General features: G+C 40.4%; 2 protein-coding genes and 1 long non-coding RNA gene across 14 annotated transcripts in view; 1 reads left to right on the forward strand and 2 right to left on the reverse strand.

The window, feature by feature from the left end:
• Positions 1 to 6,159: 6,159 nt before the first annotated feature.
• Positions 6,160 to 37,240, reverse strand: PCMTD1 (protein-L-isoaspartate (D-aspartate) O-methyltransferase domain containing 1). Of its 4 annotated transcripts, none has more exons than XM_033155184.1 (9): positions 37,116 to 37,240; positions 26,800 to 26,888; positions 22,797 to 22,891; positions 20,872 to 21,297; positions 18,661 to 18,763; positions 15,158 to 15,329; positions 14,164 to 14,184; positions 8,723 to 8,846; positions 6,160 to 7,801 (listed from the first exon to the last, which is right to left on the reverse strand). In XM_033155184.1, exons 4-9 carry the CDS (start codon positions 21,176 to 21,178, stop codon positions 7,431 to 7,433), a joined length of 1,098 nt encoding a protein of 365 aa, XP_033011075.1. In that variant the 5' UTR covers positions 21,179 to 21,297; positions 22,797 to 22,891; positions 26,800 to 26,888; positions 37,116 to 37,240; the 3' UTR covers positions 6,160 to 7,430. The 4 variants fall into 4 exon arrangements, with proteins under 4 accessions (XP_033011075.1, XP_033011076.1, XP_033011077.1 ...); XM_033155185.1 differs by lacking the exon at positions 37,116 to 37,240 and adding an exon at positions 36,713 to 36,825; XM_033155186.1 differs by lacking the exon at positions 37,116 to 37,240 and adding an exon at positions 30,400 to 30,421.
• A 1,703-nt stretch (positions 37,241 to 38,943) lies between these two features.
• Positions 38,944 to 47,937, forward strand: LOC117049971. Its single transcript, XR_004427040.1, has 3 exons — positions 38,944 to 39,197; positions 40,648 to 40,743; positions 47,836 to 47,937. It is a non-coding gene; the product is annotated as an uncharacterized LOC117049971 (long non-coding RNA).
• Positions 47,938 to 59,545: 11,608 nt separating this feature from the next.
• ST18 (ST18 C2H2C-type zinc finger transcription factor) overlaps positions 59,546 to 72,089 on the reverse strand; it is a 128,743-nt gene continuing 116,199 nt past the window's right edge. For 5 of the 9 annotated variants that reach the window (XM_033155192.1, XM_033155190.1, XM_033155189.1 and 2 more), the window contains 7 exons: positions 71,356 to 71,418; positions 71,059 to 71,139; positions 69,398 to 69,619; positions 68,089 to 68,177; positions 66,899 to 67,002; positions 63,335 to 63,478; positions 59,546 to 61,885 (listed from right to left, as the gene is read on the reverse strand). In XM_033155192.1, the coding sequence (XP_033011083.1) occupies positions 61,745 to 61,885; positions 63,335 to 63,478; positions 66,899 to 67,002; positions 68,089 to 68,177; positions 69,398 to 69,619; positions 71,059 to 71,139; positions 71,356 to 71,418 (844 nt within the window). In that variant the 3' untranslated portion in view covers positions 59,546 to 61,744. Of the gene's footprint in view, positions 61,886 to 63,334; positions 63,479 to 66,080; positions 66,235 to 66,898; positions 67,003 to 68,088; positions 68,201 to 69,397; positions 69,620 to 71,058; positions 71,140 to 71,355; positions 71,419 to 72,089 lie in introns of those variants that run through there. The other 4 variants (XM_033155195.1, XM_033155194.1, XM_033155198.1 and 1 more) reach the window with 4 other exon arrangements.

Raw genomic sequence — 72,089 nt, forward strand, 5'->3', positions numbered from 1 at the left:
ACACAGCTACCTACCTGTAACTAGTTATGAAATTGTCAAGGACCTGCTTTGAGCAATCAGTCTTTCTGAAAATTCGGAAGAAACAGTTCCATTATTTTTATAACGAGTGAGAGAATTGGGTTTTTTCTTCTGCAACATGAATAACTTTGGGACACATTCTGCAAAATGTGTATGCGCACCACAGCTGCCATAGGAGCCCCCTTGAAATGTGCCACAATGTGCTATGGGCTTTGGATGCTCACAAACACCTCCAATATCTTCATTTAGCCCTCCCTTGGACCACAGGTCTAATCTAATGGCTCAGGTGCCAGGCCATAACTGCCCTAAGCAACACACAGCCCTTGTGGATAGCTCATTTGGTTAAAGCATGCTGCAGATAATGCCAAAGTTGCAAGTTTGATCCCCATATGGGACAGCTGCATATTCCTGCACTGCAGGGGGTTGGGCTAGATGATCCTCAGTGTCCCTTCCAAATCTACAGTTCTATGATTCTATGTGTCTTCCATGCAACACAACTGTCTGCCCTCTCTGCTGTCTATGTATATCCGTTTGTTCTTCCCAAAAGGTTTTCGCAGGATGGAGCAAAAATGTTTATGCTGGCCTCCGCACTCTCATCAGATCCAGTCACCTGCAGAGACTTGGACAGACAGCAAGGGGGAAATTTATGACCAGAAATATCTACAGTTCAGCAACTGGACAGGAGTCATCAAGTCACCAGCTGCAGCTCTACTTGATGCTACAGTAAATCTCCACTTTGAAAAATGAGGGTCATACTGCAAAGATTGAGAGTCACTTAGGGTCAACCCACACAAGCAAGCAGCATTCCCCCCCCCTGCATGGGATATATACTGAGCATATAGAAGAAGGGTGATGAGAGCTGGCTTTTTATCTGTGCTCAGTCCAGTCCTCAGCCATCTGGGGGAAGGTTCATAGCTTAGTGGGTCACAGATAGTCACAGATTCAAGCCACAGAATCTCTAGGTAGGCCCTGTCCAAAATCCTGGAATTCTGTGGACAATACTGAGTTAGATGGATCAGTTGTTTGACTCGGTCTAAGGCAGCTCCCTTAGACCACAGAAAGGGCCACAGCTGCACCAGTTCAGCTGTCAGTTCACACTAGATATTCTCTAAGTGGTTGAGCACTAGAATATATGGAGGAGGACAAAAGCTTGTTTGTGTGAACTGACCCTTGAATTCAAGGAACCTACCTATTGATGTCTTCAAAGGCCTGGAGCTCTTAAGAATCTAGATTTTTCACAATTATTTATACCCTGCCTTTCAGGATATAAATTATTCCAAAGTGGCTTACAAGAAACACTATGTTAGATTTTGAAGCAACACCTCCTCGGTAGACAATTTATTAGCATGTAAAAGTCGACAGGATCCTGCTTCCCCTGGGATAGCTGATGGTGGAATGGCCCTACTGTTGATGATAGATGGTTCTGTGGCCATCAGACAAGCTGGCTGGGGCTGATGAGAATTGTAAACAAAAACTTCTGGAGGCCACCAGATTGGTAAAGGCTGATTAAGACATTCCAAAAACTTGAGCTGGATCAAGGAATGGATCAGCCACAAACATTACCATAGCTGTCAACTTTTCCCTTTTTTAAAGGGAAATTCCCTTATTCTGAATAGGATTCCTCGCAAGAAAAGGGAAAAGTTGACAGCTATGAACATTACCTTACCACATCTTATAGACTTTAACTTTCCTGTATTGATTTTTAAGATGTGCAGTAATCCACCGAACCACAACAGGAATAGACCTGGATACAATTTCAAATCTCTAGTTGCAAAGTGGAAAAAAACTGATTTTTTAAAAAGCATAATTCTACAGTATACACTTAAAAATATGCTTCATATTAAAGACTAAGGGAAGAGAAGGACAACTTTGTTAGAAACACACAAATCAGGATGTTCCTTGAAATGTTGTTGGGTTTTTTTAAAGCAACAACAACAACAATACCCAAAGTTTGCAAGATCCTCAAGAGGTATGCACAAATTGGGAATCTGTTATTGAAGAAGTCAAGCTGCTATACTACAAAAACATGTCTGCATCAAAGACAACACAAAATAGATGCATTCACTAAAACTAAACACAGCTTAATTATGACCTAGTGACTATTTATGGAGGAACTTTGGAGTACACTTGTTTTTGTCCCAGGGGAAGCTAAATAATGCTTTCAATGGCATAAACACAGCAGTCATTTTCAAATGTGATTTCTAGCTTACACTGAATGTTTGAGGGAGAGAAATTAGTCCCGTATAATGAAGAAATCTGTATATGAATGGTTGTAATTCTTTTTAACCAGAGAATCCCAATGTGATTAAATGTGAACAAAGCCAGGCAGCACGTCTGCTGTCTCCCTCCGTTATTTATGAATTATAGGAACACAGAGGCTTCAGCTATATAGCTGGATCTGTATTTGCACAAATGATTTCTCTATGCAGCTTTTGAAATCTGCAGTTTGCTTTATTAATAATGCAAGCATTTATGTGCAGTTGTTCCTATTTCACCTGTGTGGCAACACTGCCCTCTTGTGGTGCAACCTATTCTTCAGTGGAGTTTTTAAACAAAATGATAACTGGCATACCATAGACCACTTCCCGCTGAAGCGTCACCATATAGAGTATGGGTTGCCAACCTTTAGGCGCCTGTGGGCGTATATGCAAACTAGAGAAACCACCATGGTCATCACGCACAGCACTCTACCAAGCAAACATGGCAACTTATTCTATCGTCTACAATAGAATGCTTCATTCAATCCTAAATAAAATAAAAAATTCCTTCCAGTAGCACCTTAGAGACCAACTAAGTTAGTTCTTGGTATGAGCTTTCGTATCTGAAGAAGTGTGCATGCACACGAAAGCTCATACCAAGAACTAACTTAGTTGGTCTCTAAGGTGCTACTGGAAGGAATTTTTTATTTTATTTTGTTTTGACTATGGCAGACCAACACGGCTACCTACCTGTAACTCATTCAATCCTAATTTTGGAAGGGGGGGGGAGTGACTCTATGAGTGCACCAGGGCATACGTGTATCCAGGGTGTCCAAATTCATGACCACTTGTATATATGAATAGAAATCTCTCACCACCAGCCTTACCTCAGATGGCAAGGGTAACGGGAGTGAGGAGTCCCTCCATTTAAGTTTTTACAGAGGTACATATAGAGACACAGCTGGTCCTTCAAGTACCCTGGCCCTAAGGTGTAGAGGGGTTTTAAAAGGTCAAAACCAGCACTATGAACGGGGCCTAGAAATGGAATGGGAGTCACTGCAGCTGGCATAACATTATAATGTCCCATTCAAGTTAGAAAATCCAATACTTACATTCAGCTTGCATGATGTAATCAGATGGGGTTGTATCCAATGCAGCGCTGTTAGTCACTCAGCAGCATACTTGTTCTGCTGGCAATATATTTAGTGCCAGCAGAATGCCGTTGCAGAAGCAAATACATAAGCATATTGCCAGTAACTTTGCTGCGCAATAGATTTCACAACCTGTTACACAAGTGTCCAGTAATATGTGATTCTTCTGCTGTGCAACGTTAAAACTCATTCGTCCACTAGTGCAAAAGCTCTTGTACTAGAAGAGAGAATATTGCACACAGCCAAAGGTCTCATTAACAGAGCAGAAAACAGATTGATCATTTATAGAATTTGGGTAGAATCTAGGGAAGCAAGGCCATCAGAGGGCTCTGGCCAACTTCTGATACTCATCCTTACATGTAGATTGAGACTGCTGGTTGGTTTGACCTACTAGTCTCTCTACTGTTCTTTCTTACCTCTATTGTTTTTAAACTATTTTGTTTTATATATATATATATATATATATATATATATATATATATATATATATATATATATATATATATATATATATATATATCTACAACCATATATACTGCACATTAATTCATTCGTGATATTGTTGATATTTTCACCCCTCCCATTGCAAGAATCTGGTGATCTTATGTTATGAGGAGGGGGCGGGAACTGCTCTTTTGTTCTTCTGTCCCTGCCTGCCTGATTCAGTGTGGGAAGAGTCTTATCTATGTAGTGATAAGATGGCTGAGTGAGAACTGTAACACTCACGTAAGCCTGTAGATTCTGTAGTATGTAGTATCTAGTAGAAATAAAATAAGGTATGCTTCAAAACTCCACAGCTAGTTTCCACATTTGTACTCTGCTAAAGGCTGCTAAAGTTTCTGGTGCTCACAATGTGCAGTTGTGAGTCTAGTGTACCAGGACCTGTTCTCTGGGATCAGGTTGGCGAAGGTGCTCCAGTCGCCTTGCCCAGGCGTGGGCAGGACCGGGCGTACTGACAGACACATGAAAGAATGAATGAGTACTGCACAGAAAGATGGCACACAAGGTTAATTCACCTGTGAAAACTATCCTACACTTTCATGTTCATTGAGCGAACATGGTTGTCTGGGAAGAGATGTGCATGCCAGTTTTCCTCTAGGTGGACTGCATAGGAATCGGACATGTGACGCTTCCTTCACATAGATGAATTGGGAAATACACATGCATGCCACACACCCAGCAGTGGCAACACAACTGAGAAGAGTATATAGGAGGGGTGGCTAACCTGAGATTCTCAGGTGGACTGCAGCTTCCTGATCCCTGGCTATTATGGCTGGGGCTGAGGGTAATGTCCACTAACACCTGGAGAGTCACAGGTTCTCAATGCTTACTATTATCATTTACTCAGTGTTTTGTTTCTAGAAAAAAAGGTGCCGGAACTCACCACAAACGCTTCCCTTTTTCTTTTATAATGGCAATAGTGCCAATGAATTCCAGCTTAACCCCCCCCCCCTGCATTTATTCAATATATATCCACCCTTCTTGCTGAAGGAGGCCCAGTGTGGCAATTACTCTAGAATTCATTCCTTATAGATATGATACAGAAACCAATCACAGAGTAGCAGCAATCACATACTCTAGCAAGCCAGTTTATTGCACCTGTGGCTTGTTATAGTTAGTAGTCCTTATGTGATGTCATGACAGGCTATTTTACCTTTTGTCATTTTAGACAAATAGTCTAAATATACTGATATAATGATGTTCAAGCTTCCCAAGAACACCAGTGCTTTCAACTGTGGCATTATAAGTATATCTTTGAATTCTCAAACTTCAGATCACTAAGCAAAAAAGCCAAGCAAAAAGAAACAATAATTGAGTTTTAATCAACACAAAATCACCAGACATTTAATTGTAATTATGACAAAAGTTTAATTTTGATTCATTTTGCATTTTTATACTTTTCAAAGTACGGTAAATATAAATCAAAGAATGTGAAAAAACCCACGAACACAAAAAAACATTGCTTCTGTGACTCCAAAAATTACATAATGCATATTCATAACTACTCTATTATCTATTTGAACAAGAGTACAACAGAATGGAAAAACACACACAGTCATTCTTCAAAAGCCTCCTGACTAAAGGTCTCTCCTTGTAAATTCTTTAGTATTTTACTCTGAAAACTGAAAAAAAATATGAATGAATTCCAAAATGGATGAAATTCCAATACAAGGTACAACTTGAATTTCAGAATGCCTAAAACTTCATTTCTTCTAATAAAATAAAATAAGATGTGCTATAGTCAATGCTTCCCACAGATAAACCTTCAAAATTACTGCAGTAGTTTTACTATAATAGGAAACTCTCTACAATTTTTCAGGTTTTATTGCTGTGAAATAAGGCTGGCATACTTATTTCCAGCAATGAGTATATTTACTCATTAGTGTACATTTTCTGCAAACACCTCAACAAGCTAGTTAAACCAGAAGAACTTTTTTATGGAGCTGAATTTTCAGTATTGCGAATATGGGGAAAAATTAGTTGGTAAATTAAAGCATGTAATCCAACCTGTTAAGTAAATATGTATTTCATAGACAGTGACCAATTAAGTTATTATTTATATTGTAAAGTGGATGCTACAAACCATGACTGCTAGATCAGGTGTTGTTTAACTGGTTTCCATCTATAAACTATCAGGTTCTGAGAATACGTAAAATGCTCACCATATATCCTGATTTTATCTTAAGAATTTTAATTGTTTTATGATATAACTAGATAGTAAATAGTCCCTAAGGAATGCTTTTGATTGGGCCCAAACAAATCAGGTGTCCATAACAGTAGCAGTTTTTACAGCATATCTTGAGCTCCATTTTATTTCATTGATATTTTACACTAAATTATAAAGCTAGTGAAAATTACATAGTCCATCATGCAATTTTTTTTTAAAACCAACCCCTTCAAGCAATGCCATTAAATAAACCAGTGAAGCAGGGGGCTGGCAGATGGAACATAGTCAAGCAATGTAAGCACACAAGCTTGCAATGCTACTAATAATTTCCAAAAGGAAGAGTATCAATAGCAAATGTAGGAACTGAATGCCTTGTCTTATCAAAGATAAATAAGTACAGATTCCACTTAAAGTGCACCTGCTTAACCTTTTTTCTTAAAAAAAATCCTACTATTACAGCTATGCAAATAAGCAATACAAGCTAATCTTTTTACATATTCTACTCTATAAAGTAGTAAATAGTTGAAACCTAAATTACAATCTTTAATATATGAAATATGCTTTCTGTACCATGAACTTTAAAAAAGAAACTAAATGCTTATTCATAAATGCTGGAACGTCTGAGAAATTGTTGACTATCATCGGCTGGTGTTAAAGAAACAGGGTTGTATTATATTTTTAAAAAATTTATATAGTCAACAAAAGTTTTTTTAAGGCTCTGAAAGAGAAGCAGTCACTTTTCTTGAGATCTTTTGGCAAGAGAATATATAAAATAAAGTGTAGCAGGGCCTAGTGACATTTTTGAACTTGAATGTTCATATTTCTTTAAAGCCAGCTCATTCAGTGTCTGCACACAGTTATTGCACTCATGTATTCCTTGGAATACATTCATATCAACACAGTAACAATGATTGTGATACAGCCGTGGCAAAAATAAAGATTTCCAATTCAATATGAGATGAACTGCCCGAATGTTCAAAAACTTCCTCCAGAGAATTAATGCAGGCAGTTCTCATTTGATGTCTGAATGTAGTCATTCAATTATTCACACATATAAAATTTCACCAACTCTCATAAATACAAATTTGTCAGAGCGGAAAAGAGATTTATCACATGCAAACTCTTAATTAGTGCGGTATTCTGCTTTGGAATATATTTCTACCAGAGTTAAAAGAGCATTTTTCAAAAGGTAACCAAAAATGAATTGAAAATAGGAGTTTACTGCTAAGTGCAAGTCCTTGTAGCAAAGTTAAGACAAGTTATGTTTCATTTTATCACTGCACTTTAGTCTTACTGAAAGACTACTGAAATCTGTCCATGTTTTTCTTAGTAAATGCTACATTTCAAGAATAATGGATCTATCAAGTAGGCATTATCACATCTACTTAAAACAAATTATTTTTCTCTATAGTATGTCAAGTACGATTTTAGAGATTCAGGAAGTGGTAGACTCATAATTCTTTCCCGCAATAAATTTATTGGGGGTTCTTCTGGCTTCAAGACTTCACTGTGATCTTTATCATCCTCTTCTTTGTTGTCTTCTTCCATCTTTTCATCTTCTTCACTATCTAGAGGCTGAGGAATGAGCTGGTTTCCTACAAACACATAGGTGTTAATCCTGCGCCTACGGCACCGTCTGCGTTTGCGTTTTGGTGGGGGTTTTGGAATAATACCCTTGGCTTGCAACTCATCATTTATATAGTTTCTAAGAGTGCGCCTAATGTAGATCCGCGCCAGGTCCTGTAGATTCCTAACAGCACAGGGGGCTGAAAAGAAAAAGAAAATTAAGATTGCTCTCTAGGTCAAGATATCTACGAGCAGTACTGCAAATCAATGGTGAATTTTTAACTAGGTAAAGGAAATAACCTTTGAAAGAAGTAAAGGTAAAAATAATATACTATGAAATGGATGAGAGCTAGAATGCTTTCATAATAATAATAATAATAAATTTTTATTTATACCCCACCAAACCGGGCTCAATGCCGAAAGATCAGTTATGTTGGCCAGTATCCAGTTAAATGCAATTAGTTATACAGAACCAACAGAGTTTTAGACTTATTTTTCCTTAAGCAGTAGTCCCACTGACTCATGCTACAGTTTTGAAATGGACAGTCAAGATTACTTTGTTGATATGGCATAACGTTTGGCCTGCCCATTTATTGGGGGTGGGTGGGTAATAATATTATGTCACTGTTTCATGACTATCCTGCCCAAAATTTGATAGATTACGAGAGAATTCTATCAAAAGAGTGGGGCCATATAGTTATTATGTAGTTCCTTCAAATAGGTTCCCCTAGCCATATATTTTTAAACCAGATCATGTTAAACAGAATGTAGCTCAGTTCATAGGTAATGCTAGGTCAAATAATGATGAACATGCAGGTTCATGGTGTGAAGATTGCAGCCACTACACTCCTCCCACAGTTCTGCAGCTGCCATGCTACCCAGGGCTAAGGTTTGGTTCAATGTTACATATGAACTTGGGCTCATGCTTTGTCTCTGCCAGACAAATCATGCGTGGTAGACCAAGAAAAATTGTTGATTACAGCTCATGGTTTGTCTGAAGTGAGAAACACCAAAAGCCTGAGTTCTGATGTAATACAATCTAATCTAACTTTAAGAATATTTATGTAAGTATAATCAGTAGCTGTGCCCCAAAGGAAAGACAAGAGTTAAACGGTACTTACGAAGTCCCACAGTATCATTTTTGCTGCTGTCACTCTTGCTTGGCTGCACAAGTGGAGCAAATGAAACAGCAAGGATGTTTTTGCTTTCCCAAGTATTTTGTCCAGTTCTCAGTATTTGGGTTAGCTGCATGGAATCATTTAAGTTTCAGACACAAAACAATTAAATACATGACTTCATCTACACCTGTCCAATTCTCATATGCTAGCCTTGCTCTGACATAACTACAGCTTTACCATCACAAGGCTAAGCATCAGAATCACATGCTTCCTCAGTCAGCATAGCTGTGAGACCAGAAGCTTTTCCTTGTGTTTTATTAAGTACAGTTTATCTTTTTGACAGAACCTGAACAAACTGTTGGTCTTAAATATGATTACTGAAACAACCTTAGCTTGTTTCAATAAACCACAGTTAAAATTAATCACAGTTTGGGGTTCAGACATAATATTAAACTGTTCTTAATTTAAAATGGAAGTGGAAATATCAAAACCCCTCATGGCAACCTCAGAGGAAGGAAGGAAGGAAGAGTATGTGAGTCCAACACCTGCACTGGATTGTTCATGCAACAATAAGTCAAAGTTTATCATTACATTTGAGATCACTAACCACATTTGGACAGTCATGTATTGGTTAAATAAACTGAGATATGACTCTTACATTCCTGCATGCCATTCCTTGTGCCAGTGTTCGAAACTCCCATTGTTCTAGGCGCATTTTGCGACAGGTAATTTCATTAGCGCAAGCAGTTTCTGAGCTCTGGCTACAGGACTGCACCTAAGATTTCAGATTAAAACTGCAGAGTGGAAGGAAATGAGAACCTTTTTCTGCCTCCCCATTTCCAGCTACTCTCTGAAGACTAGAGAAGAGACCCTCTTAAGAATATTAGGAGGGTGTGCAGGGGAAGGAATAGGCCATGTGAAAAATGAACATATTTTAGCTGCAGTTCATTCATTTTCAGCTTTGTATTCTTGCTATTTTTTTTAAAGTGCCTAGATATTCCACTGCTGCACCCATAACAGGCTTAAAGTGCTATTATCTCCTAGCTTTCATATCTCAGTTTCTAACACTGCTCTGTGCTCCTATAGCAATCAGACCAGAAGTCTGTAATTAACCATAACTTCCTGCTTCGGCTGAACTGAGAAACTATGGTTACCATCTTTCAAACTACCCAGGATATTAACTAACTTAAACCATTATTTAAAATATTACTCTGAAGTTAGCAACTCTAAATTCTTGGTGCGATGAAATAAGAACGTGCTGGTTGCTTACCTGTACCTTTAGCTCATTGTGTAGTCATCTTTGCACACACACATATAGGTTTTGCACCTGTGCAAAGTGTCTTTCTGGAAGATTCTACAGCTAGGCTTGAGTTTTGGTGGATACTGCACTACCACCATCTATGTGCACAGTTCAAATTTTTGAACAACACAGAGGCCCAAAATTGAACAATCTAAAAATTCCAAGAGACACTAACCCCTGACGATGGAAACGACAGGTTGCGTGTCCACACATATTTTCACTCTCAATAATTATGGTTACAGGAAAGCAACATGTCCATTTTCTTTGTAGCCTTTGCACAGCTACACACATGGGTAGAGTAACAAGCTGTTCCTGAAGGTAGGGGCAGGCACAAAAAACAAGTTGAGCAATGCCTGTTGGAAAGAGGCACCTACCTAGAGACTGTTGCAACTAATGAGACTCTTCTAAGGAAAATGAGCAGCAACAACCCTCACGGAGTGCTAATAAAGTCACTCCAGAACAAAACAGGTGTCAACAAATTTAAAATACTGAAAAACACACTGAGCATAAGCTGAGCAGTAGCTACAGCAGATAAAAACTAAAGCTGGTCTGATGCTGGCCAGGTAGAAACACAGTCTAGCAAATTACCAAGGTATGAAATCATTTCCTTTTTTCTGGATTGAGAAAACCAGGATGAATATAAGGGGGTGAGGGTCAATCCTAGCTATGGGAAGGTGAGTTGTTGTGCAAGGGTTAGCTATCATGAATGCATACCGTAACCTGAAAAGGGGCCACAGAAGTGAAGAAGATGCCACCAACAAATCCCTGTCACATAGTAGTGGAGGCTAGAGGGCTCAATGGTGCAACTCCCTAGGAAATGTGTTCTGTTGTCAACATTTCTCTGAATACCAGACTTGCTGCTCAATGTGCACAGTTGGTGCTAAAAGTCTATGCCATTACTAAACTTCCCTGTACAAAGGGTAGCAGACATATTAATGGCCCTCCTTACATAAAGTAGTAGTTCTTGGTCCTGAGGAAGTCTGTAGGAAGAACATCTGGACTTCTGGTCCAAACAGTAATTAATCAGTCCTCTCTACACCTACAACCATTATCTAATAGTTGATTATATGTCCTAGCACCGGGGCACTGATCTTGAAAGATGCATTTGTGGAAGAACAAAGAAAAACCTCTTTGCCCCAAATGTTGGCGACATGAAAAGTTAATGCTATGTGCAATGCACAGATGCTACCACTACCAAACACTTCAGGGCTGCCGCAATTAGATGAAAGAAAACCTAACGAATGCGCAATGATTCCTTCAGTGTCAATACCAAGTGAAGCTATCACTGAAAAGAGGAAAGCAAAATAAAAAGAAGCTGGGAGTGACATTGATATCAATGATTCTTCACTCCTGATTCAAAGGCAGTAACACTAAAGCCCCCAGTGAAAAATGCAGCAGGGATAGACAGTGGCATTGAGACCCTCTTCAGCTTTGATATGGTATCTATGGCAGTGGAGTTACTGTGGGAAAAGTCTGCTGAGACCAATGCAACAACATAGCTTTGATCCTGAAGGAAAAAAATTCTTCTTCCATACTAAGCAAGAAGTGTGGGAAAAAGTGTGGGAGAAAGCTGCTGGCACCAATTCTTTTATCACCCTCAATAATAACAAGATAGTTGCCTGTGGTGCAGCCAGCTGGGATAAGACCTCAACACTGAGGCTTTATTCACCTTCAGTAATGAAGCAATGGCAGCAGAGACTCTGCAGTGTAAGTTAGACAATTATAATCCCATCACTGAGGTTTTCCACTCTGCTGTAAATCATCAGCAGATAAATCAGCTGAGATTCACACCAGCTGATTGAGATATTTCTTGTCCCTGATATAGAGGTGGCGGCAGCATAGTAGCTGTAGAGCTGGGGTAGTGCTGGTTGGGGCAGATGAGTGTTGGAGTCAAGCAACTTCTGGAGGGCAGCACGTTGGCTACCCTTATGCTGGGATTGCCACTGAGATAGGCAGTTCTGTATGTTGGAATCTGCAATGGTGTGTTGTGTTTAAAGAGGAGCTCACTTCTCTTTTTAATGGCACTGGCATGCCTGAAGGCTGTCATCAGAATGGCTGAAGCAGCAATGTATTGGGAGATTTAAAAAAAAATGCCGTCATTGACCACAGGTTTTACACTTTTGGGGGGGCGGACCTTAGAAGGGCTGAAGCCCAGTAGCAAAGTGGTCACATCAAAAGAATAGTCAAAAACAAAAGGGAAAAAGAAAACTGGAAAACATAAATAACTGTAGCATATAGAAAAGCATAAAATGAACCTCAGAATAAAAGAAACTTTTTTTTTTTTTACTTTAAACCAGGCTACCTCAAACTTGGCCCTCCAGAGGTTTTGAGACTACAATTCCCATCATCCCCGACCACTGGTCCTGCTAGCTAGGGATCATGGGAGCTGTAGGCGAAAAACATCTGGAGGGCCAAGTTTGAGGAAGCCTGCTTTAAATAGATGAAAAAATAAGGAAGAGACTCACAAACACTGAGAAACACTACACCAGACATCCCCAACCTGCAGCCTTCCAGATGTTTTGGTCTACAACTCCAGTGATCCCTAGCTAACAGGACCAGTGGTCAGGGATGATGGGAATTGTAGCCCAAAACATCTGGAGGGCCGAAGGTTGGGGATGCCTGCACTACACACAACAATAAGATAGCAAGGCTGAACAGGATGACAAGAGATGCAACGGGTTAAAGGAAAGACTGCTTTGGTGTAGGCAAAACCAAAAACTGTCTAGCGAGGAGGAAAAGCATTGAAAGCTCTGGAAAGGGGGATTCTGCCTATGACCACTAGGTGGGTCTTCAATACCCATTCTGAGGGCATCTCTACCCGCATTTGTGAAATATAGTATTGGGGAGTGGGGGAATCTACTTAAGTTATCAAGTCTTCAAGAGATTTCATGTGAGGTGTGTCCTGTGACAGGAAAGAAAGAAAAAGAAATAGTAGTAAGTGGAGGAGAGGGAACCATGCCCCTTAATATATGCATGGGGAGGGGGGCACATGTCAAAACTAGAGCCTAGCTATAGAGTCTTCTCAAAAGAAACTCTTTGGAGGCACGGAACCCATATGTGTGGCTCCACAGAGACTACTCAAAGAACTAGGATTAATTAGATACTTCCTGGTCTGATTGCTTGTGCCTGCAGTGACTATGTGGAGGCATATGGCTTGCTCATATTTCATCTTAATAAGCCTGGAAATGATTATCCAAACTAAGTCACTGCCTAGTACTTCTCACCTTGAGAAAAAGAAGATAACATATTTTTAACTGGCGGAACAGGCAGCCTACATTTATTCTGTTACATTCAAACATATTTCACATAATGCCCCGTTTACTTTTAGAAACACTTTATGTATTCTTGCTAACTTTAAAAAGGTTTACAGGTCAACATTAATTTGTAGGGTTGATGTAAACATAGAAAGCTCAGCTACTTTTTGAATGTTTTAGTACAATTATATCATTGGCTGAAATCTGATGCATGCAAATCCATGAATTGCCCAGGACAAGGAGTACTTAAATACATATATTAATATGCACAATATCCATAAATTAAAGATGCATAATTAAAATTAGTTGTGTATATCTAATGGGAAAAAAGGATAAGTGTTCACATTGCTGAGAGCGCACAAATTTGCTTAAGAGGCCCTCCTTTGGTGTTTTCCAAGGATGGAATTAGAAGACATAATTTCAGCAGTTTTCATGATTGGTTTCAAAATTCCTCAATACTTAAATATTAAAGATCTGTTAAGTCAGCATTACCTGTCCAATTTCCCCTGCAAACGTATTAAGCTTGCAATCCTCTGGGCAGATCAGCAATACAACTATTTATTTTGAAAGCCTTTGCTTCAGTCCAGTGTTGTTTTTCCTTAATGGATAGCTATCAGTGATTACTGAACAAGAGTGGTATGATGTAAACCTCTCACTTTAAAAAGCATCCATGCTTCCTTAAAACATAGTAATAGAATGAGCTCTTTCGTGTATTGAGGAGAAATTATAAAGTTGTTATATAATATTTAATTGATGAGAATTCTTATTCTAAAGGTATTTGGTAACTTATTGAGCAAGGCAGGCTTCTTAGGGATACTGTTAGCTTGAGCAAGTCATGTATCAGTGTACCTACACATCCCCATCTGTAAAATGGAGATAATTATACTCACCGTAGAAAAGCCCTTTGATATCTATGAATGAAAAATAAGTACTAAGTATTATTGTATCACTAAACGTTTCATGCTTTTCAAAACATTCTGTCCTTGACTGAAAAGGAAAGAGAAAGAAATGTCCCAGTTTGCTGGTCACTGAGCATTACACTGTGCTTTAAAACATATATTCATTCTGAGTCCATAGTTTCTAGTTTGTCTGGATTTTTTAAGGACCAATGTCTGAATTACTGATGGGCGCACTTACCTGTTGGCTAGATCCCTTGGTACTCCTGCTAACAAATGAATAATGAAATCATGCAAGACTTATCGGATGATCTGCATGTCCTGAGCAATTGCTTTATTCAAACATTAGCAAAGCAGTGCGGGATCCAGTCACAGGGAAGTCAAAGGTATGCTATTTTGATAACATAACCATAGCTATCTAAAGCTCAGTTTAAGAGATTAACTGAACAATGCTGAACATAAAACTATAAATAACAGTAGTAGCACTGAAAGCATAGCAGTCACTAATCAAAGTGCATTTTTAAACAGGCTGAACTGCAGCATGATGATGCCTTGATAACAATGTTAATTTAAGAACAGCGCTGGATAGAGGACTCCTGTACATAGAAGTTTTTTGTTGTTATGAACACATGAATTGGCCACTCAGTTTCTGTGGCACAACAATGTTACATAACCAGAGGAGGGCTCTGTCAGAAAAACCAGAGGAGGACTCTGTCAGAAAAAAAAAACCTGATTAAAGGCCAGGGATGGTCCTAATAAGCTAACATGTGCACAACTGGGATCTCTGGAAGTCAAAGGAAAGAGAAGAGTGAGAGTATGTGGTCTATTGTTTAGATGTTGCTATTCTCTGCTTTAAGGTTTACAAAATACCTTTGTTTTCACTGTACTGAGGCAATTGACAATTAAGAAAGTCATTACGAGTCCACACACAAGAGAACTACTTTTTATCTGTTACAACTAAACACACATGACAAACATACTTAATCACCTGATCTTCAATAGGCATAACTAGAATGCCTCCAATTTTCAATAATATTTTCATGTAGTTCTCATGGTCTTTTTGTACACCAGCTCCGCAGTAAATCCGGTCATATTGATGACTATCTGATGAGATTTGCAAGCAGTTGCCAACTACGAAGGCAGGTTCACAAAATTCAAATCTGTGGATAAAACAAACATTTCATGTTTTTATAAATACCACTATAGAAAAACACTAAACTGCACTTAAAATTGCACTTTTTAGTTGTCCTTTGGCAATTAGTTAAAACCTTCCTCTTTAAGGAAGCTTTGGGGTGGTAAACTGTTTTATTTTATTGGCTTTAATATCCTGAATTACTGCTGTTTTGATGGTTGATTTTAGTGTTGAACATGTAAAATTCCTATTTACAAAGGACAATCCATTCAATGGCTGGAAAATATTGGAAAATGTACAGCAATCATAAGAAAGCTGAAATGTTTCCTACCATAACAACTCCCTCTCACCCTGCAATAGTAATACTGAAATCAGGTTTAATTTCAACATTTATAGGGACAATAGTCACCAACATTTGAGAGTTACTTCTATAATATCTGATTGCACCCATAGCTCTCCAAGCTGCTTACCAAATTTTCAAATCTAAAAAAGCCAATGCAGTAGAAGCAATATTTGTTTTGAAATTTCTTCACTGTTAGGCTTTGTGTTCCTGGAAGCATTTCTCTTAATTTATTTAATTTTTTTGCAGGGGAAGACGAAATTAATGCCTCCAGTAGGATCCTGGCAAGTCACTTTGATGTGTGGGTGCACACGCACACAGTGGGATTGTTCGAAATTAAAGCAGTACAAAAAACCTAACAGAATAAGCTCTTGCTGAAGTTGCTTAAAACAAGTGAACCTGTAGGTTGCCTTCTACTAATGGCAGAATTTAGAAATGGTAGGTATCCACCTTCTTTGATAATTCATACTTTAATTGTAAAATGGTACATTCTTGCCACATAAATCGGATGAAGAACCTTTCCTCGTACAACAGCAGAACTTCTTTTCCTTGCCTTCACTGGGTTGTCAGAACTAAAACGCACTGCTTGAAGAATAAAGAGACCAAACTTCCTTCCCTGTTGCCAATATAATCAATTTAGTTTACACCCATAAGACTTATCCCAGTAGTTAGTACAGTGGTACCTCTAGTTGCAGACACGATCCGTTCACAACTAGAGCACCTCTTCCGTGCATGTGCGCAACACGATCGAGTGCTTATGCACATGCGCGAAGCGCACAGAACGCTTCTGCGCGTGCGGTAAAACACTTCCGGATTTGCCACGTTTGCAAGCTGAAAAGACGCAACATGACATGAACCTAACGCAACATGAGGTACGACTGTACTATGATAGCTGGATTGGCCATTTGAAGCAGACATTGCAATTTTGTTAGTAGCAGATGCTAGCCCGAACTACCGTGTGCTGCCCTGGGATCAAAGGGGGCTGCGCGCGACCACGCAAAATGTGCACCCCATTTGATGTGGGGAACGGTCATTAGGCACTTTTAGACAGAATACCACCACCAGCAGGTGTACAACAGTGTTCTGGATTCACAACTGTGTGTACTTTTAACAATGCATCTGTAGGTAGATGCTAACATACTGCCCAGCCAGATAACAATTACCACCATACCTGATTTATATGCCAAGATACAATTCTGAAACAGCTAGTATTTCATAATACACAAAATCTGAAATACATGGGTAAGCCCTTTCATTCTAACCACTAACAAATAGCCAAAAATATTAAAAACCACAGAAACATAGGTTAAAAAAAGGTAAAGGACCCCTGACAATTAAATCCAGTCGCGAATGACTCTGGGGTTGTGGGGCTCATCTCGCTTTACTGGCTGAGGGAGCCAATGTTTGTCCACAGACAGTTTTTCCGGGTCATGTGGCTAGCATGACTAAGCTGCTTCTGGCGAAACCAGAGCAGTACACGGAAACGCCGTTTACCTTCCCGCCGGAGCGGTACCTATTTATCTACCACATTTTTCGCTCCATAAAATGAACTTTTCTCCTCCTAAAAGTAAGGGGAAATGTGTGTCTTATGGAGCGAATGCATGGTCCCTGGAACCGAATTGCCTAGGGGCCAAAAGCAGATTGTGCTCTTTCTTTTTCAAAGAGAGAAGGGGGTGTTGAAAGGAAGCCGCTGAACAGCTGTTCAGCAAGTGATCGGGAGAGTGATAAGGCTCCCTTTCCAGCCCCGCCCTCTTGCCCAGGTCTCCACTGTTGAATGCAGAGGGAGGCTGTTTGTTTCCCCAGCAACATGTGACTGGCTGATTAGATTATCTGTCTGGAAACTGTAGAAATGGCTGTAGGACTAGAAGCTGCAGAACTGAGTTGAACCCCATAAAAACGGGGCTTTTCCTCTTTGAAAAAGAAGCTGCACCACTTTGAGCTGATCCTCAAAAAAGCAGGGCTTTTCCCTTTGCAAAAAAGCTGCACCACTTTGAGCTGATCCTCAAAAAAGGGGGGTTTCCCGCTTTCCTCCTCTAAAAACTAGGTATGTCTTATGTTCAGGTGTGTCTTATAGAGCGAAAAATATGGTACTTGCACTTTCACGTGCTTTCAAACTGCAAGTTTGGCAGGAGCTGGGACCGAACAACGGGAGCTCACCCCGTCACAGGGATTCGAACCGCTGACCTTCCGATCAGCAAATCAAGTATGTTATATAGTCTAATATGTTATATAGTCCAATCTGAGGCTCAGTTATATTTAGAGACACAGTACTCTCCTAGTATAACAATCTAGTTTATCTAGTTTATTCCTGATATGTGAAGAAGCATACTCAGAAATCTGAGCAAAGGACTTGAGTGGGGAAGGATATGGCAAAGGATTGACGGATCCCCTTCATCAGCAATAGATATAGCAAAGACATATCTATGTCATTAAAAGAACACATTGAAAGAGAGGTCACAGTTACTGATAATGCAATTGCAGTGAAGCAGGCATGATTAAGCCTGCTTCACTGCAACAGTTGCATTCTCTTGTGGGTAACCTTTCTGGGAGCCAGAGGCAAAAAGAAAGTTGGAACAAAACTATGAATCTTACCTTTGTATATCAGGCTACATTCAAAACACAAGGTTCAAAGGATTCTACAAACACAAACCCCTCTGCCTCTCTATCCAGGAAAGCAAGAGGCATTATTACAATTCAAGAATACATACAGTCCAAACAGGCAAAAGCAGTTCTTGAGAGTGCAGCCTGGGGGCTAGATAGAGGGGCCTGGAAAGATGCATTTGGCCCTCAGTTTCCCATCCCTGTGATAATCATTATAATGGGAAATCCAGATACGCAGCTCCATATTTTGAAAACTTCACAATTTAAAATTGTACTTCAAACTTGTGTGAAATACTATGTGGCTGCAATAATTAATAGTATAGGTTTCCTTTAAGAATCCCAGAAAAATATTGTTTTATTGCTACCATACAATAACTTTTTACGGCCACAAAACGAGCCAAGCAGACAACATACTTACTTATCAAAACTATCACTATATTTTATGAAGCTCTCCAGTTTTTCCTTGGCATATTCCACCACATCTGGATGAAGTTCTATTCCATGATTTATTCCAAAAGGGCCTGTAAATTAAGAATCGGCAGCAATTTAAGTCTCACTAAATCAAAGAGTGCCTTGTATATGAAGGTGGATATTTGATATGAACACTAAGCAACTTTAAGACAGTACAGTATTTGGGAAGTAAAGAAATGTGAGGGGGGGAGAGGGAGAGAGAGAGGGAGAGGGAGAAGGAGAAGGAGAGAGAGAAGAGAGTGTTGAATGAAACTCTTTGTCCTATCCAAAACCCTAGTTTCAAGCTGAAAGAGTTTAACAAGGAAATTTCAGCACAGCTGTAGCTCTAGTATTCCCCTCTCCGGTCACATGGCTGGCACCTGCTGGGCTCATTGGTTTGTTCCTTATGCATTTCTGCTCTCATGCTTGGATCCTGATGAAACTACAGTGGTGCCCCGCTAGACGAAAATAATTCGTTCTGCCTTGAAATGTTAAACTAGAGAGGACCAGCTTTATTCTCCCTTTGCAGATAGCTTAATTATGGGATGGTTCCCACACTACATTTTCCTTCTGAATTGCTACTATTCACATGCCCGTGACAGTGTGAAGAAATGCAAGTAAAAACCAAGCTGGAGACAGACAAATAATGTCTACAGTCACACAGCAGTATCTTTCAAAGTACTGAGATTGTGTCAGTTCCTGTAACTTTATCCAGTGCAATATGATGATTCAAGTGCTGGTCAAGGATCTGGAAGACCATGTTTAGCAAACAGTTTAGAAAGGTTGTCAACACATAACTTGCTCAAAACATTTCTACCAGAAGAGTTGTTTAATTATGACACTTGCTATAGAAGAGAAATTTGACGTATGCCTGTTTCTCTAATCTTTCGGAGAAGGCATCTGCAAATATCAGGTACTCTACAGAAGTGCAGTTAACACCTGTAAGCTACATGGGAATTGAGTTGATACCAGCACTGATCACTGCTAATGCAAATAAACTAGCAGAACAGCAGAGGCAGAACAGTAGCTAAACCATCCACCATAGCTCAAACTTTCACACATGCCAGTAGTTTGACACCTTCCTGTTTAACTTTCCATGTTTCTGGAGGAGTTGCCATCTAGAACTGCTCACAGGAATATGCACCCATGTGTATATGTAATTCAATACAAGCACCTTTGAAACAATGCTCCATTACTAGCAATGAAATGATTTATGGATTTAAAGTTCAGGAGATCCTTGGGAAAGGTATCGGAACCTTTAATTACTTGGATAAAGTTGCAGAATCTCATGCCATGGACAATTTAAACAAATCTATCAAGAAAAAAGTATAAATTTCATCCCCATAAATTTGGTCAATGCTGCATTAAGCGAAGAGGTACTTTATTCCCCACAAGAGGGAGCAGTGAGCTGACAGTCTTACTCCTGCTTTCTCTAGAATGAATAATAATTTTCAGGGATTCCCCCATGTCATCTAAAGACTGATTTAATTATTTGTTAGTTTCATTAATATTTTAATAACTTAAAAAAAAAAAACTATTCAGAACAAAACTGCATGGAATGCAAGAGATCCATGGCTGGACTCTATTTCTACTTTTGGCTAAACCATCTGCAGAATCTCTCAAATTTGGATCAGAACTGAGATGCTCGGAATATAACATTCCTTTTCTGATCTATATCCCTGATATGATTTGCCATAATGTATAACACAATAGGTACTACCAGCACAGAAAGAATGGGTTATATGACCCCTTCTCCCCAACATTAATGTCCAAATCCTACTGCTCTACCCAGTTTCTTTGAACTAGCAGCATTGGAAATCCAATCTCAGATCTCCCATATCTCATTTTTTTTGGCCCCAAGTAAGAATGCATCAAGTGAAATACTCAACTCTCATTTCTGAAATAGCGAAATCATAAATAAAACACAAGTTAAGAAGTGAGGAATCAAAGAGAAAAAAGAGCAAAAGGTGGAGGTTGCATTTGAAATTCTTGAATAATATTTTAAGGCATAGAAGTCAATTGCACATTAAATACAATTCATCTGGAAAACCTCCTGCTAAAGTGCTATGAAGCTAAATGAGAGTTGTGCATGCACACAGTTGTAAAACTGAGATTCTTAATGAATTTAATCTGCCATAAAACATATATTATTAACATATTTTTTTAAAAAAAGAATTACCTAATATCAATCCCACCATTGTGCTTAAATAGCCGGTTCCACTACCCAGATTAAGAAAAGACAATCCTGGCTGAAGTTTCAAAGCTTCCATGACTTCAGAATAAATGCAAGGGGCTGATAAATGTATATTTCCATGCTTCCAAGCCAAATCTTTATATGCATTGTCCCTATAGCCTTCCAGGTAGTAGTCACCACGATCAATAGCTCTGAAGGCTTGCTCCACTCTGTCAGTGCGAATATACTGTGCTTCTTTCAAGTTATCAATTAAATCATCATTGTCTTCTCCTGCACTCACAGCTCCTCCCATGATGATTTTCTATAACAATTCAATTAACTTCGGCAAAACATTGGCAGGCCCTTGTTTGACGTTTCCATGTAGAAGGGAATCAAATCCTGTCAGGTTCAATACTGCTTTGCAAGAGGATCCTAAAAGATTTTTAAGAGGACATGCTTTTATTTTCACAGGTTGTAAAAAATAAAATAAAAATCTAATTGAACACAGGGTAGGGAAGCTAATAATATTAATTTATGCCTAATATTTTGAACAATGCAAGTATGAATCAACCCAACTGTTTGGTGTACAACTAAAGTTCTTATTGTTTGTAACCATGAGCCCTAATAGGTCAAAGTAATCCATACCAAATAGAGCAAGGTCAATACAAATGTACATTTGGAAATGTACATTTCATTCTCAGGTGAACATAGCCCTATGAAAAGAAAGGAGCACCTCCATATGAATTACACAGGAAAACACTCTGAGAAATAGAAATAGAAAAGGAAAAAAGAAAGTTGTTTCAGTGCCACAGTACTGTACCAACAATCAATACAAAACATGAGTATTAACAGTATTGTGTTATTCTAACTGAATATAAGGATGCACAAGTGGGCACTCAGCCTTCTGTCTAAATCACTACACCCACTAAAAGGAAAATATAGGGTAAGCCCTGGGTTGTACGGTGATTTTAATTTTATTATCAAAGCTAAATGTCCGGGGTGGACAGAGACTTCATGCAGTAAAAGGCTGGGTTGAGTCTTGAACTGCCCTGAGAAAAGTATCTTGTGTTGTTCTTAGAAAAAGGACAAAGCCAAAGAATGTAACCAATCTCTAGTTTTGTTTCAAGGTTAATGCTGGGAGAATTGCACCAGCTAACAAGGTACAGAGAAACCAAAACAAGACACTTGTTTGACTCACTCTTTAAAACCCAGTTAGCATCAAGGAGCTTAATTATCCAGTTTTCATCTACAGTTTCCCCCCTGAAAACTCTGCATATTGTATACTATTTATCTTTCCAATTTCCATGGAGCAGCAGCAGCTACTGCATGGTAGTGAAGGGGCAAATACGACATGTAAAACTTGCAATGAGATAAATTAATCTTGTTCGTCCTGAAAGGAAAGTGATTTATTTTCAAAAAGAAGTTGAGCTATAGTCTTCTCGGTTCACACATTACATTAGCTTTTAAACAACTGTCGGCTGCTCAGCCAATGCATTTAAGTATGCATTATGGGGGATGCATTGAAGTGTGCGTGGGTAGAATAGTACAAGAGAGGCAAGGAGAACATAAGGGCCAGCTCCAGGAATACCCCTACCACAAAGGACATTGGACATGATGTGCCCTGTGGGAAAGAAGAAGATAGATGGAGGCAGGCAAATATAACATCAGGATGAATACAGAACAAAATCAAGGTGGCTTATAAACAAAATGAAAGCCTGTAACTGATATAAAGCAACTTAAAATGTAACTTTGTAACAAATAAATTCAGACAAATAATATTATAGACAATAATACTGACAAACAAGTAGGCATATATAGATCAATAAATAGAAAAACAATTAAGTACATTATTTTGGGCAGGAGACAAGAGTGCACGATCATATTTATAGCATGCTGCAACAAAATTACTTTATTGATTGAAAAATACATACCTTACAGTCTTCCAAAATGCAGCAATACAGAGCCCACAAATAATTTTTCTTCCGACAGTGATAATTTGTTCCCTTACGCCCTTCAATATCTGCCACTGAAGAAGACTCCATAGTCAAAACATGCCTCAATTAGACATTGGCAACTGTCTTATGCAATTTGCACTTACATACATACACCCGTCAATATTACTGCATATGAACATGTTATTGGCCGCTTGGCTATGAGATCCAATTATTTTTATGAAGTTTCAAAATGTTACAGGCTTATATTTTCTTTATACACCACACTGAGTTTGTTTTGCATTCATAAGTATTGGTCAGGCATTATATTTCTATGTGACAAGGCTGGAACGTGATTGACTACAGGATAGAAAAGTTCATTTTTATAAGAGCGCTTTCTCTTGGCCGCTCTGCATCCTAACTTACCTGTTTCTCCTTATAATTATAACTGTATCTGCCATTCTTCCAAAGAGCTTAGGGTGGTATATATGGTTCTTTACCTATCCTATGAAGTAGATTAGGGTGAGTGGGGATTTGAACCAGGGTGGCTTTGATTTTACATTAATGCTAACTACTACATCCTGCTGGCTTTTAACACATTTCTATGACATTTATTTCTCACCCTTACTGCTCAATTGCAGTTGTCCTGGGATCACAAAAGTAAAAGAAAGTGCACTCTGGCTTTTGGCACTGGCACCGGCAGGCTGCAGCCCCTGCTTTACAGAAAGATTGTGGCAAAGAGATGACCAGTTTGATCTCATACAGCAGCCGAAGTGCATGCTACTCCATCCCTGGCAGAAGGAATCCACTGTTCCAACTGCCAGTTGCCTCAGGACTGCAGAACTGAATGATCCAGGGGATCAAAGATGATGAAGTGGGGATGGGCATGCATGTATTAGAATCTTATTGGAAGCTTAAAGGATCATCTGTCTGATACAGATCTTCCTTCATTTGCATGTCTATTCAATGTCAAATCTAAAGTTTGATATGAAATGTGTAATTTAAAGGTTAGAGATTGGTTCTGAGAATCCCAAAAGGCTCCTACCCATCTCAACTATCTTTCATAATACATGCACTTGAGGTAAAATACAGAATACTGATGTCTAATTTATTATCCTAAAAAAGGGTAGTAGCATATGCAGGAAAATGCATCTGCCTATAACTTTAATTATAAAAATCAGTATTATAGGGGGTACAAAGATTGCCTAGCCATACAATATGAATCAACCTCTCAAAGTTCTTAACAAACTGAGCCCATATTATTCAGATTGTAACATTCACAAAAAAGACTGCAAAGGATATGCCACTTTGAAGGAAAAGAGTTATATTTCTTAAGACAGGCATATTGTGCTAGAACAGGGGTTCCCAAACTAAGGCCTGGGGGCCGGATGCGACCCAATCGCCTTCTAAATCCGGCCCGCAGATGGGCCGGGAATTAGCGTGTTTTTACATGAGTAGAATGTGTCCTTTTATTTAAAATGCATCTCTGGGTTATTTGTGGGGCATAGGAATTCGTTCATATTTTTTTCCCCAAAATATAGTCTGGCCCCCCACAAGGTCTGAGGGACAGTGGACTGGCCCACTGCTGAAAAAGTTTGCTGACTCCTGTGCTAGAAGATACAAGACTTCTGAGGTAGAATATTCCAATCAATAGCTTACATGCATAAAAGAAAAGCCCTTATTTCATACCTTCCACTAAACATATCTGGACAAGAATATGCCTTCTGTCTAATAGCCAGGGTATATCTCTGACTGTCTCTCTTTAATCTTAGAGGAAGGGGAGGACTGCAGTTGTTTTTATTCTGATTATATATTTTGTGGTTTTATATTTTGATTTTGTTTTATGAACTGCCCTGAGACCTCTGGGTATAGGGCAGTATGTAAATTCAATTAATAATAATACTAATAATACTAATAATAATAATAATAATAATAATAATAATAGGAAAAAGCAATGAAAAATGATACTAGTATATTACAAAGCTATTGCTTTTGTGCAGAGATCACAAAAAAGTTGCCACCTGACAGGACAATAGTCCTGCTAGACTTCTGCTTTTCTCTGTAAAGTTTATAAGCTGTGCTTTTATCAAGGTACCCAGAATAATGTGCAATTAAAAAACATCACTTAAATATTAAACTGTAACAGTACAAATCAAGCAGAACACTTGGAGGTATTATTACAATCAACCCAGTCTTAGTAGCATACCACAGCAGCACTGAATAGGAGTTCAAAACAAGATTAGAGCCTAAATATATTATGGACCAGGAATATTCACACTAGAGAAGGCACTCTTCCATATAAACACAAGCCAGTTAATTTTTTTAAAGATGAACAAACAGCACCTTGAATATATCCTGGAAGGTAAATGGGAGCCAGTGCCACTCGTTTAATAGTCTTCTTTTGCTCAACACTCAACAGCAGATGGACTGCTGTTGTATCAGACAGCACCATCCTGCCTCCATCTTGTCACAATACTATCTAGTTAGGTATGGTATTAGGTTAGGTATATTTATTTATAAAGACCCTGATGTTGGGAAAGATGGAGGGCACAAGGAGAAGGGGACGACAGAGGATGAGATGGTTGGACAGTGTCCTCGAAGCTACTAACATGAGTTTGGCCAAACTGCGAGAGGCAGTGAAGGATAGGCGTGCCTGGCGTGCTCTGGTCCATGGGGTCACGAAGAGTCGGACACGACTGAACGACTGAACAACAACAAAATATTTATTTGTATTTCATTGAGAGCACTGACGAATGGTACAGTATATCCACTGTGGTGTATGTTCTATGTCAAATAATCTAATGCAGTTATATGTGAGAACTGTCTTTACAGTTCTACAACATTGCCCTCAATGTATTCCAGTAATCAGTGCTCTCAATGCAATATGAATAAATTGTAAATTGTGTGAATGAAGAATGAATGAATTTTGAGTTACCAGTATGTGTGAGAACTGCTTTTACAGTTCTACAATACTGTCCTCAAAGCACACCAGTCATCAGTGCTCTCAATGTAATACAAATAAATTGTAAATTGTGTGAATGAACAATGAATGAATGTTGAGCTTAGAAAAGAATATTTCTGCTACCAGGGAAGAACCAGCAGACAATGTTAACTTTTTCAAAGAGTCTACAAAACAAAACTGGCCAAATATGAACTTTAAATCCTAAAATACCTAATCTCCTTGAAATTGCAAGGAAAAATGCCCAGTCAGGCCTTTGAAAATGGGGCCGCAATCATGCACAGCACCCCAAGATCAGCACATATCCAATAGCTACTGTTACAGGTCTAATATCTCTCTGACCATAACAAAGAGTGTGAAAAGGAGGCTTAAACAACTGATGCCCCAATTGTTTGGGGGTGGGGGTAAAGAAGATAAAAAGTGTAACAATCGGGCAGAATGCAACATCTTTTGGCACTGTGGGGGCAAGAACATGATCTCACAGTCCTGCTCCTTCCTCTTCACTCTGAATTTCTAGACTGGCAAGTTAGGAGCCAGGTGGTAACGATATTCCTGCAGAGATTGTGAATGTATGTATGTATGTATGTATGCATAAGAGCTCTTAACTGTATATATTGTTGGTGTTTTTTAAGTTACCCAGGAAAGAAAAGGACTCAGTGAACAACTACTGAGCAAGTAGGCTCTCAGCACAATATGGAAGAATGCCCCATATATTTTTCCCTACAAGATTCCTCCATTTGCATTGGGAAGGGCACCTTTCAAACCCCTCAGCATGCATTTTGAATCCACCCACACAATTTCTCCAGATAGGAATGCTAAGAGCAGGGACAGGCTCCTAAATACGTTTGTTAGTAACTAAAACCCTAGGCTGAAGAAGTTGGCATTACCAGTACTGGAACAGGGCTTAAGAGGTTGCAACCTCAAATACAATAAAATCCTAAGAATTTTGTATCCTTTTAACTGTTCTCCAATTAATATTCATTAACCAAAGCCTATTTTGTACTAAAACAATCTACTTACTGAAATAAAAAGGGAATCACTTACCTAGAAAAAAAAGGTAGTTCTAGGAAAAAGCCTTCTGGCCTATCTTTCCTTGGCTGTATTTTTCTGCAAGTATCATCATCACAGAATTACTGTAAAATAATTAAGTGAATTATTTTAAAACATTTATGAACTGTTTAATATTTTTTTAAATTCCAATGTGGTATACAATATAAAAAACAAGCGACACAATTAAACAAACAATACCATTAAAACAAAGATTCAATCTAAAACCAATAAAGCAGAATTATAAAAGTATATACAGGGATATAAAAGCATGTAAAACAAATTCAGGGGATTCAAACACATAAAACAGGGTCCAATCTTATGAGTCAGGGACCACAATCTTTACAAGATGTCGGAAACAGCTGGTGGTTGCTCAGTCACCTACTGCAAAGAAAGGGGTTTCCACAATCCAGGGGCACAGCAGGGATGGAGGGAACTATTATTATTTATTGAATTTATATACCCGGGGGTCTCAGGGCAGTTAATGGAATAACCACTGAATAACAAGCTGTGGGCCAAACCACTGAAAGTGCTTTATCTACATCATCAGACCACGTCAATGAAAAATATATCCCATAAAATTGGGCAAGATGTGTTGGGACACCTCATCTGGCTCTGTAATTATGGTAACATGGCAAACATGTCACAGCAGGCCTCTGTTGGTTCCAACACTCTATTCCTGGAACATGTGTCAAAGGTCCCTTCACAACACAGAAAAGCACTGCTGGCCCGGCACTGGAGAATGCAAAGGACACGCCAAAGTAAGCCTTCTTTGCCACCTTCACCTCCCGCAATAGGCACAACTATGCAGTCTAGCACATGTTCAGTCAACCTCACACTGAATCTTATGTCACTTGCATTCTAGCCTCACCAATCCTGTTTCATATCTTGGAGCATGCTGGAAAAAAGGGATGGTTTCACCTCAACTTCCCAGCACATCTTGTCATTTCATAGACAGCCCAAAAAGTCAACAGAATTTCCCGTTCTGGCTTCTGGAAAATCCCGCAAAGCATTCAGGAATTCTTTGGATTCTGCAAATATCTAAGGATGAATCATCCTAATGGGTCCTATATCTATGCATGAACAAACTTCCCCAGATAATCGTTTAACCACTACAAATGGGTTAATTCTCTGTCTCTGTCACACCCACACACCAAAGACTTCCATATGTGCTGGGTCAATGACAACTTGGGACAACCCCATGTTTGCCACAGAGGCCATGAAGACATCAGCTGGCTCAGTCAAGGTAGCTTTAGCATGGATACTGTTGACTTCCAGTACCAGCGTCCTGGGATTCTTCTGCATCACGCTTCACAGCACTTCTGCCAGATTATTCAGGCATGCGGCTGGGCAGCAAGCTGGGTGGCATACCAACAGCCCGAATTTGTCCAGGACTATAAGTTTCAATGGAAAGAAAGCTATCAACATTAGCAGTTATAATCTGATACAGAGTGTGCACAGCCAAATGAAAAACACCACCACCAGAGTCTAGAAACAACTACTATTTGATACAAGCTAGAAACATACAGATCAAATTACATTAAAAGTCTGATTACATTAAGTTTCTAATTTTGTTAAAGATGTGCCCACAATAATCCCTTGAATAGTAAAGATTGCCAAGCAGTCCCAAAGGAGAGCTGACTCTTCAACGTGCTTTCACCTTTTTGTTCTCCTTATCAATAAATGTTGAATGGGCAGGGTGAGGTGCGGAGAAAGAATTATGATAATATCCAAACTTAGACCATTGTTGCTTTTTGTTAAAACACCCAGAATCAAATACAGTTATTACAAACACAACTTCCTTTGTTGTTGTTTTTTAAAAAAGAAGTATCCCCATATGAACTATGTTTTCTTTTACCTATTGTTGTCATTCTTTAGTAAAAACTGGCAGTTAAACTTGCTTGACACATGTATTTCCCCTTTTGGGTTAAAAGCAAAAACCCCAGATCAAACCAAAGAGCTTCTGCTCTTGAGAGCAACTAGTTATCACTAATTGTGACAAATTGTTCCCCAGTATTCTTGCCCTCTGGTTCGCCAGAAGTGGCTTAGTCATGCTGGCCACATGACCCAGCTGTCTGCGGACAAACGCCAGCTCCCTCGGCCTACAGAACGAGATGAGCGCCGCAACCCCAGAGTGGTCCATGACTGGACCTAACGGTCAGGGGTACCTGCCCTCAATCCAAGTGTCATTCCAGTTCAAACATTTTCTCCCTATATTTAAAAAGTTCTGTTAATAAAAATAAAACTTTCATTTTCCAGTTGCTGGTTAGGTGTTGTAAATTAGTGTTGTTGTTTTTTTAAAAAAGAATCAACATTATTCCTGGACTAATTTATAAACACAAATTAAAAATTGCATTTGCACACAACAGATGCTCACCAGTTCATCACCATGACTGCCAACACTGAAATTAACTGAGTAGGAATGATGTGCTGTTAACGTTCACCAAACAGGATTTAGATACTGTTGCAATCAAATGGCACATATTGCAAAGCCCACAAATGACAGCATGTGGAAAAAAACATGCCTATCTAATGTGTTTCAGTCAAAAAATTAAAATAAAGCCCTTATTTAACAATGTATTTCACTGGAATGCCTCTCTACCACTCTCTCTCACACACTCACACAGTGTTAGAAACTGAGATATGAAAGCTAGGAGCTAAATGGCACTTAAAACTAGGTTATGGGCACAACAACGGAATGTCTAGGTATGCTTTTTACAACAAGAATACGAAGCTGAAAATGAATGAACTGCTGCTAAAACATTATGTTCATTTTTCACATGGTCTAGCCATTCCCCTGCCCCCCCCCCCCCCCGCGCGCAATATTCTTAAGAGGGTCTCGTTTCCAGTCTTCAGAGTAGCTGGAAGTGGGGAGGCAGAAAAAGGTCCTCATTTTCTTCCACTCTGCAGTTTTAATCTGAAATTTTAGGTGCAGTACTGCGGTCAGAGCTCAGAAACTGTTTCAAACACTGTGCTCTCTCTCTCTCTCTCTCTCTCACACACACACACACACAAACCCCTCACAAGGACTACTGACAAATAGAGCAGATCCCCCACCATTTCCACAGGAAACAAAATGCATCTACTGTGCTGTGTAGCAGCAGGAGAAAGGCTATGTGGGTAGGTGGACAAGTATACATGTGCTATGATCCATACTGCTCCAAACCCACCTTCAGTAACCTAAAGTTCCTCCTTTGCTTGCTTCAGGCAGAGCAAGAAATAGAAATGATCCAACCTTTAAGAACACATGACAATTTGTGGAATGAGACATTAAACACACACACACCCTGAAATTACTTAAAAGTTAAATGTAATTAAATGGGCATTTGGTGCCTCTGTGGGAGGTGGGATTGTAAAAACAAAACAAAACAAAAAATCAGCTGTTTATGAATCACTGCATATGACTGATATATATTGCAGATAAAGAAGAAACACACACAGAGAAATAGAAATGATCTACATGAGAGCAAGTCTGTGAACTAAACACATATTTAATGGGATAAATTTGCAATGGAAACTCCTTGGGATTCTCAAATATTTAGGCTGAAATCCTAACCTTATTTACCTGGGAGTTCCATTGAATTCAATAGGACTTACTTCTGAGTAGGCATAGTTACAACTGCATTGTAAATTGCTGTGGAGAGATAGGGGAGGAAAATGAGGTTTTTTTAAAGAACAACAACAACAATCCAGAGTAACATAGTTGGTCAAATACATGTTTTGATTACACATTCAGAGCCTATTAACGTTCATTCAGAAGGAACTCACATAGAATTCAATATAAAACTGTCAAGGGTAGTTAGGATAACAGCCTAAATAAACTTGAACAATTATTCCAGGCCCGGGGGCCAGATGCGGCCCAATCACCTTCTAAATCCGGCCTGCAGACAGTCCGGGAATCAGCGTGTATTTACATGAGTAGATTGTGTCCTTTTATTTAAAATGCATCTCTGAGTTATTTGTGGGGCCTGCCTGGTGTTTTTACATGACTAGAATGTGTGCTTTTATTTAAAATGTATCTCTGGGTTATTTGTGGGGCATAGGAATTCGTTCATATTTTTCTCCAAAATATAGTCTGGCCCCCCACAAGGTCTGAGGGACAGTGGACCGGCCCCCTGCTGAAAAAGTTTGCTGACCCCTGAACTATTCCATGCTTCTCAAAAATAGTAAGCAGTTATACATATTTAGTACAACTTTGCACTATCTAGTTTGATGCCAGAATTTATATGGCTTTTGTATGAGGCTCAGAAATACCATTCAGAAGTTATTCAAGAGGCATTTTGAAAACATGATGTAGCAATACTGTAAATAATAATTTACCATCCAACAATATTGCTATTGTACAGATAACCTTCAGAGATGAATAATCAAATATTGCTGACTCTATATTATAAACTAAAAAGAGACAGGGAGCAGAACTAATTACATTCTAATTGATTAACATTCTATGGCTTTTTAAATGTGTTTGTAGGAGGGGGGTTATTGGTTTATTTTTGCTTTATTGCGTATTTTGTAGTCTCATTTGTATTTTTCTATTGTGAACTGCCCTGGGATCTTTGGATGAAGTGTGGAATTCAAATTTAACAGTAATAATAATAATTATTCCCAAAGCTTTTAAGTATACATTCATGGCACACAAGGGGAAGTAAAAATAAACACATTATTTTAAGCATTTTTTTCTGATACGCAGCTGCTTAAGTTCCATAGTCCTAACCACAATTAATAAAGCAGTTGTTATAGTCCCATTGTAAAATGCATGTTTTCATAAACTGGGCCAGCCCTTAAGAACCAATGCATTATTGGAAAGCCTTCCAATTTACGGTATTTATTAATTTTTTTGGCAATACTAAAGGCTTATTGACATCATCATTTACTGTTGTGACAATGACTTGTTTTGCTTCTTCTGTTATCTATTATTGGTCAAAGACAGGGTGATACAGCCTCATTTATTAATAATATATTAAGTCATGCATCTGTCATTACATTAAACATTGTTTAATGTTAATAGTCTTAAAACTATTTCAAAACTTAATTAAGACTGTGAAATATGACGTCCCTATATCTCATGTCATGCATCTTTAAACAGCTTTATTTGTACCTTTACTATTTTACTGATTTCTACCCAGAAGCAGGACAAAACTATTATATTACAGTGGTGCCTCGTTTTAAGTCCGCCCTGTCAGTCGTCCATTCCGTGGAATGTCCGCGGCAAACCCAGAAATACCGGAACAGATTACTTCCGGGCTTGCCGCTCGCGCATGCACAGAAGCCTGCCTTTAAACCCAAAATTCTCAGTGTGAACACTGACCTGACTTGTCCCCAATATCAAATTTTGTACTGGAGAACTAGAAGGTAGTCCAAGTCACACTAATTTTTAAAAGGTATCTAGGAGGATTCAGGAAATTATGGGTCAGTTGGCAGAACTTTGTTTCTGGGAAAACTAGTTGGCAAGCATGATTAAATATGAAATTAACAAGCATATAGAAGGAGAAGTTCGAAGAATATTCAACATAGTTTCTGCAAAGTTATTCCTGCCTTACTAACCTCGACACAACTTTTGTCATTAAGTGACAAACTGACCAGTGTGGCTACGAGCATCATTTACCTGTACACCAGCTATCTAGACCGTGATAGACTAGTGATAGAAAAACAAGATTGCTTCAATGTGGTCTGTGCGGACAGGTTAAGCATCATCCAGAAGCTCCAGCTAGTGTAGAATACAGTGCGTAAACTGAAGGGGGCAGATTGCCAAAAGCATGTTACACCTCTGTAAAAAGATCTGCATTGCCTGCCCATATGCTACCAGGCCAGGTTCAATAGTAGAATCATAGAACTGTAGAGTTGGAAGGGACCCCAGGGTAATCTAGTCCATCCCCCTACAATGCAATACACAAAGCCCTGGACACCTTGTGCCCAGGATACCTTAGCGACTGCTTGAGCCCTTATATTCCGATTTGATCACCAAGATCACCTGGAGCAGTGCTGTTAGTTTCCCCCTATGTTTCAGAAGTCAGACTGGCCTCCACTAGAAATGGGCATTTCGTGCTGCCAGTCCCATGCTGTGAAAAACACTTCCAGCAGAGAAGCAGCAGGCAATTTGCTAATTTAAAGGAGTTTCCTGAAGACAAAAAAATGAACTACCTATTCAGTGGTTTAAACTTTTTAAGATGAGCCAATAATTTTTATAATTATTCAGTATTGTGTTTATGGTATTTTATAAATGTTGTAGTACGCCATCATAATTTTATAATGAAAAGCATTCAATACAATATACATACACACACACACACACACACACATATATATATAAATATTGCTGGAATGAATACATTTGATTTTGAAATATGTAAAACTAGCAAATTCTCAGACATGACTTCAGGTTTGTTTAGTTGTAATTACTGCATTATGAGAAAATGCAAGTGAGGTAAAGTCTAAAAATAACAGAAGACCACATGCCTGGCATTTGAAAGTTTATCTTCTAGCTATATATTTAAACATAATTGGAAACTTTTCCTCCTCACTCCTTTTGTTTCCAAAAAAAAGGCAATCTTGTCTAAATGCCTTCAAATATTCGCAGATACTATACTGAGGAAAACTTAAATGAAACTCATCAAGACCTTGAAAAACTACATAAAAAGGCACTTGCAGTACTAGGCCTTAAACTAAGCAACATTTTAAAAAAACAAAAGACTAAACAGAGACATCCTATCATCAAGTTATATCTGCTGGGCAGGGATAGAATTACTATTAAATTCTGCTGCACCAGCAGGACATTATGCTGGTATAGTGTATTCACACCAGTTTAAAATTACTGTCTTGCCAGCTGTATAACACTCACACAACTACTATGCTGGCAATGCCAGCACAAGAAGAAAACGGGGTCAAAACTTGAGTGTGGAAGGGAACAAACAAAAAGCTTAGCTAGAATCCTACTCATTTCCAACGTCAGTCCTGCACCTTGAGCCAGTGTAATATTATGCCAATAAGATAGGTGATGTAAAATTATCTCACTGAATTCAACAGAGAAGCTGAGATGACTGTCCCTTACCCCCTTCTCTTCCACCAACCAGAAAAAGAGAGAAACTAAAGTTATGATTATGCACCCAGTCTGTACAAATGGTTCAACTGGTTGCAAACCAATATGTTTTTACTTACTGTAACTTGTATACAAGATTGTTCAGGAAGTGTATGAATTTCGAAATGGAAACTTAAAATTCATATTCATATTCTCCCTACCTGCACGTTGATTTCAACAATTTCAAAGCTCAACAACTTTTGTGTCCAGATTCTCACTTTTTGAAATATGGCAACCCTAACTTGTGACAGCGAGTGGCGCTGTGGTCTAAACCACAGAGCCTAGGGCTTGTCAATCGGAAGGTTGGTGGTTCGAATCCCCACGACGTGGTGTGCTCCCGTTGCTCAGTCCCAGCTCCTGCCAACCTAGCAGTTCGAAAGCACGCCAAAGTGCAACTAGATAAATAGGTACCGCTCCGACGGGAAGGTAAACGGTGTTTCCCTGCACTGCTCTGGTTTCGCCAGAAGCGGCTTAGTCATGTTGGCCACATGACTGGAAAAACTGTCTGCGGACAAACATCGGCTCCCTCGGCCAGTAAAGTGAGATGAGCGCCACAACCCGATTCGTTTGCGACTGGACTTTACTGTCAGGGCTCCTTTACCTTTTTTTAAACTTGTGACTTTAGGCATGCCACTGTTCACCTAGGCATTGGGCTAGAAAGAAGGTAATGTGGGCTTGATATGATCCAAGTTCTACAGCAGGAACACCATGATAAGTATTAACCACAGTGTTCCATGCATGGATGATGTGGGGTTATCAGAAGTGAAGTTATGGTGGGCAGGGGGCAACAATGCTTTTTGGTAGACAAGAGCATATATATATCATTGCTATGTTGCCTCTTTCCCCCCTGATTTCTTCATGAATGTTTTCCCCATAGGCCCTTCATGTACCTCTTCTGCCTGGAACATGACAAAGCAAGTGCTTGTTAATACAGTATTGCCATATGTTTTGCACACCTTACATTAGGTACCATCAACTACCATAAGCTGATACTGGCATACGAAGAAAGAATAAGATCAGGCCACTTCTGCAGTAATGAACAGACCTTCAGCAAAATAAGAAGTCGGGTTTCATTTGTTCTTCAGTGACAAGTGCAACATTAGGTCTTTTACTTTGGCACCAAATCTGACAATATTTGCTAAAGGGAACTCAATTTCCCCTTACCCAGGGACTGTAACACTGACCAGTAAACCATGAGTCACTGGAAGGCTGCAAGAGAAAAACCAACCTGGCCCCATTCACTGGCCAGAGAAAGAACTAAAGGAAGCTACTTTCACCTAACTAGCCCTCTAGAATTAACAGTTATAAAGAATTTTGTAACTAAGAACTAGCTACCTGAGTTTGCTTTATACACCCTTGCCACAATATATTTTCCTGTTGTGTGTTTAATATTTTAAAGTCTGACAGCAGCATACCTCTCAGTACTTATTTTTGTAAGCCACTATGAGAACCTTTTAAGGCTTCAAATAAAATAAATATGAATTTGAGGCAGAAAAAATGTTTTGCACCCAATGTTTTACTCTTCTTAGATGAAATGTAAAAGCAGTGCTTAGTGGTTTTGTTTGTATCTTGCTTAAAAATAACACGTGATATTTCATATTTCCAAATATCAGTGTTGTACAACTGACCCTCTCCAATCACTACTACAATGAGCAAATATAAATGGCTCTCAACTAGGTCAGACCAGGAGACTATCCAGTAATCACAAATTGAATAGGAGGCCACATTCTGTAATCACAGATTCTTGACCCCCTTTCGAAATTCATCTCTTAGCTTTTGCCTCAAGGTCAACAGCAGCCATCACAAGAGGTCCTTTCCTTTGGCACACACACCAAAGAGGAGATAGCAAAAGCCAGGCCCTGTGTTGCTTTGGTGCGTTACAAACAACGTGCAAAAAAAGACTCCTTCCTACCGTGGAGCCAGACACCGACACTTTCTGAGCACCTAACTGTGCATACAAAGGAGGAAGCAGAAATGCAGGAAGCCCACACGTGAGAGCAAGGAGCTAGAGGCAAGTCTCTGTAAACCACGCAGAGGGGCCGCCCTCGTTCTTCCTTCCAGCCAAAATAGAAACAAGAGAGCAAATAGCAAGCGCCTCTCCGGCAGTCAAGCCCCCTTGCCTCTCCCCCTCCAGCGTTCATTGCAGAACAGTGTAAACAAAAGGAAAATGTGACAAGTTCCTGAGGAGGAGCCATGCCAGCTTGTTGCAACAAACACAACAGGGTGCCTGGTGGCACGTCCAAGCCTGAGAAATGCATTGACGCGTACATTTTCCTGCCCCGTGTCGTCAGAGACATTAAGGCCGAGTGTGGCTTCTTTTAACTCGGGTAGGGGAGGATGATTTGTAGGGACCAATTTTGGAATGGAGGGGACACAAGTGACGCTGCTTCTGTCTCCCCCCCCTCTCCCCCCCATCAACCTTGTGACGAGGCGACTCTGGCGCCCTCCGCCTCTTTATTGTGGAGCGGCTCATTTGCTCTCCTCTTCCTCTTTGGCACCTCTTCAAAACGAAGCCAACTGGCGGCCAAAAAGGCAGAGCAAGGAGAGGAGCAGACAGACGGCAGCGTCGGCGGCGACTCCACCAACTTGTTTATCCTTTTATAGCCCCGGCTCCGAGGCAAAAGCACGGAGAGCAGAAAGGCCCGCCTCGTTTAATTGCTAGAATCGTGGTGGGGTGGGAAGAAGGTTGCGAGAGAGCTGCCGGTGAATATTATTTGTCCCTCTCTCTCCCCGCCTCCCCCCACCAACATCCCGACAGGTCTCAGGATCCCGAATTAAACAACGGAAGCACTTGCGCTTCCCGATATATAGATATAAATAAATAAACCAACAAACCTCGCCGTGCTGCTTTAAATGCGCAGGGAAGGAGAAAGCAGGAAGCGCGTCCAAGTCCCTTGCGCGCTCTCCTCCTCTCACCCACTCGCTTTTCCCCAACGCGGGCCCTCCCGCGTCGAGAAGTGCCAACGCAACGAGCGCTCCGCGGGGGGGAGGGGGGCAGTTGGTCTCGCGGCGCTGGACTTCTCAACGGCCTTTGTGCCGGACCGTGGGGGGGGGGGGCCGGGGAGGAAATGCGGGCGCAGCATCACTAACCCGGGACGCTGGGCTCCAGCCCCGACGTCGGCGACGACATAAGCGCCTCGGCGCCCCCCCGCCCCCCCGCCGTTGCTCTTCTTACCCAGAAACTGCCCCTCTCACCCGCCCGCACCCCCCCGCCGTGCGTCCTCCACCAGACACTCACCCATCCGCAGTGTCCTCTGGATCCCGAAGGGGGAAAGGGAGAGGAAAGCTTTGGCGTGAGTGTGAGGGGTAGCGGGGCCGGGGAAGGAAAGCCCTCAGGCGCCCACTTCTCAGGGGGCGGAGACGGGAGGGGGGGGGTAAAAGGGACGGTGTTTTCAGACGGTGCGGCCAACGGGGTGGTTGAGGAGGGCGAAGGGTGGGCGAGGGCAGCAGGAGCTCTTCAGGGTCAGCCACTCTCCGCCCCCTTCACGCGCCGCCGCGGGTCCCGACTGTTTGTGTTGCTGCGAGAGGCGGAGGGGGGCGGGGAGCGGGAGAGAAGGCGAAAAAGAGCCAAACAGCTGAGAGGATGTAAACAGTGGCGTCACGTGACGGCATTTACAGCCGAGGGCCTGGGAGCCCCGCCTCCTTTTCCTTCGTACTGGGCGCCGGGTTTGTTTGGTCTCCGACGCTGAACGAGCGGAGGCTCCGCCCCGCAACTCGGTGGCCAATGGAGCGGCGAGAGAGCCACGTCGAGTTGCCGCTGCCGCCGCTGCAGTCAAGGTCTGGGCGACCAATCGCAGCTCCTGCTCTGGAAGCATTCCCCCCCCCCCCACCTGGCCGGTCTGTCAGGCTGTGCAGCGTTTTTGCGTGTAAGGGGAGCGAGCAGCTGGCTGTGAAAAATAGGGCGACGTATCCGATTCCACCCGTAGGGAAGGTTTAGTTTTGAATCACAAAGAAAGGGGTTTATTTTTTGCTTTCAAATAATAAGTGTTTTTTATTCTTACCTTACTCCTAAAACGGAAGAGTACTGGGGAGGCTTCCTCCTATTTTCACTTTTTCCTACCATGTTTTGTACTCCTCTAGTCCATGCAGCCTTATAAGCAGAAGTTAAACATGCAAAGCTTTCGCTCTCATTATATGTGTAGCAGAAAAATAAACATGGGTTTCATTTATGTATTTACTGCTGCCCGTTCTTTTTCAAAAAACTGAAGCCACACACTTTAACAGAAGATTATAATTAGTGCAGAATGGCTGCCATTTCGTTGTTTCATACTTTCAATCGTTAACACTATCTAACGCCACATGATCCTTGCACACCTGAATAGAAATCTGCTATTTGCCTACTCTAATTACAAACATCCACAAAAGTGTGAGAAGACTGGATAGGATAACCACTTATGTATTGTCAAAGAAGAAGAAAGAAATGGGTCACCAAAAAGAACACAGAATTTATGCACATTTACAAGCAATACTTAGTTGAATGGATATATATATATAGGAGTGTTTTACTAATAATAAACCACTTGTGTGCATTGTTGAAACCGTAAAAATAAGCAACCTTTCTGTTACTACTTACAGCTGTATCAAAACTGGGTGGAAAGGGTTGGTTACCAATATACATACAATATACAGAACGACATGCACATATCAGTAAAACAGCATGAAAGCTGTCTAGGTGCAATTGTGCATGCTGTACAATCACATTGAGATTGCTTTTGTGGGGTTTTATCAATGTATGATTACATATCAGTATGGCATTGGGGAGAAAGGTGCTCTAATTCTGGAATTAAATTTAGCAAATCTGTTAAAGAAGAACTCAGGAGGGTTGGAAAACAGCTGAGGAACCCCAATGAATAAATATATAGAATGCATAGCTGTCAACTTTTCCATTTTTGTGGGAAATTTCCTTATTCCAGTGCAGTTTCGCGTTGCAAAAAAGGGAAAGTTGACAGCTATGGCCGTTTCCCAATGCAAAAAAAGGAAGGTTGACAGCTCTGAGAATGAGGTATAGGTTCTCATCCCTAATGGTAACAAATGTAAAGGTAATAATGATGTGTTTTGTTTGTAGGTTGTTTTCAGAGCTGTTTTAGCTGAAAAAGGATGAATTAAATAATTCCATGCCTGAATAAAGGAGAAAAGGCCCCGGTTTCCTATGGTATACCCCTGTGTCTGTTGATGATATAGTGAAGCAACAACACCAGTGAGGCTTGCGGGAGAATATTTTATACCACAAGTGAAGTCCTCAAAGAGCCTTTTCCACCAAGAGTTCCAAGAGCCAGGAGATACTGCTCCCATTTTCCTGAAGAACCCTACAAGATTCAAGGTATGTCCTCTTCAAGGAAGAGTGCAGATAAAACTGAAATAAAACCTTTTAGAATTTAGGAAGTTGTAATTGTTTCCCAATTTTAATATGTAAACTACAGTGATTTTTTGATGTTGTGGTATATGGATATTCCAAATCTAAATAATAAAATGTATTGGCATATATTGGTTTCTGACAATGAATTGCATGAGTGGCGCAACTGAAAAAATGATCCATTGATCGCATTAAGAGAAATCATTGTAAGAAACAACTGATTCAGTGTCCTTGTTTTGGCCTACACTACTTCTTTGTGGCTCCATCCACAGGGCTCCCCCATGATAAAATAGTGTTATGAGTTTGGAGAGTTAGTCTGGATAAAACCCTGGTTGCCCTTCCAAACTGGGGTCCCTGTATCTGTGAGGGTAAAATGTATGAGGGGAAGCTGGCCAAACCAGTTCCGTTGTCCAGGTAATGGATTTGGCTGGCTAGTTAAGTATCATGATTTAGCATAACCAAATAAGTTGCTCTGTGCCAGGGGTAGACAACCCACGGATGGTCCGGGAATCAGCGTGTTTTTACACGAGTAGAATGTGTCCTTTTATTTTAAATGCATCTCTAGGTTATTTGTGGGGCATAGGAATTCATTCACCCACCCCCCCATATAGTCTGGCCCACCACATGGTCTGAGGGACGGTGGACTGGCCCACGGCTGAAAAAGGTTGCTCTGATAGAACAAATGGATGGGCCTTCTCCCGCCCCACTCACGTAGCTGCTATGCAGGAGATCAATACACAATGTTGTGTGTGAGAGGCTGGAAGCTGGAGGCACAAATACATGTTTACTCCATGCTAGATATTGGGGCTCCCCTGAAAACCAAATAGGAAAGTAAGACCTATTGGAGTGCTATTGGTGTCTGTCCCTCAGTCCTATGCTCAGGTTGTAGCAATCAATCTTTATTGCGATCAAAGGCCAGAGAGCAAACTTAACATATGCCACATCCACATGAAGAAGCGGATGTACTTAAAAAAATCATTTTAAACTTATTTACATTTAAAAATAACACTCCTTCAGTTAAAGTCTGTGTTCCAGAGATTAAAATCAGTACTCATTCGCTGGCCATCACTGTCACCGCAGCCTGTCTTTGTGTTCAGGTTGTATAAATGCGTAAATAAAACCTAAAGACATCACAGTCTCCGCTGATCCTCATTCCAAGGAAACCGAACCCTGGGTAAGCATTTGGAACCCCTGAAGTCTCTCACCACTCAGAGTTTGGGGTGGTGTGTAACAATATGAACTACCATACAGGCTGTGTGATACTTCAGCAGCCAAATTCTTTTCTTCTATCATACTCTATTTAAGCACTTTGCCAGTGGTACAAACCACTCTCAATATATTTTATTTCCTCAGTTTTCACCACATTGGTCCCTCAAACACTTTTTTCTCTCTTCTTGTGTCTGTTTCTCCTGCTTAGCACAGTGGCATCGCCTGTCTGGATAATCTGCAAAGCGATCTTAACCATATCTACTCCAAAGTAAATTCTATTGAATTCAGTGGTGCTTACTCCCAGGTAAGTGGAGTTAGGATTGTATCCTTAGTTTTGTTCAGTGCAGTGAGACAAGCCATACCTTTCCTTTTGGTTTCCTTCATCTGATGTTACTAATAAATACCACTTTAACTAGTAGCAGATTCTAATATAATATGAGAGGAGGACATTTGTCTCTTATTTTAAGATGTTTACCAAATTTATGCATGCATGCTTAGTAGCAGTAGCAGCGTATGAAATTCTGACAAGCAGGAGCAGGTCTTAACATAATGTTAGAGCTCTAATCTCACCAGTAGCCTGAAGGTTTCTTTGTACTGAGAAAGAGCCAATAACCTGTCTTTCAAGAGGCTGGACTTAAGGACTTGTACTGCTGCCTCACAAAAGGGGAAAAAGCTGCTGCTGCTTATTCTTAATTTCCAGTATGACTAGCAGGTAATAGAGATGGGGATAGGAGTTTTCATAATCCACAAACACACACATTTGATCACATTAGCAAAATGAGAAACAAGGACACCCAGCATGGAATATTGAAGGCAGGCCACTGAGAGGGAGGCAAAGGAATAATGTTGACTGTAGGAAGTCAAATCTACAAATATTAAATACTAGGTTTTCCTAAGGAAAACAAATCAATTCTCAACTGGTTCAAGCACTGTAAATCTGTGCAGGCTAACCAAGTAACAACCTTAAAAGGATTAGATTTGATAACGAGGCTGTTAGTTGAACCCTATAGTAATCACCTGAAATAGTAGTACTTGGTTTAACTAGGTTTGGTTAGACTGAAGGGCTTTAATGCATTATTGCTCTTTGTTGAATCAGTTCTTATATTGTTCTGAATGCCATTTGGCTAATGAATAAATAATACTTGGTTTAATTACCAGGATGACCTAATATTATTCTGATTGTCATTAGGTCAATGTAGAAATAATATTTTAGTTTATCTATCAGGACCATTATATCCAAAAAGTGTGTATACTTGGACAACATTTCCACCTATGATATTATCAAAATTTGCCATCATGCAATAACAAACAGGTACTACAGATCTGCTTGCACCTGCTGTGTGCATCCTAGTGTGTGAGGTGCTATTTATTTCACATTTAATACATGTTCTGAGAACAGCTTTCTGCAGTGTTTCTTTGCAATGCGCATAAAGTGAAAGAAATATATGAGTCAACCTCACAGATATATGGTGTAAGTTGGTTATACAGTAAACCTCTATTATGCACAAGCCAAAACTCATATATTTAGGGACACGGGTGGTGCTGTGGGTTAAACCACAGAGCCTAGGGCTTGCTGATCAGAAGGTCGGCGGTTCGAATCCCCGCAACGGGGTGAGCTCCCATTGCTCGGTCGCTGCTCCTGCCCACCTAGTAGTTCGTGCAAGTAGATAAATAGGTACCGCTCAGGTGGGAAGGTAAACGGCGTTTCCGTGCGCTGCTCTGGTTCTCCAGAAGCGGCTTAATCATGCTGGCCACATGACCCAAAAGCTGTAAGCCGGCTTCTTCGGCCAGTAACACAAAATGAGCTCCGCAACCCCAGAGTCGGACACGACTGGACCTAATGGTCAGGGGTCCCTTTACCTTTACCCATATATTTATAGTTGACATGCATACACACACACACACACACACACACACACACACACACACAAAAAAAACAAATTTTAAAACAATACTTGGAACTGCTCATTTTAATTATATTTTGATTTAAAAAAACTCTGACCTTTATTGCTAACATACAGTTTATATTTTATGTAAATAAGAATAAAATACTACCTCTGAAGTCCTGTGCTTCTAACCTGTCCTGGCAGTTTTTACTAACCAAGAAGGGCAAAGATCTAGAGAACAGGTAAATAGTAAGCTTCAGCAATTTAACAGGAAAATTATGTCAATTGACCTGTCCAACATGTTCCCTCCATTTCATGTGTTTTGTGCCTTAGGACACAATAAGATTCTTTTACTGGGTGAATCATATAACAGCCTCTGAAATTGCCTGATCTCAAAATAGTAGTTAAAATGGCCGGAGTCTCAGGATAAAGTGCAGAACCAAGAACAAAAATTATTTTAGAATAGATAAAAAAGAGAAATGTCACATATTATTGTTGTAACTTCAATTATTGGGATCAGGATTTGCTTGCTTTCCTCATTCTTCTCCCCACCCCTGCCGCTTTTGTACCATGTCTGTTAGGGCAGAGCCACACCATGCATTTAAAGCACATACGTTTTCCTCAAGAATCCTGGAAACTATAGTTTACCTTTCATAGAGCTATAATGCCCAGCACCATTAACAAACTACACTTCCCAGTTAATTTTGAGGAAGCCATCTGCCTTAAATGTGCATTGAATGTACTATTTATGTGTTGTGTGGATCTCCCCATAGATTGTGTGAGCCAATGACCAGGGACTGCATTGCTCTTTAATCCCCATCAAGCCTTTAGCAAACATAAACTACTTACTGGTTTAGTATGCTAGTCTAAGATTGGTTAAAACCTCCACTCACACATGAAGCTCACTGTGGGACCTCAGGTCAGTTAGTGTCTCTGAGCTTGATCTACCTCACAGGATCATTGTGAGGATAACATACACACTGACACAGTCAGAGTCATTCATAGTGTAAGAACTTGAAGTCTTTCTTCGTCTGCCTCTTGGTTGCAGTTCATACCACATCCTGGAATAATAGTTCTTTGGGCCTCACATTCGTTACAGTAGGCTATAATATTCTCTGGTTTAACTTCAAAAGCAAAAATGAGCTCATAGCTGAAAATCTGTCTCTGTTGTAATTGGAATTGGTTGATGCTGCACAACTTGGAAATAGTGGTGGTGTTTTAGCAGACCTGGCAGGCAGAAGAATCTTAGTTTTTCACTTAATTACTCAGGAAGCACATTGGCTTAGTATGGAAGAGCTATTTTTACAAGTCACTTTTCAAATCAGAAGTCTACTTGAAACATTCTGAGCACTACAATGAAAGTAACATATTAATCACTGTGGCGCTGGTTCAAGGAGTTAATAATTTGTGCTGTAGTTTGTAAATAATGTAATAGCTTAGCCCTAGGGAGCAATTCCAAGTACTGTATGGGAATCCTGTGTAACTTATGCCGGCTTGAGTTGAGCTGGTGTAAGGTACACCAGATCAAAACTCTGTTCAGGAGCAGACCTAATGCAGACTGAAACATTAAACCTGCTTGAGGGAAAACAAGCCTTTACAATGAGTTGGACTTACACCATCCTTTTCCCCCATGCAAGTTCTGCCAGTTTGTGAGGTCATGTTAGGATCCTGCAGAAGTCCCTGCTGCTGGGTTCTTGCTCTATCCTTGCCCTGGAATGCCAATTTTTCAGGGGCTGTGCCAGTGTAAGTTCCACTGGTCTTAGCTCAGCTGGCTTAGCCCCAGTTGAGCCAGGATGAGAAAGTTGCACCAACATATCTCCTGGTGAGCTGTTGTTGGCGACTTCCTTCAGGGTGAGAACATCCAAGGTGACAGGGGGGCAGGTGGAAAGGGCAGCAGCGAAGTAGTGTAGAGTTCCTCCACTTGCAATGTGAAATTTTCTTGCTTTGAGAAGTTCCAAAACATAGTAAGTGGCTCTTAGCTTTTCAGTTCTACAGCAGTTTCTTGTCATATCTAAATCACAGGTTCCTGCTAATAGTAGGAGGCAATTCTCTTGGACATCTTCTTATCTACTTGAAGAGTGGGAACAGCCAGTTCTCCACTGATGCTCATTTCCAGTCTACTATAGATATACAGTGGTACTTCAGGTTACATACGCTTCAGGTTACATACTCTGCTAACCCAGAAATAACGCTTCAGGTTAAGAACTTTGCTTCAGGATAAGAAGAGAAATTGTGCTCTGGTGGCGCAGCGGCAGCAGGAGGCCCCATTAGCTAAAGTGGTGCTTCAGGTTAAGAACAGTTTCAGGTTAAGAACGGACCTCCAGAACAAAGTTCTTAACCCAAAGTACCACTGTATTATCTTTGGAGCCTTTTCAAGTCAGACTTGAGGGCCTGAGACAGCACAGGTAAAAAGGGTGGGTAAAGAATAATCCAGGTTTTTATCCTCTCAACCCCACCAGGCAGATTGCAGCATCCCTGTTAATCAGAAAAGTATTTATGTGTCTTCATTTTGGAAGAAAGACATCCTTCAAAAATTTCTACTATGGAAATTGTACAGAGCAATTTAGAGCAAAGTTCTTTGGCTTGGCTTGGACCTTTATGCCATTGTAGAGGCAAAGCCCAACTTCATCTCAACTGTCTTGCTAGCAAAACAGTCATGATAGGCCACCAGGTGTTTCTCCCCACCCCGAAGAGGTCCCTGATGTAAAAGCCTTCTCGCTATTTAGAGCAGTTTCATTGGACAAGTCTGTATAGATGCAGTGACAACAATGAAGTTTTTTTTTTAATGTAGAAACCTGAATCTAGAAGAATTTCATGTGAACAGGTTTGTAATGTATACAAAAGATGTTTAAGGGCTTTCAGATACGATCTATATTGTTAGTGTTCCTCTTAAGGAAAGTATAACAATGACAGAATGTATTTCAAGGAATCTGAGGGAAAACGTAATGGGAAAGCACTGTGGAGTCATGATTGGCACTGCAGTTCTCCTTTATGCGTAATGATTTCTAAGTGAAAAGTTAGATTAAAGGCAAAGTGAAGAGAAATGTTTAGGGGTTTTTTTAAGTCTGTGCTCTGTGTATCTGCTTATAATGTACTGCAACTTGACAACATTGTTTGAGGCAATTCTTGTACTGAGTCAGTGAAGATTCAGGAATGAAGAGCATGTTTCAAGTTGACAGATCCCATAGGGATAGAATGTTAGTCTGTTACACCAAAGAGATACAAAAAGAGCCCAGTGGTCCCTTCAAGACTAACAGGTTTATTGTGCTATAAGTGGGCTCTAGTCAGTGAAAGCTTGTGCCACAACAAATCTCGTAGGGCTAAATGGAATTTGATGTTAATTGTGTATAAGCAACTATTGTGCTCAGTTTGAAAAGGAAGAGCAAGATTAAGGCCTTCTCTCTTGCTCCTGACAAAAATTGTCCCCTCACACTGCTAGCACATCATGTACTATATTAGACTTGTAGAAGTCCGTTGGCCCATAACCTATTAGACTTGGGCCCACCATTTGTTGTTGATACTACATCACACTTTGACCAGTGTGATCAGCAGAGTATTGAGTCTGGACTAAGGATTCTGAGCTCCTGCGTTTTGATTCAATACATGATGTCCAATCACAGAACATTTCAGGATTTGGGCATCTGCCATTGGCCCCTGAACTCTGAGTCATGATTTGCAACTTGGAAGTTTAGACAGCCAATCACATTGGGAGTGGGAGTGGCCCAGGCTTTCAGGAATGTATATAAGCAATTGCTTTGCCCCTGTTTCCCAATTATGTAGTTCAATAAAGGTTCTTGCTGTTATCGCTGCGTCTTGCCTCATGGGAACCCACCTAGACTTCACTTTCCATCTTTTACAGCAGGAGAAATGTAACATCTTGTTTTATTTGAAAGACAAACATCAGAGAGTGTAAGTCAATTAGCAATCCAGGTGTTGATAACATGTCTATGATAGGGTTTCTAAAACAGCAGTTGTTTGTCTTTACCTCTATGAAATGTTGCTAAACATTTTGCTTTAAGGGAAAATATACTTAATCGAAGTTATTTGTAGTGAAGCTGGGAAATTAAAGAGAGGAGGTGATAAAGAATAGAAAATACACTCTACCTTATTGTTTTATTAGGATATAAAAAAGGCAAAGTGCTGATATTAAAGTGTAGTTTTCTTTATGGAAAATCCCCTGCTTGTGTGATAGTAGATCTGGTAAACTTTTAGGAGCAATTATTATTTCCATAAACCATAGTAATAACAAGTCTTTCTATTAAAATGTAATAAGCTTTATGATGGTATGTGATTGCATGCTAACTGCCTTTTTCCTTTGCACTTTGAATTAGCATCTGTTTAGTTAAAGAACATCACTTGCCATCACTTTTGGTTTAGAATCTGATTTTTATAAATTTCTCAGTGTCTCATTTATAACTAACTAACTAACTATGGCTATACTCTCTCCCCACTACCTCCTGTTTCATGTCCCAGTAAATGTCTAGGTTGTACATCACATTCATTTTGTCGTAATCAGGTGCCTTTTGTATTCTCACTATATTAGCCTTGATGCACAGTACTGTATCCCCTTGTGCAAGACTATACACTTGCTCACCTTCTTAGTTCACTCTAGGCATCCGATAGAGTCAGCTGTGGCTTATGAAATCTCACTCCAGGTAAACCAGTTATGTCTCCCGCTTGCCACAGCAGTTTTATATGAGCTTCTACAGCTTAGCTAACTCAGCATGACAGGTAACTCAGTCCAGTCACATTATATCTAGCTGCTGGGATTTAGTTCAGATTTACAAATCTCTAGGTGTGTGTGTGTAGAGGTGTGTGGCTTCTAAGGTTAGAGTGGAGTTTGGATGAAGTTGACGTACACCTTTGACTTTCGGCATACACCCTAATAAGACTCTTGCTTGGAAGTCCCATACATAGATACTGAAGGGTTTGGAACCAGTTTATTTAAGAGATTGTCATACCCCACCTGTGACTATTTGATCCTTCCAATCTGTGGAACAAGTGCCACACAATAACCATTCTGCATTTGTAAGGATTCATGCCTTTAGTGATGTTTTTATTTAGTGTGATAGCAGCTGTAATTTGGAGCTCCCTGCTTATTGACATTAAGCACCATCACTGCATTCCTTTAGATATCTGCTGAAAACTTATGTTTAAGGGCTGTGAACATATATAAAAGGCAGCATTACTTCCTTTTGGTGAATTTAGCCTCTCAAAATCATTACTGTCAAAGTGAAAAGCAGACCTTTGTCTCGGCACTATTTTCATCTTTGTAAAACCTGGACATTTTCCCTAGCATTTCTCTCCATCCATCAGTTGCCCTGTTTGTTAACTGACATCCTCATTAGACTTGTTTGAATTCTCATTGGTTTCTTCAATATTTCAGCTTCACTTCCTCTAACAGAACTTAATGAGGCTAGCCAGTATTTGTTGTGGGTCTCTGTTAAGCTTCATTACAGCTTGGCAATGGCAGCTGGTGAAATGTGCCTTCTGCAACCCATTTCTTCCAGGCTTATCAAACAGAATGGCCTGCAAAATGGTGGACTTCATTCGTTTGATTTACTCTCATTGATTCTTGGTATGTGACAACTTCTGACACCATATTGTGCATTTGAAAACTTCCTGAGCCCTGTCTTTGTGAGTGAGTTATGCTGCTGTATCTTCAGCTGAGCTGGAATGTGCAGCTTATGGCAGTATGGCATGGATGCACTGAGAATTGGCTAAAGATCCAGTGGATCGTAACTCTTGTGTTTAGATTACTCCTGTAGTTGAGACATGACCTTCAGGAGATATTGATATTGATTGATGGAATAGAATAATAGAATCATAGAGTTGGAAGGGACCCCAGGGGTCATCTAGTTCAACCTGCAGCAATGCAGGAATAATACTAGGAGTGTCAGGAGTTCCTAGTATAATAATACGAGGGTATTAGAAGTTCCTTTGCTTACTATAGTTGATGAAGGTTTGAAGACTCTGACTGTGTTGGCACAAAACAAGTGTTTGTAGTGAGTTTGTGGCAGACCTAAGCAGGTGGTTAAGCCCTTCAGACTCAACTTGGCCCCTTCTTTATATTTTCTATCATGTATAGATAGGTAGATGTATAGATCAGGGGTCCCCAAACTAAGGCCCGTGGGCCGGATAAGGCCCAAGGGACTTGTTTATCCGGCCTGCGGTAACCCCGCCACCCGCTCTTACCAGTGCTGCGCTGTGTGCCTGGCCACTTCCAGGTCGGAGGAGCACCGGAAATAGCTTGTGTGCATGTGCAAGTGTTATTTCCGGTGCACATCCGGGTCGGAGGAGACCTGTGCACATGCACACAAGCTATTTCCGGCGCTCCTCCGACCTGGAAGTGTGCCGGAAATAGCGTGTGTGCATGCGTATGGGCACATGCTCCCCCGGCCTCCGGCCCGCCACTCGATCAGTGCTGGTGACACCGGCCTGAGGTGCGGTAAGTTTGCTGAACCCTGGTATAGATAGATACATGGCATAATAATTGTGTTTTTTCATTATATACAATAGTTCATGCAACCTTAGGCCTTTAGTTAATTGCAAGGAAAGTTGTAACTGTCCATTTTAACATTTGTCTTCAGGTCTTCATGATAAGGCATCTGCGATGATGTTCAGGATCCTTTCACACTCCTTATTGTCCTTAACCACCGCGAGAAGTATCTTTCTCTGGGCACTAGTTTTTTCTCTGCCGTACATGATGGGATGCAAGCTGTCTTCCTCTGCCGGATGACATAGTCCAACTCTGATCCCTGCAGTCGAGGCACCTGTAACGATTGTGGATTCCAAGCTGTGTAGAGTCCTTGTTTCTCAGGGTCAAAAGCTCTCTTGGATCAACCTCTCCCTCCTTCAGGATCTCTGTTAAGTGTTCAAGCTCGAGGCCTTGTACAAACATTTCCATGTCATCAAAAGCTGCATAAGAACTGGTTGTCTGGCTTTTAAATGCACTGGGAACTGTTTTCAGAAGTTTGTGGATAGCTTCTTTTTTAGTCAGCTTGCTGAAGCTTTCTAGAAAAGCGTGATCACTTAATGAAAGTAGGCTAAAAAGCTCTGATTGCTTATTGCTCATAGCAATCTCCCTTGCTGTCAGTCCATCTTTGGTCTGTATTGATTTATCAGTTCCCACTTCGAGCAATTTGAAGACTACTTTTTATGTCTTTGACGTGGTGGCCACGTTAATGCTGTGTAACCACGTTCATCTTGGACATTTATTTGTGTTGCCTGAGCAGCAGGGTACCCATCTTCTCACCACACAATCTCTAGTGTAGGAAACACTTTCACTTTCATAGAAAGTTGATGGGACACCATGCCAGCTATAACTTCCAGGACGTCTTTCTTTCTATATTTCCAACTGATGAATGGTTTATCATAAATATGACTAGTTGTTCTAACTGATCTCACAGATAGGTCACTGGTCACATTGCAGGTATACCCTCCTTTACCAATATCACGGGCTTTTTCAACAACGTGATTACTGTAGTCTAGATTGGGTTCATGGTTTAGTGACTTCACTGGCTTTGAGGCATTCAATTGGACACTATGGGATTGGCATAGAAGGAGTTAAAAGGAATAACCAGTAAGAACCTTTAGGGGGCGGAGTTATGTGGGCTATATAAACCCCTCCCGGGGAAGGAAGGGGGTCTTTTGTCGGGGTCTTGGTCTTTGTCTTGGGGCTTGTTGTGGGTATTGAGAGGCGGGAGAAATCGTTGGGCACTGTTGTTAACAAGAACACAACCAAGAAAGAACTGTTTATTCAGAAACCACATGCTTATGTACTAAACTTCAAATAAAATAGTTTTGTTCCAATATTCTCCTTGACTGAACAGAGTGAAGTAAATACTAGGCAGACTGGTTGGTGGTAGCGGTTAATTGACAAAGTGGTGAGCGCAGGTATCAATGGACCGTTAAACGTCTGGGGGTCCTGTGCAGGTTGAGCGAACAGCCACAGTTATCACTTCACATGCCCATTTCTATTATATGCAAGCTAGCCTTGACTGCCTTGAGAGTTCAAAGTATATTGTCAAGAAATGAGTGTTGATTGTTCCCCATTTATTTTAGGATAAGCCTGCCAGGTCTCTGTCATTAGTAGTGACTCTAGGCTGCCCTAGCAATCCCCAGTTGCTTCCTTGCCTAACATATTCTTTCCTCACAAAAGAGGAAAAACAGATAGTTAATATGCAGGAAAACTAAGGGAAAATATGCCCAGATGTTATGTATGAATGTAGGAGGAAAGCTGTAGCACATTAGACACAAATTAACTTATTGACGTATAACCTTTGATAGGGCACAATGTTCTTTAATCAGGAGGTGATGTGACTGAGAAGATAGTGAAGACAATGGGTGTCACACCAAGTTAAACAGAAGTAATGATAATGGGAATGAAACACATACTTTGTTCAGGCTAAGCATATCACTCTGGCAAATCATTGTTGTGCATCATAGAGCCTGGAGACAAAGATGTGGGTGTGAGCTAAGGTTAATGCCTTCTCCCTTTCTGAAAACCATTTGCCCTGATTTTAAAAGCTGCAAAGTGTTGTCCTTCCTTTTTTAAAAAGTATTTCTAGCTGATGGTCTGCAGTGGATAGAGCATCCCGCCCCTCACCCAACACAAAAATGATTCTGAGAGCCAGTGTGGTGTAGTGGTTAAGAGTGATAGACTAGTAATCTGGGGAACCGGGTTCGCGTCTTCTCTCCTCCACATGCAGCTGCTGGGTGACCTTGGGCTAGTCACACTTCTCTGAAGTCTCTCAGCCCCACTCACCTCACAGAGTGTTTGTTGTGGGGGAGGAAGAGAAAGGAGAATGTTAGCCGCTTTGAGACTCCTTCGGGTAGTGATAAAGCAGGATATCAAATCCAAACTCCTCCTCCTCTTCTTCTTCTTCTTCTTCTTCTTCTTCTCTTGTGTTTTCCTAACCAATGGAGAATCAACCACATTGGTACTTTCCTAAGGAAGTTGTAATTATCTCATAGCAGCTGCAGAGCAGCCATCTAAACAAAGTTTATTGTTATTAGAACTGGCTTTGTTATAGGAAATATCTAGCCATATTTAATACCAAGAAAACTTTCTAATGCTAAAAAAGTGCCAACTAGACTAACCAAATATGATATATCTCAAATTTATAACTACCTTGCAGCTGGTTACAAAATGAACCACTATTTTCAATATTGTTAATGTCGCCTTATGTTAAGGTGGACTTTACAAAACATCTTATTGTGGGTTGACTGCTGTGTTACAATGATTTCTGCATCACAATGCGTTTCTCATTATTTACTGAAATCAAGAAAAATTGGCTTTAAAAAAATCTTACTATGTTTCTATTTTCTTTTGTGAACTAGTTTTGAAGTATTTTGTTAGAACAAAAAGGTAACAAAAGTATTTTAAATAGCTAGGTTGAATTTTTTATTTAAAAAAATTCTATCCTTTTATTTTTCTGTTAGGAAAAATGGGTCTTATGGACAATACAGAACAAATCAGTCAAGAAAGAGTCGCCAGCAGTAGTTCCTCTATCCATGATATATAAATAAATAAGTGCATTTCTTAAGTATTTGAGATTCCAATGCTTTCCTCCTGTTCTGCATTGTACTATGTTTTGCTCATTGCAAACATGAATCCTTGTTACTTTTTTATACAGTACATTTGTTGTCCATTTTTTAAAATTGCTCTTTTTCTTTCTTTTTCATTTGGAAAACCATGCAGGTTTGAATCTAGAAAGGCCAGTACATTTCGTGAGTAATATGCTCCTCCTGACTGGGCAACATCTCTTTCATTGTGATCCCCCCCCCCCGCGGGGTGCTATGTCTTGGAGGAAACAAATATTTGAATACAGGTTCAACAAAATGTCCCCTCCGCAAGTCACTTCCAAATTGTTAATGCTCCTTTTAAGAAACCAGGAGAAAATGAAGCTGTTTAATTCAGAAGCGACACTAACTCCTGTTCATTATTGTGTGTACCCAAAAGGATTCGCCGAAGAGCACTCGATGCAATGACAGGCTGACAAGGGCCAATTTGTGAATAACTTGTCAACAGCTTGAATGAAATTCTAGAAATCCATAACAGGTGCTCTCTAGCTGTAATCGAGTGACAGATGGATTAGATTCACAAAACCACAACAAACTGACTGAGTCTGAACGAGAAACGGAGCAGGAACAAGGGCAAATGCAGGCAGGCTCATTAACTATGGAAGAGCACACAAATACATGAATGATTAAAGATGTTACACAAGACAATTTATGTCTGTGCTTCCTGCTCAACTTCATGCTGGTTGTAAAGGGAACTGTGCAACAACAAGGCTGGAAAAGCTGTGTAGGTTATCTAGTCCAAACCCCTTAAACAAAGCATCCTTCAAGAACCCACAGCACTCTACATTTCTGGTACTAGGCAATAGTGGGGATGGCGAAAGAGGTAGAAGGTGGACAAAAGGCTCCATTTTGCCTCTCATTGCTGTTGGGGCCACCACTACTATGGCTTTTAAGGAGGGAAGTGAGCTACTGGACCTAATTCACTTTCATCTTCTTCTTTGTCCCTTTGAAGGACCCAAGTGCTTCAAAGAGTTCCTACTGCAGTAACAGCCACCTCAGGTCCTACAATCAGCAGGGAAGGCCTTATTGGCAGTACCACTGCTGGGTATTGCCCAACTGCTGCTAACCTATAACAGGACCTTCTTGGTGGTGGCTCCCTGTTTCTGGACTACTCTCCCTAGTGAGGTGCATCTGTTTCCCCTCACTATTAACTGTTGGGAGAAATTTTTTAAAAATCTTTTTTACCCAGGCATTTGATGTCCGAAAGTTTCTGTTCATGGCAACCTTGAAACTATTGCCGTGAGAGTATGTGATTGCTTTTAGGTGTTGAATGCAGCAGTACTTCCAAACACCAGTGGCTGGAAACCACAGGAGGGGAGAGTGCTTTTGTGCTAGAATCCTGCTTGCTGGTTTCCCATAGACATCTGGTTGGCCCCTGAGAGAACAGGATGCTGGTCCAGGTGGGCCTCTGGGCTGACCCCGCAGGCTCTTCTTTTATTCTTACATTTTTAAGCCCTGCTTGTGATTAGTGATGTGAGGTGAGAATATTCTCCGGAGAATATTCTCAAGAATATTCTTTGCTAGAAAATTCTCTGGAGAATATTCTCCACAAACTGCAAATTCTAATGTAAGAACCAGTGTGACCCTTTACTGCTTTGTAAAATATCAATTAACAATAAAAATTATTAAATATTTTCTTCATTTACAAAAGTATATTCTTTATGTTATTTAAAGAGGTTTATGTAAACATGTTAATCTAATGATTTGTCACCATTAGTTTGGTTTAAAGAAATAACCAATTTTAAATTTCCCTATTAGAATTTGGTAAAGCACATTTACACATTAATTGCTATTGGATTTGAAAATTACGCAAACCTAAAGTACAGCATTTTTTTTTAAAGCAGCAGGCTCTGTATCCTAACTTAGCTTTTTCAATACAATACTGTGCATAACTATGGTGAGAACTGCCATAGCTGTCTAGCTACATAGTTCCACCTTACAAGACTGAACAGAATTTCTTGGGCAGGAGAATGGGTATTATTAATCCAGTATGTATCTGTGCTATAGATGTGCCCTCTGTCACAGTTTTAACTTTTTTTGTAGAATAATTATTCTACTTAAATTCCAGTAGAGGGCAGTGGTACATAGGGATACATAGTAGCATGTCCTTTTAACCATATTTTCCTATGGACCTTTAAGTTTTTGGGCAGCCGGTGTGTGTGTTTGTGAGTAGTAGTAGTAGTAGTAGTAGTAGTTTGGTAAAGACGAAGTTCCCAACTCAGCAGTTGAAATTCCCTGTTTGTCATGTCAACAGAAGAGTCCTATCCTGACAATCTTCTGGCAGAAAGCCACATGGCTAAGAAAGGTGGAACAGGCAGCCGTAGCATTTGCAAAATTTCACATCCAAAAGCTGTCTCCTCTTACAGCACAATCCTATTCATGTTTGTTCAGAAGCAAGTCCACCTGAATCTAAGAGGTGATGATGGCAGGCTGAGGTCAGTGGGGCAGTGCCCCATCCAACCTTATACACCAGCCTCCGCTGAAACAAACATAAAAAGGAATGTGAACCAGGTGTATCACTTATCCTGACTAGAACGTTCATTCATACTGCAAATATAGCGCTCTCCCATGTTTAGTTCCTCATTCTCAATCACCATTTCATTCCGATAAATGGTGCACAAGAGAGACTCTAAAGTGATTTAAATCCCAGGAAAATGATTTGACTGCAAAGAGGACAAAAATTATTCCAATTCTTTTCTCTTTCCCTCCCACCTTCCGAAAGATGATCTGTCCCAGTGAGGCAAATTTACAGCTCCAGCTCGTCGCTTTGGCTTTGCAGTCCTGGGGAAAATGCAGGCTGCATCCAGGTGCAGGCACATTTCCTCAGAGTTATGGGGACTCTACCATAAGCCCCACTTCTAGCTCATCCCTAGCAAATCACCTGGCTGCCACAAAACCTCCTTAAAAGGTAACTTAGGGGTCTGCTGTGAAAAAGGACTCCCCTGACTGACTATAATTTGACTGCTGCATTTCCTCTAGTTGCATCTGGGAGTATGGTTAATGATAAAGGAAGCATTTTCCTAATGTTGGCTTTGTGTATACTATGAGAAGTTGTCATTGTTAACCCAACCCTTATTTCCAGAGCGATATGGAGGGTAAAGTTCGTTATTGAAGCTGAACGGGGAAATCCAAAGAAAACCACCAACATTTCATTTCTGTGAAATGAAAAGTCATAGCTCAGTCAGTGGTAGAGCAACCACTTTGCATGTCGAAGGGGCCCTAGACATCTCCATGTTGGCCTGGGAACTCCCCTCTGAAATCCTGGAGAACTGTTTCCATTAAGTGTGCTAGATGGACCAATGGCCTGATTTGGCGTAAGACAGGTTCCTATGTTCATGGATACATCTGTAAGCCAGAGTTTCTCTTCAGACTGCTTAATTTTTTTCTATCAAAACACCTTATTAAACAGATGAGGTTGATGAACCTGGAGAATTTCTTCTTCATTTTTACACACACAAGGTAAATTGTTTTGCCGTGCTCAGACGTGATTGAAAATGCCATGCTATTTTGTCAAGAACCCCATTTGATGCATAATGGCTCTGGCACTGACAGAGGAGAAAACATATGCTGTTTGCATGCCTCTATGGTTCTGCCTCCTCTGTAACACACACTGTGATTATCATTATGAAGACATTTTTTTTTGCCTGTTCTCATTGACACACAGTTGGTTGTGGGTGAAATGGAAACTGTGATGGGAATGCTCTGATGTTGCTCTCCTTAACTACACCTGCACGACACAGCCAATTATATGTCACTACCTTTCAGATATCTGATTCACTTCTAGCTTGCTTCATCCTGAATCAGCAAGGGCAAATTTGCATGAAGAAATTGGCATTATGTTCATGGATAGCTCTTCTGGATGCAGTCCTGGATGTACAAATGAACCTGGGGTAGTTGCTTCAAACCTTACCCCCTTTGTTCCGTAAATGGGAAGGGGTGTAGCTCAGTGCTAGAGCATCTGCTCTGTGTGCAGAAGATCCCAAGTTCCATCTCCAACATCTAGTAGGGTTGGAAGAGACTTCTGCCTGAAAACCTGGTGAGCTACTGCCAGTCAGCATAGACAATACTGAGCTAGATGCACCACTGGTGTGGATCAGTATAAGGCAATTTCCTCTGTTCCTGATGACTTGTTTTTGTCATGGGCCAGGAGTTAGCTTCACCTGATGAAGAGCAGCCTGAGGTGGGAGACGGTGGAGTGACTCCAACTGCAGCTGATCAGCCTTCAAGGACTCAGAGGAAAACCCTTGGCTACCTTGTAAGGCTGTGTTAGGTAGGTGGCAACCTTCTCCTGACAATTCCAGAGAAATTTATTCCCTTCCGACGTGGTTTTTCACGAGGGTTTTTTTTCCACTCCCACCCACCCAGCCAGCCAATGGATGAAAAAGACAAACTTTCAACATAGCTATAGTTGAACCCATTCTATAGCTGCACAATTGCAATTGAACTCTCTTTTTAAAATGGAGTCTCTCTACACCAGGAGCAGCCAAGCTGAAATTGACAGATTTTACCATCACTAGCTACAAGACAAATCATGCTCAATGGTATTATCGAAAGAGTTACCCAATCAAACTGGAAGACTAACCAAAGCAAACTGGCAGACCAACAACAACAACACTTAGCCAACCTTCACCCTAAGGTTCTAGGGCAAGTTACAATCAAGTAAAATTACAATATTAAAACTGATATTGACACCATCTTTTGACACTCCAAAGGTAGGAAGATGATAGCAGTTCTACTGATAGGAAGACAGAGGGTTCTTCATACTGCTCAACAAGCAAGCAAATGCCGCATTTTCCATGCTATATTAGTCTTGTTTGTTTGTTGTTGTTGTTTTTTAAACAGAATTTATTAGCATTTTCATAATATAACACAAACCCAACCCCACACCTACAAATACAAAAACAAATACAAATACACATAATGTCAGGATTCTTCTTCTTATTTATATACCTTGCAAAAAAAAATTTCTAGTTCTGAATCTTGACGTTTGACTTTCCCCGCCTATTCACCTTCGGTTTTAAATCAATATACTATTTCCTTAACAACTTATCTCTATAAAAAATTTAACTTTACTTAAAAAAAAAGAAAAAAACACAATTATCTTAATCTTTGCATTATAACCTAAATCATAACCAAATATTCTTATAGCTAAACTTATTTCTTCTATCCTTTATCATGCTGCTTTTGACTTAAGATTCAATATCTCCTTACTTATTTAAAATAGTCTTGTTTGTTTTAGACCTTTGTTTTATATTGTTGAATTTTCCAAGAACTTTCAAAATATTGGATATATGTTTAAACAAATAAAGCTGAAACCTACTTGAAAGCATTTTAAAGTCCTCTTTCATGAAATGCCAAAAAAGAAGAGAAATAAGGAAAGGAAAATGGTTCTAACAGTTAACTTGTCTCAGTGATACATGTGCTCATCTCCCCCTGGCTTTCAAACATGCTTTCCATACCACCATTTGCATGCAAAGCTATTTCTCAGGAAATGTGTTATTGGTCTATACTAAGGGCAAGATGAACAGGTGGATAACATTAGTAGGAAGGCCAAAGTCCCTGCATGTGGTAGTACAGCACCTCTAGGAAAGAGAATTTTAGATAAATGGACAAAAAGTGGGTCTATACAGCATTTAATGGTTCAGTCCTTTGGTTCCTGAGTGTGTCCCGGAGGTCATAGGATTTTGCAGCTCTTCCTCTTCGTAGATAGAAAGGGAGGTGCATCCTGGCAGTGTGGAAAGGACCATTCCTAATGCTCTTTCACCATTGGTGAGAAGGGGAGGTTCCCAAGGGCATGTCAGGGCAGATTGGGGAGGTTTTGACTCTTCCAGATCTAAAACTGTTCCATTCCCTTAATACACACCCAAAATGGTGTGGTGCCTCTGTGTTTGTGCAGAAATACACCAGATATGCTGTCCTGGATAGGTATTGAAACATTTTGTTGCAGATGTTTTTTCACTCTGCTACCCTGCTTCCTTCCTGAGACATGATACCTTTCCATGTCTCAGAACGCCACTGGAGCCAACTCCAGGAGGCCATGGGTGCTTCAGCACCCACAATAATGTATTTGTGGAGCTGGGCCCCCACAAATTCAATGGGCAAGGTTGAAGCCCTTCATTGTGGGCACCCACAATCTTCAGTGCGAGACAGTACCTTTGCAAAGTGCCATTAAAATACTGGCTGGCGGGGGCTCTGAACAGTTTCTGTGAGGGGTTTGGAGGGAAATGCAGCAACATATTGTTGCCAGACTCCATTTCTGGCATCAAAGTTTCCTACAGTTAAGAACCACCCGCTGTTTCAGAGAAGTTGAGATCCAGCACACTAAACATAATCTCAAAGAACATCTGAAAGAGAAAGTGGATCTTAACTGCAAAAAAACCTTCATGCCACCTTTTGTGTTTAAATGTATCAGATGCTAAAGGATAGTACAAATTCTGTTCTATTTATTCTTTATTTTTTCTCTTTCTTTCTTCTTTCTTTCTCTTTTCTTTCTTTCTTGTTTCAGAGGCAATTGAACTTTGCCCATGAGTGAAAGCACAATGCTTAAAAAGTGGTAGCTATGGCTTCCTTGGTTGTATTCCCAGTAGATTCTGATATATTTTCACCCCATTTGTACACACCCACACCCACACACCTACCTTGTTCTTACAAATTCACGCACTAATAATTTCGTTCCTGGGTGTTCCATTAAGATGTTAAAGGTAAAGTTTAGAGTACAGGTGTCTGTAGGGTGGCTTGTGGCTTTTATCACCCCTTGCCTTTGGCCATGCTAGCTGGTGCTGATGGGAATTGCAGTCAAACAACTTATAGCTGATGCTACATTGGTTACTCCTGGTTTAGAGGAACCCCACATTTCCAAGGCAAAACAAACAAAACCACTGGCTGAGTTGTTTGTAAGTGTAGTTAGATGTGCACCATACACCCCTGTCTATTGAAGACATCAAAGAACTTGTGGGACCTGTTTCAGTATCAATTTTATTTCCTACCATACACCAAATGTACAGCACAGAACACAGTTTTGTTGCTTTTGATGTAAGAAATATTAATTGTATGAAGAAACAGTATACAAACTACTCCAAATTAAAAAAATGCATACATCATTGCTCTTTACAAAAGGTCTAATTTACAGGATAACTCGTCAATGCAAATTAATCCAACAAAGAAAAGGAAAAGGGAAGGAAGAAGGGAAGGAGGAATCACAGTGCACATTACAAAACACCAAGTACCAAGAAGGCAAATAAATACAAAGATACATCCTGAGCAAACACAGATAAATTAACCTGAAGCCATAGGAAATCATAGTAATAAATAGATAGGTCAGTAGGAGATTGTTTAAATTAAATTAAATATATAACAAATTTCTTAAAATATTTAGTAAATTAACTTTTAGTCTCTGTCATGAGTGAACTTGGTTTCTCTCCCCCCCCAATAATGCATTGAACAGGTATAGCAACTGTCTTTTTTTAAAAAAACAAACAAACAAGTACAATAACTTAATAGCAATTTGGTGTTCTATTTTATATTAGCACATACTGTGATAGCTTCTGTCAAATTGTTTTCTTTAAAAAATAAACACAGCTTCTAAGAACGTTCTTGTCTAAACTAAGGTCCGAGGGCCGAATCACTGCTGCCTCCCGCCCCCCCCCCCAAACATTAACAGCAAGCTCCACCTAATGCAGAACAGCAACCACAGCATGACAGCTGAATGATTGGGGAGAAGCACTCTTGGATAGGAACCCTATAATATAAATGTACGAGTGAAGACTGTGAATGCTTTCATATTCAGTCAAAATATAAAGTAGGCAAATAAAAATACTTTTATCATAGCACAGGAAAATTAAATCACACGCTTGATTCATGTATACATTTTACATTGAGGCACATATGCACATGAGACGTGTGTGCATACCAAAAAAGGCAGTTCAGCTGGTTGTATATATACCTTCTTCTGAAAACGTTAGAATTCTGGAAAAAATGCATTATTACTTCTAATCCCTGAAACAGACACTGGACCCCTGTTTATAGCTGCTTACTAAACTGAGAATGGATATGGGTGATCAAGAGGTCCACCTAGGATGTGCACATATTTCTGAGTGGCTGCCTAAGGACTGTAGCACTTGGAGACATACCCTTATTATGGGATGGTAATCAACTGCAACTATGGTAAGGCTGTCTTTAAACCTCGGCTCCAAACACGTGCAACAACCTGATCCAAAGGAACATGGGATTCTGATACGTATGCAGATCTCTTTTTCAAGCAGAGGTTTTCCCATTCACTTCCATGCACGAAGCAGCAGAGATGCACATTTAGGGGGAATGAGCCGTTGCACAGTGGCCAAGCGTTTGCATACAAAAAGGTCCCAGGCTCATTCCCTGGCATTTCCAGGTAGGCTGGGGAAGTCGCCTGTCTGAAATACTTCCAGCCTGTGTAGACAATACTGAAGTAGATGGACCAGTAGTTCGACTTGGCAGGTAGACGGCATGTTCAAATGGAGCTACTGGAGTAGGGCTTTTTTTTTTCTGAGATGCTACGTCTTAGCAGTCTTAATGGAACTTGCAGTAAATCTGCTCGGAATCACAGCATTCGTGTACAATTAGAGGTAAACCCAATCAGTGCATTGCTACAGTTCATAGATCCAGTCACCAAACGCCATTGCCGTGCAAACTCATTTCACAGCAGTGGGGCTTAGTCCCCCTTGTCAGAAGAGAAAAGCAACTGCAGCCTTCTCAGTTCCTTCCACTCAACCTAGTACAATAACTGACATCTCAGGGAAGATTTGCTCGGCTTAATTATATGTACAAAATCATCAGCTTGGGATGCATTTTTCCAATATGAAACTATATTGATATTGATCAACTGACCAATGTTTTTACAAGGCTCTGTACAAAAAGGAGGGGGGGGGGGAAGCCACAGGTCATTTCAAAGCCTATCACATTAAAAGGGATAAAATTTATATATATATTTTCCCAATGAATGACCATGAAATAGGGGAAAACATATCTTAAATCTCTCTAACCTTCCCTTGAATGGTTTCTAAGGATTATTTGGGGCAGGCTAAGACACACAGCCAAGTCCAAAGGTTTGCTGATTGCTATATTTCATTATTGCTAAAAAATAATAATCACGAACTCTTACAACATGCTGCACTTGAAGAGCTTATATTCTTCCAGCAGAGGGCACCACTCACCTTTGCATCCTTGGTTCATCATATCTCATGCTATTGAAAACCTTTTTGAATTTTTTTTTTGTTAAAATAAAGCTGTTATAAAAAAGCAGGATGTGGTGAAAATAAAACTAGAATCACAGTTCTGTTATTTTTGTTTCTTTCATAGATTTCCCCCTTCTTCCTATACAAACCCAGCAAAATGTTAAATTTACACTATAACTTTCAATCTGTTTTAAAACCCCATTGGAAAATAAATTAACAAACACATTTGTAAAAATATGGCAGGTTGCAGAAATGCTGTTAAAAAATTAAAACAACACGCACGCACACAACTCATTGATTCAAAATAAATTAAAAAAGTAAAAAAATAGTTACACACACTTTTTACATTCACTTTACAAAATGAAAAGAGTGCAAACCATGATGACAACAAAAAGGATTTGTACAGAAATAAATATATTCTATGATCTGAGTCATTGCTGTTAATACAATAGTCTGTTATGTTCTCTGTCCTTTTTATGTCAGCTGGAAAAAAAATAGTGCAATGTTGTAAATTGTAAATGCAGCACAGAAACAAATACTCCTAAAGCAGTCCAGGCGCTCTTTGCAGATTCATCTGGAGTTTGCCGCTGCTAAGTCACTCCTGTTGCCCAGCAGCTTCCTCATCCTACACATGGATACCCTTCACTGCCTGTTTGATACTTTCCAGCAGAGCCTTGCAGTCCGGGGAATACTCCCGTTCCAGATTGCTGTACATATCTGTGAGTGTATTTACATATGCTTCAAAATTCTGCTCGCTGATTGGGCCCTGGAATGAAGATGAAAACACATCACATCTAAACATGGGAGTCAAATATTAGGCAAGGTGTCCACTATTTGACAACTGGAAAGAGAGAGAGAGAATGAGCAGCTCGACATGGAAGGACTGTCTACAGGAAAACAGCAAGTGTTTGACTCCTGCGACCCTCCAAATGTTGTTGGACTCCTCTCATCAGCCCCAACTACAATGGGCAGAGATGTTGGGAGTTGTGTCCAACAACATTTAAAGAGCCATAGGTGATTCCTGCATCACAGGAAGTTGGACTAGATGATCCTTGGAATCTCTTCCAAACCTATATGGCTCTAGATAACCCATTCCTAGTTTAAGCTATTGCCTGATTATGGCCTGTTGCTAGGATCACCACCCGACCAGAGAAAAATGGCCAGGCCATTTTGAATTCTCTTCTTTTCAGAAACAGTCAATTCTTTGACAACAGCTCTTTGGATCCCAGCCAGCCAATGGGATGGGGAACTTCAAATGCTGTGGCCCTCTATCTGGCACTTGGGTTTCTAGCCGCACCATACCCCTTCCCTAGACTACACCTCTCACTGCCCCTCCTTTGCACCCACCTTCAGTGTTTTTGTCTGGCTGGAAATGTGTTCTTGAGCTCTGATCATGCTTTTTTGCTTGCTTGGATAGAGAGGTGTTTGTGTAAAAAGCAGCCTACTGTAGAAACATAACATTTACATTTCTTCCTCGGCTCACTAGTATTTGGCCCTTGGAAGATCGCCCAGAAAGGAATGTGACCCGAGTCTTTCTCACTCCCCAAACATTTCTCTTCTGTGCTTCAGGGTATGGTCATGGTCTTCTCCAGCAGTAGAGGGGCATTACTCACCTGGTTTCCCAATGCCACATGTCACTGCCAGTTACCAGGAGGGAGAGTGAGAGGGGCAAATTAGTGGGAAGCTCAGCATGGTGCATGCACAGCAACACAGCCAATCCCACCAGCACTGGACAGCCAGTGTGGTGTAATGGTTAGAGCGTTGGACTTGGACCTGGGAAGCCAGGATTCAATTCCCCACAAAGCCATGAAACTCTCTAGGTGATCTTCAGATGAGCCAGTCACCATATCTCAGCCTAACCTACCCCACAGGGTTGCTGTGATGTTATTGAGATTTAGATTCTGCCTTTTTCCTTGATACGGAAAAGCTTACAGATAAAATGGAGAAGAGGAGAACCATGTACACCACATTGAGCTCCTTGGAGGGACAGAATTGGGAATGTTGGACTGGCCATGTTGCTACACCTGGTAATTGGAAAGCCAGGTGAGTCCCTGCCATCCCTCTGGCTGCTACTACTATCCATAATTTTCGGCACAACCCAGAGATAGAGAATGTTGTAGAGTTTGAAATTCAGCTTTGACAGTCCTGCAACACGCCGTTGAGTAACTTCCCTGAGCTCCCAGAGAAACTGCCACATTCCCAGCCACAGACATACCATTTGTGGAAGCTGAATGTCGGCCAGACTAGAGATGAGGGCTTGGCTGAGGCCAGCCAACTCCTTCAAGAGGCTCTCGTTGTTCTGCTCGATAAGTTTGTTCTCCTCTTCTATCGTTTTCAGATTGCTCTCCATAGATGTTATCTGAAACCATGAAGCAAAGCAATGTGTGGCGGTGTGAACAGCAGAAGAAAACCAAGGGCTGAAGAGTTCTCAAAGCGCTCCCAGAAATGGTTAGTGTGCCTGATAAATCCTGACACATTTTAGCAGGAAAGTATGCTTTCCAAAAATCCTTTCACTTTTTGCTTTATGAGAAAGCATATTTGTAGTTCCTGATGCAAGTGGGTTCTTCTTTTTTTATTAGTATTATTTTTCAGAATCATCATATACAATCTAGAAACAAAAATAACCCATACCCAACAGAACCAAAAGTCCCTGGTGACCACTGAAAATACATTATGAGAACTTGTGTTCCTGTATGCTACCACAACTTACAACATCTGTAAAACATTTTCATATAGTTGTTTTCTTTTAAATGCACAATTCTGTGTTTTTGTGTGTGATTGATATTGCCCCTGAAGAAGGAAAATTCCCTGCTCCCGCAATATGCATTGGGCCAACACACACAATTTATTTTTCCAGGGGATCAGGCTCTTTGCAAAGTTTTCTCTCTTTTGTATTCCTTCATTCAGTTCTGGTTACTGCGAGCAGAGGGGTCCTTGGCCTAAAATGCAGCTATCAGAAGTGACAGCCCAGGGCAATGGAAGTTGCCTATGCAGAAGTGAAGCTCAAGTCCTTTCCATTCCATGCACATCAATGTCAAAAGGCGCTCCTAATTGGGGCAAGCCATTTTACTGTATTTCTAAGTCAGTGGATTCTGCTGTTCTTTCAGAAGAGGAATATGTTTTAAGTGATGCTCTAGACAGTGACCCTGCTGGAATAAAAGAGCATTGTTTGTGGGAAGCGTGTTCAGAAATGGACGAAAGACTGCAGGCCTCGAGCTGACAACTCAGGAGGAGTGTCTGATTTAAAATGAAGAGTTTTGCCCTTAGGGACTGGGGTAGGTAGGTAGGAAGCAAGCAAGCTGCTATTTACATTGCTGCCTTTTTCTTACAGCATCGCTGCTGACTCACTAAAACAGCAGCAACCCTGGTATTGGCTTTTGAGCTACTTTCCAGGGCAAGGTTATGCTGTTGAGAGTGGCTGAGTTTGGAGACAGGACAGAGTATAAAAACTCAAAATAAAAAAGTAGAATAGGAAATGAAGGAGCTCACTTTGAAACAATTCATTGTAACGTAGGCCAGGCATTATATGTATTATTTTGAGAGAAGCTGAGTGAAAAATTGAGCTTGGGGCTCAGGCCATACATTTTAAACTCTATAATACCACTTTAAGCAGTCATGCCTCTCCCCCCCCCCCCCCCCCCCGCCAAAAAAAAAGTCTGGCAACTCTAGTTTCTTCAGGGTGCTGCAAATTGTTAGGAGACCTCTATTCCCCTCACAAAGCTGTAATTCCCAGTTTCCTGGGAAGAGGGATTGGTTGTTAAACCACTGGAAATTTTAGCTCTGTGAGAGGAATAGGGGTCTCCTAACAAGTCTTAACACCTTAACATACTACAATCCCCAGGATTTTGGAGGGAGGGTGACTATTGGAAGTGGTCCAATAGTGCTTTCAATGTATGGCTTGGATGTAGCCTGAGATATTTTTAGATAGTTACTGTGTCATATAGCGATGACTCTATTCAATCTTTTCTGTCCTGTTTCCTCATTTGATGGAAATACTTATAAATATTTTCAGATGTGAGAACTCCCATAACATACACTTCAGTATACTATTTATATTTCAAGGAGGAAAAATGAATGCACTGAAAACAGTTAACATACCCAACTTAGCCCAACTCAGAGTAGACTAATTGAAATAATCAGGTCCATTCATTTCAATGGATCTACTCTGAGTAAGACTTAGTTGAATACCATCTCTGATTTTTAGCATGCTTGAGGAGCTGTGTATATATATACACACAAACACATATCCTTGGGGAAAAGTTTATTAAAATTTGAATTTTAGATTTAGCTGGTATTTTTTTCCATTCCAGTTGCCCAATTTTACTTACATTGTGCTCATTCATTAGACTAATTTGATGAAACGATGCATTTTTTTAAAGTGGAAAATTTGCCATAAAATATATATATTTGTGGAAATTGAATTGAGCAAATCATTAGTTTTCCGTAACAGCATGGCTTTTTCAAAAATGGGCTGCAGATTCAGTTAAACAACTGCATTAGCAACAACAAATTTGGCTTTCAGTAGGAACATAAAAAAGCCTGCTGGATCAGGCCAATGGCAAATCTGGTCTAATATCCTGTTCTCCCAGTGGCCAACCAGGTGCCTGTGGGAAACCCACAAACAGGTTTCAAGCACAAGAGCCCTCTCCCTGGCTGTGGTTTCCAGCAACTGGTATTCAGAAGTATTGCTGCCTCCAACTGTGAATTTGTCAAATCCTCTTTTAAAACCATCCAAGTTGGTAGCCATCACTGATTCCTGTGGGAGCGAGTTCCATTGTTTAATTATGTGCTATATGAAGAAATACTTTCTTTTGTCTATCCTGGATCTTCAAACATTCAGCTTCACTGGAAGTCTATGAGTTCTAGTGTTATAAGAGAGGGGAGAAATGCCCCTTTCTCTTGCCACTTTCTCCATTCCATGCATAATTTTACAAACTTCTACAGATCGCCTCTTACTCGCCTTTTCTCTACACTAAAATGTCCCAACTCTGCAACCTTGCTTCATAGGGGAGTGACTCCAGGCCCTTGGTTATTTTGGTTGCCCCTTTCTGAACCTTTCCCAGCTCAACAAAATCCTTTTTGAGCTGAGGCTGTATGGCAGTAAAGTAGAATGATCTGAAAAAATTAAAAGCAAAGGTTTGAACCCAGGCATTCTATGAGACCATGACTTTAAACCGGGTGGGTGGAAGGCAGGGAGACCAACTGTAGGTGGAGCTAGACAGATGAAGCATCAACTCCTTTAAAGCTCCAATGAAACCCTCGCTGAACCAGGGAAATGGACCGGACCATATATGGGTCAAGGTAGAAGAAGGCAAAGGCAAAGCCTCCAAAAAGAAAATTGGGCCATGTTGCTTAGGTTCCATGGGCCACAATAATAAGCTGGAAAGTTGCTGTGATTTCCATGCAACTCTGCCCAGTTTGCATGCTGCTGCAATGGTGGATCTATAGGAAACATAGTATATGTTAACAACAGCTTGCAAACAAAATTCTCAATGGTCAACATGCAGTCGCAGTGGCATAGCACAGGGGTAGTTGCCCCAGGTATAAGATTGTTAGCGGGTGCACATTTTCAACACCCAGTGCTGTCTCAATACAGCCATGTGCTTCTATTACTGAGCTCTGTAGAAAACTGCTTCTTCGTGTGAACCAGGCTGGCAACCCACGCTACGCTCCTGTGCAGTAGAATTCACCATCATTGGGATGCCAGAGCAATGCCAGAGAATAGTAGTAGTTTTTGATGTTTGTTTCTAAAGGTTCGATCAGAGATTTTCTTCCTTACCTGTGTCTGAAGTTTCATCATGTCAGCTTCAATTTTAAGGTTGGATTCATTCAGTTCTTTTATTTCTTCATCCAAATGTCTGATTTCCTCCTCATTCTCTAAACCTGCACAAGAATGAGCCAAGTCAAGTGTAAAATCACACCTGACTGAAGAGATGGGCAAATGCTAACCCCTGTGTAATGGTATGTTATAGAACAAGCCTCTTCAGTTAACCTGGTCTCTGGAATCAAAATTGCACATTTGCAATTTGATTCTACACTTAACGGGGTCAGTGTCAAAGCTTCCATTATGGCATGTCAGGGGCAGAGAAGCAGCCATGAAATTTTCCCTTTGCATTGATGGAGCTCAATAGGCCTTCAAGTGGCTGAAAGTGGCCCGCCTGGATTGAAAGGATCAAGCCAGTACCGATATTTGTTGAAGGGCAACCCTGGGAACAGAGTGCAGGTCGCCATAGCTCAGGATGAGGGATAAATTTGGATTACATGTCAATGCAGATCCTTTTATTTTGCAGTTTCTGAACCAATGAGCACACTGAAAAGCAGCGATCCCTCCAAATTTGCACTTTCCCAAATTTTGTTGTGCAGCTCCCCAACCACAGCATGTGCATAAAAATGCACATGTACAGAAATACCTTAGGGGAAATTGCTTGAAAAATGTGTATATTAGGAGAAGCACATATCAATGTGCTGATGAATTTTGATAAGGCCTGTTTTTATTATTAAAATTGTTGTTGGTTTTTATTATTATTGCAAATTTGACATGGAAATCTGGTGGACCAAACTGATGATTGGAAAGATGAGACACAGATATAGGCAAATTTGTCCATCTCTACCTGTGTCCTGTTCATTGTGAGGCAGTACAAAGTACTTTTAATTAAAATGTTCAAATGAAAGGCACAATGTAATTATATATATTTTTAAGTAAACCAAACATTAAATTAATTAATCCAATTATGTGTCTTCATTAGGCAGGCAGCAGAGGGGCTGTAGCTCTGTGTTTGCAGAAGGTCCTGCTTTCAGTATACAGCATCTTCTGTGAAAGAATATATGGTAGCTGGACAGAAAGACACTTTTTCTAAGACCCTAAAGAGCTGCTGCTGGCCAGAGAAGACAGTACTGGGCAAAGACATACTCATTTCCTTACTCCCAGTTTCCAGCGTCATATATGTACTGCTTTTGTTATCTTCTTACCTCCACTTGCTTTCAATTTGATGGTCATCAGTTCTTCAGATATTTTGCCCTTTTTTAAGGCTTGTGCATTCAGAGGGCATCCAGACAAACTGAAAAGAGTAGGAAAGGGGACCTATTTGAAAATTGAAACACATTTTTGATTGCTGTATCTCAGCTTCCAGGGTCTTGGCAGTACAAGTCCATTTTATTGTGCTGCTTGTAAGCTGCAATCCTATATTGCTTTTACAGTGTTACTGAGCGCAGAATATTGCCAATGACCTAACTGGTTGTGCAGTTACTAAAATCTCTCTAAGACAACAAATAGGCAAATTGTCCTCAGTGCAGCTCCTGACATGGCCCCATTTGAGCTGTGTAGTGGGTCATCTTTGATGGCGGCTGCTACCAAAGCAGAAGCTTAAACACACCTTCTGGGAACTAGTACATAATGGTGCAGCTGTGGTAAGTCAGTGCTCTCTACTGGGAAGGAGAGGCAAAGCAGTGATGAGGTCAATGTGGCACAAAAACACTGCAGGAGTGCTGGATTGGCTCTGCAACTGCATTTACACCATGCTGAATACCCTGCTGCCTTGCCCTCTACCTCTCAAACTCTGCTGTCACACTATCTGCAACTAGAGGCAGCAGTGTAAAATCCTGGACCAGTTACAGCACAATCCTATCCATGTCTACTCAGACATAAATTCCATGGGATTCAAGAGGGCTTATTCCAAGGTAAATGTGTATAGAATTGTTCTATTAAAATCTGTGACTGATATTCAATTAAATTTAACTCTACTTGGTCTACTTGGAGTAATACTTAGTTTAACATCACCAAATTTATAACTCATAGTGTCAGCTTAGATACACAAATGAACGTAACAGCTCAGTAATTTGCTACTAAAAATACTTTGCATTTTAAACAGGAATTAAAAGCAATAAATTAAATTTGCATTCTCAGTTAAGTGAATTTAGGATTGTGGTCTTAAAAGTCTAAAAAGCTTGCAACTTCGAAATGTACATGAAAAGAAGAGTTCTGCTAAAAATAACCTTGCCTTTTAAAAAGAGCTTTTAAGGCTAAGCAGTAAACTGTATTTGCAGATTTCTCACCTATTCTAGGTTGATATGTGAATGTTTAGACAGTTAAATAAAACCAAAGACATCTCGAAAAATCCTGGACATCTCTAGGAAACAAGTTGGGGTTAATTCAGCGACTTATGCAAAATCCTAACAAGATTTTTCCTATTAGTTAAACAGCTTCATTTGTTAAATTCACACAATTGCAATACATTGTAGGTATTTGTTGAGTTAAAAAAGTAAAGATACAAAGTGATACCTTCTATGGGTGACAAAAACGTTATTAACATGACCCAGCCCGTTGCAGCCTGGCAAAGGACAGTGTGGCAGCTCCTGCTTGTTCAGTCTCCAGGGCAGCGAAGACCCATTGAGAGGACTCTCCTTCTGTCTCTTGGCAGCCATAGGACAACCCGAAGCAGTGCGATGAGAAGTGTATTTACCTGATATGTGACCTTGGCCATCACAGCCTAGCACCGGACATCTACAGAAGCACAGCAAAACTGATGTTATTTTTAGGAAAAAGAAAAGAAAAACAAAGAGGCAGAGGGAAAAAATGTCCATGTACCAGCGACAACACCTCAAGAAAGATTTCCTCCCCGTAAATAAAATAAAGCCTACTTTGTTATAATATGAAGGTACTAATAGCAAGGTTTCAATGTGCTTGGGTCCTTCATGAGGGTTTCCTGTAGGCACCTGGTTGGCCACTGTGAGATGCTGGACTAGATGGGTCATTGGCCCGATCCAACAGCATCTTTTTATGTTCTTAGAAGGGTTTCTAATAACCAAATGCCTTGTTTGAAGCTGGATTACTGAATTTTAGGCTACTGTGTTTTACTCTTGTTTTAAGAGTCATTGATTGATTTTATTCATATGTACTATTAAATAGTGTGGGGTTTTTGTTTTTTTTGCAAGCTGCTCTGGAAAGTTTTTTTAATTTGAAGGAACAAGGGAAATATATTTAATAGAAAAAGGAAATAAGTAAAAGGCACGGTTTGAGGGAAATGGCCAAGCAAGCCTAATTAGACTCCTTGGCTGCTGGTTCCAAGCTGTCTATACATTAGGGCTACCTTATGAAGACCACTTTAAAAAATACAGTCCAATACACCATTATTGAACTCAATGGACTTGAGTGTATGCAAAGGATTGCACTGTAAAATACTTTAAATATGGCAGCTTTAAATATGAAGGAGGCCTGACTAGCTTCCATTAGTGGTCTGCCATAGTGTCATGAGTCACATGCTGTGGATCACTTTTTCAGCAGGCACACTCACTTTTGATGTTCAGGCATCTCTGAATGACCTTTCTATGTAGACAGGCCTATGCAACTGTTTAGATGTTTTGATCAGTCGATCATTTTAATGATCATTTTGCACTCTTCTTATTATGTTTTCTATTTTATTGCCTGTCCTGCCATATGCTACCTTGATATATATATATAAGGGGGTCAAATTTTCAAGTGCAGAGGCTCCACATGCAGACAATTGTCACCCCCTGTGAGCATCAGCCAGTGAACTGGTAGGGGAAATAATGTATGATTTGTAAGCCTTCCCTACATGTGGGTGTACAGGACTGGCAGAAGGGTGAGATTACTGGTCATAAGGGCTCAGAAGAATTATAGAGTGTCTAAAAAGGGACTCTGCCTGAAGTCTGACTCATCTGGGCTGGGGGATGAGCCAGATAAACTCAGAGACTATGTGCCTCCTTTGTTTCTTAAGACCTGGGACTTTTCCAGAGCTATGCCATCTGGTTTACTTCAAGGACAGCACAACAGCACCTGAACCATAAAACCATCCTTTGGAGGTTTTGTTTGGATTGATTGTTAGGAGAGGATATAAGTTAGTGAATCTGAGACCAATCTTCCTGTGATGTATCCAACTCAATAGTGAGGCATAAGCAACAAGCCTTTGCCACTCCACTTACTTAAGTTCAGGGTCTTCTTTTTCTTCCTTGGTAGGAGTCACTTTGAGACCACCTTTCCTGGCTCGGGGACAACCAGACAAGCTGAAAGTATACAGAGCAGAGCAATATAGATTTCCCAGGCATTTGTTTCTGGATGATTCAGGGGTGATGATCTTGTGGCCCTCCAAACGTTGGACTCCAACTCACACCAGCTGCAGCCAGAATAGCCAGTAGTCAGGGGTGATGGGAGTTGTAGTCCTGCAAAATCTGGAGTGCCAAAGCTCCCTCCCTCCCCCCAAATAAGCAGAAGATTCTTACCTTCTGTGTGAGGCATAGTTTCCAGTGACATGACCAGACCCATCACATCCTGGAGTTGGACATCTATAAAGCAAAGTGCAGAGAAGAAGATGGCCCTTGACATTTCATAAAATATCTAATTTAGGAGATTTTTGCATCGGAATTTCCCACAATTCTGGTTTGACATGGCCGTGTGCAACTGGAAAAATAAGAAAGGGTACCTAAGGAAAGCAACTATTTCGGGGTATACAATGGCTGTGTTGTACAGGGGGTTGCAGATGAAAACTCAGCCACTGATATAAACCTTACAATTTCCCCAGTTATTTAGATTTCTGGTAAGAGGAAGAAGAAAACAATTGTTTGATTTGTTAGAATCAGTGCATTTCAAATCTGAAAATATATATGGTCAGGCTCAAATATATGCATTGGATTAATTGTTAAACAAAGAAATATAACCCCCTGTATACCCATTAGACACATTTGTTTCTCTTTCTCCTAGGAATAGGGATTTTACAACAGCATTTTGTATTTCTATTGTTAATACTGTGCAGTGGAGTTATTCATGCCATTAGTCCTGGATCTCCATAGGGTAACTTATAGTAGATGTGCAATACAGGTGTGATGGGAACATCTTAGTGGCCTCATATAGAATATACTCAGTAGTGTCTCAAAGAGGCTTGCAGTGGTTGTACAAAAGGAGAATAGTGATGTTGCTGGAAGTTATATTAACCTGGTTCAGAATACAAATTTAGCAT

Source organism: Lacerta agilis, chromosome 7 (assembly GCF_009819535.1).
Source record: "Lacerta agilis isolate rLacAgi1 chromosome 7, rLacAgi1.pri, whole genome shotgun sequence".
NCBI classification, from domain to species: domain Eukaryota; kingdom Metazoa; phylum Chordata; class Lepidosauria; order Squamata; family Lacertidae; genus Lacerta; species Lacerta agilis.

Bases quoted from the DNA above. Each gene is read 5' to 3' on its own strand.
- PCMTD1 (XM_033155184.1), bottom strand. From the start codon at position 21,178: ATGGGAGGAGCTGTGAGTGCAGGAGAAGACAATGATGATTTAATTGAT. The intron at 14,185-15,157 runs GTGATTAAGTAT...TTTCATTCATAG, and splicing joins TTATGCCTATTGAAGATCAG to ATATCAAAGGGCTTTTCTAC. The intron at 7,802-8,722 runs GTAAGTACCGTT...TTTTCTTTTCAG, and splicing joins AAATGATACTGTGGGACTTC to CCCCCTGTGCTGTTAGGAAT.